The sequence below is a fragment of the Schistocerca nitens genome, chromosome 2, assembly GCF_023898315.1.
Source record: "Schistocerca nitens isolate TAMUIC-IGC-003100 chromosome 2, iqSchNite1.1, whole genome shotgun sequence".
Lineage (NCBI taxonomy): Eukaryota > Metazoa > Arthropoda > Insecta > Orthoptera > Acrididae > Schistocerca > Schistocerca nitens.
The window spans coordinates 613,465,627-613,537,715 of record NC_064615.1 but is presented as its reverse complement, the minus strand read 5'-3'; the positions used below and the strand labels follow the sequence as shown (position 1 = coordinate 613,537,715).

Genomic DNA, 72,089 nt, shown 5'->3' with positions numbered 1-72,089 from the left:
CAGGAGACCCCAATGAGTTTCTGACCGCGACTGAAAGTGCAATAGACTATGTCACAAATCTGGATGTTTGTTTGTGAACTTTTGTTTGTTATATACACTATTTTTAAACACTTTTATATCTACAACTATATGTTACACATTGTGACTACTCTTTATTTCTGTGTCTTATGATTTTTATGTCTTTTCTATATGATGTGTTATATGCCATAAGCTAAATAAATAAATCGACATCCGAAAAAGGTTTGTTTCGTTTAGCAAGGTTATAGGCGACCATGAAACTTGCTTCTGTAGCACTATTTTGAAGCGATGTTTGCTTCGTAAATAACGCTTGTTGCTTCTTCAAGCGTTTCACGAACTCCGCTGCTTTTATTTTTCGTTCTTCATCTGAAAGTTTGCAGCCAAAGTCACTGTGTTTTGTTTCGTGATGTCGTTTCAGATTGTACTCCTTGAGTACGGCAACTGTATCGTGGCATAGTAAGCATGCTGCTTTATTTCCTGCATCAATAAAGAAATATTTAGTCGTCCAGTCTTCATTAAACAGACGGCACTTATCACCGACTTTACGCTTCTTCTTAGAAGTCACTGATATATATATATATATATATATATATATATATATATATATATATATATATATATATATATATATATATTACGTTGTACTGCTGCACAGACAAAACACAAGTAAACCACCCGAAAAAGAAGAAAGTTGCTGTGGATGTCGTACTATTCACTCGACGCGGGAGAAATACAGCGCTCCCATGAGCCACCGCGTGGAGGATAAATTTGCGCCAATAGCAGGATGCACAGTACTTTTTTCCGTGCCCGTGGTGGCTGACGGTAGTGCTCCCATAATCCACCGCGCCCACATGCAGATATAGGTTGGTTGCATGACTGTAGAGACATCTATCGGTAGTACGCACTACCAAGTAACGCAGACCCTCGCGGATTTTTTTAGTCGCGCGGGGAAGGGAAATTTTGTTTTTCCTATGATTTTTGTAAATGTCTTGGCGAGCCACACAAAACCCATCCGCGGGCCACATGTGCCGCTACTTACCCACCCCTGGCCTAGGCGAATGCGGGCTGGTTCCCCTTATTCCGCGTCTGTTACACTATGTCGGCGATTGCTGCACAAACACTTCCTCCACGTTCGCGTACACCGTAATTACTCTACTACGCAAACATAGGGGTTACACTCGTCTGGTGTGAGCCGTTCCTGATGGGGTCCACGGGGAGCCGAACTGCACAGTAACCCTGGGTTCGGTGTGGGGTGGCGGTGGGGTGAGTGCACTGCTGTAGCCTGTTGTGGGGTTGTAAACCACTGGGGGCTACGGCGGGGACGAAACCTCACCGTCGTTTCTAGGTCCCCAGTTCCACACAATACAATACAATCCTCTACGTTATTTGATTTTCAACCAAATGTGCTGACAGCCTCTTATATTCCTAAGAAAAACGAAGTTGTTACAGTCCTTACCTCTCCTCTTGACCCATCAACGGTGTCATCATCACAAGTAAAGAGCCTGATCTTATAATGACATACAATGCCAAAAAGAGCAGCGTGGGCACCATGGACCCGAAGAAACGATGTTACAGTGTGAAAAAAAAAAAAAGAGAGAAGAGGCGCTAGCCGTTGGTGGTTTTCTTCAACATCGTTGATGTAAGTGTAATGAAAGCATACATGATTTGGACGACACTGGCCACCAATAAAAAATGAGATGTCGGACTTTCATCAATTTGGGAAACAACTATCAGTGGCCGCGCGGGATTAGCTGAGCGGTCTAGGCGCTGCAGTCATGGGCTGTGCGGCTGGTCCCAGCAGAGTTTTGAGTCCTCCCTCGGCCATGGGTGTTTGTTTTTGTCCTTAGGATAATTTAGGTTAAGTAGTGTGTAAGCTTAGGGACTGATGACCTTAGCAGTTAAGTCCCATAAGATTTCACACACATTTGAACATTTTTTTGAATTATCAGTGGTAAAGAAGTCAATGAGTTCATTAGTTTCACCGGATCCAGGGAGGATAGTGAAACCACCAGCTGAGGAAATGTGAATATGTCCATACTGTGTCGATAAGAAAGATACAAAAAGTCATCCATACTGTGTCGATGAAAAAGATACAAAAAGACAAATTACCTGTTATAAGTGCACCAAACCTCTATGCTCGGAATATTCTGCTACTGTCTGTAGACTTTGAGCAAATTTGCAATAAGAATGAAAGCCACCAGTAAAAGTATAAAAATTGTGTTTTTTTAAATGTAAAATTTAAATAAATGAAATTATTTTAAAAGTATTTATACCCCAAAAGTATATTTTCTTCACAGTACCTGCGGGAGCGAATCGAAGGCGTTTATAGTATGTTCCTAGACCCCTCCTTAATAATGGTTCTTGAAACTATGTAATTATGCTTTCGCAAGTGTTTACAAGCGTTTGCCAGTTCCGGTTTTGCAGTATCGACGTGTAGCTCTCCGTTGTCAAACAAATATATGACTTTTCATTCTGCTGTTCTTTATATATCTTCAATATCTCCTGACACTCCTATGGGTAATGTTATAGGACGGGCATACAAGTGTTTTTTACGCACTCTTCTTTGTTGAATGGTTGCATTTTTCCATAACCTACCAATGAACCCAGAATTTACCAGCTGCTTTACCTACGACTAAGTCCGTGTGATCAGTCCATTTCATATCTCACAAATAGTAATACCCAGTGACTTGTATGGGTTGACTCCAATTGTCTCTCTTTGATATTGTAGTGAATGTACAGTTTTAAATTTCTGAACATTTAAGGAAACTTGTCAATCATTGTATGACTTTCAAGTCTGTCGAAATCTAAATGAATGTTTTTGCAACTTTTTTTGTAGAAGGGGCTTTATTATACAGTAGATTATCTGCAAAAAGTCTGAGGTTACTGTAATATATTTTTTGGTATTTGTGGGGATCTGCAGTCCCCAGATGCTTAATAAACGTAAAAATGGTCCTTAGTAGGCTGTAAAGCGATTAAATAAACATCGCATTACAGCATAATGTAAATATTGTGTGCGAGACCATTAATATACATCAGGAACAAGGAGGGCCCAATACATTTCCCTCAGGCGCGACTGAACTTGATTCTACATACGTCGGCATGCAAGATAACGTGTTGTGTCCTCCCTACTAAGAAACCCTCAATACAGTCACAAATGTCGTTTGATACAGCATATCGTCATACTTGAAGGAGCTGATGTGCAACTGAGTCAAGTACTTTTCGGAAGTGAAGGAATACTGCATCCACGAGAACCTGACTGCCTTCATCCATGGCTTTGACGACTTCATATTAGAAAAGGACGTGATCACAAGATCGATGTTTCCGGAAGCCATGCTGGATGGCATGGAGAGGTGCTTGTATTCGAGATAACTCTCACGTTTATGCTCAGGACACGTTCTATGGTTCTACAACAGGTGGATGTCAAAGATATAGACGGCACTTTTGTGGGTCACTTCTGCTACCTTTCTTATAGATGGGTTTTTTCTTCCCATTACTAGGCACAATGTTTTGTTCGAGAAATATTTGGTAGGTTATGGATAAAAGAAGTATTGACCCAAATTCTGTATAGAATCCGATAAGAACTCCAACGGGCCGCGGAGACTCTTTCAGTTATAATGATTTCACTGTTTCTCAACGCAACTGACACTAGTACCCACCCTATCTGATTAAAAGTATCTAGACACCTCTATTTAACGCGAAATTAAGGACCAGGTGTACAAGAGGCGGATCCGCCATTATAAAAGGAGGCGGCGAGTATTGTGTCTCCAGTAGCCAAGTAGTAACAGTAGAATAGGTTGATCAGGAGACCTCAGTAACTTCGAAGTGGACTAGTCACTGGATATCACCTGAGAAACAGATCACTGACGGACATTCCAACCCTTCTAAAGCTGCCAAAGTCGACAGTTACCGATGTGATTGCATGGTGGAAAAAGAAGGAACAACGCCTGTTAAACCATCACCAGACAGATCTCGTGTACTAACGGACGCGGACCGTCGAGCATTGCGGAGGGTGAGTTACAAGTGCTGCCAACGAGTTCGCGTAACACAGCGACTGTGCTTACGGAAGTAAAAAGAATGGGGCACAACGGTCAATCATCTAAATATTTCTGCAGTTAATGCCAAGCGACGCTTGAGGTGGTGTAAAGTGCGACGCCACAGGACTGTAGGTGACTGTTAACCAGCGATTTTGAGTGATGAATCACGCTATACCCTGTGACAATCCGATGGAATGGTTCGAGTTTGGCGAAAGCCTGGAGAACGTTACCTGACATCATGTTCGGTGTCAGGAGTGAAGTGCAGAGGAGGTGGGGTCACACTTCGGTCGTGTTTTTCGTGATCAGGGTGTGCTCTTTTATTGTGTTTACGAAAACGCTAAATACTGAACGATGTGAACACATTTTACAGCTGATAACTGAAGAAAACTTCACGAGCCAAGATTGCTGAAAAAGCATTTTAGTGCATGGCCGCTTTCGACAGAGCTAGTGCTGCCACCATCAGATCATATGCTCTTAGCTCTGTCGAAACAGGTTATCCAGTAAATGCTTTTTTTAGCGACCTTGTGAAGTTTTCTTCCGTTATCAAACATCCCAGACCGCCCCAGACTGACCAAGTCAGGAATACATAATAATTTACAGAACTGCGTATTGCGTACACTAGAGGAATATTCAGAGACGATGCACCCTGTCATAACGCAGCGTCTATGTAGCAACGGCAGGTGGACAGCAACTTCCTCGAAGTGGAGTGGCCTGCCCAGAGTGCCGACCTGAACTCAATCGAAAACTTTTGGAATCGGTTAGAATGCCGACTCCGTTCCAGATCCCCGCTTCCGCCATCACTACCTTCTCGAGTTTCAGCTTTTGAAGAATGACGCACTGTCTTTCTTCCACCTACTTTCAGACACCTCACTGAAAGCGTTCCCGATAGAGTTCAAGTCATCAAAAAGGCGAGTGGTGGACACACCTCTTATTAATGAGCACTAACCGGTGACCGGGTACTTTTGACCAGTTAGTGTATATCAAACATTCGTGTGCGAGTGGTGAAGTGTTACAAGAATTATATTGGGGCAGTACTTTAGTATCTTCCTTCGTAGAGGAACAATTGCAAATAGATTTCAGCATATTTTCTTTTGCTTTGCTACTACCCTTATCAGTTTCAGTTTCTAGGAATCTGAGGGTCTCTCGACATTAACGTTGGTACCACTGAGACCCGCTATACACGACGAGAATTTCTTTGGGCTGTGTGAGAGTTACTGTGATAAGATACTGCCACCATACTTGTAGAAAAGTTCATCCACTGCCCTGCCACAGCCAAACGAGTTTCGTTTAGCATCTATGTGTCTGTAGAACGATGATTTTTTTTACACCTGTTGCGCAGTAATCGTTGTTAAATTTGGTGTCCCTATAGCGACTGTATACTATAAAGCCTCCCTCCCATCATGGTCTTTTCTGTTTGATACAGATCAATTGGTCAAATCTTCACGAAAATTGCAGCCACAGTTCCTCTACAATCAGGCATGGGCAGCCTTTGGTGACCTCAGGCCTGATTCACATACTTACTGCAGCTAGGGGCCGCCTTGTCACGTGACATCATAGTAGCGCTCCTAGCGCATGAAGTCAAAACTATAGCGTCCGCGGCCTTAATGATTATGGGGTAGCGCATCGATATGAATCGCACGCCTTTCCCGACAAGTCACGTCAGCAAATTGATGCTTTCTGAGAGTATATTCATTTCATGCTCACCCAAAATTTCATCCGCAGGCTGGATTGAAACTAATCGCGGGCTGTTTGCCGTCCGCGGTTCGCCGACTGCCCACCCTGCTCTACATATTACTACCCAGAGCTGAGAGAAATCTGAACAGCATACAGTACAGTCTGACGTCATCCAGGCCACTCGTATTTTGTTAGGGGGATTTTGTTGTATCTGCAGTACAACGCGTGTGCACAATTTGCGTTCCCCTTCGTCAGACCCTGAGGCCAACACACACACACACACACACACACACACACACACTGAGCCTTGATGGGAAAGCGTCCCATGCGGACTACATTACATCCATCGACCAACGGCGACAGCAGGTAAAACTTGTGTGGAACACAGTCTCCCAAGATGACAAAACACAGGCCGGCCGAAGTGGCCGTGCGGTTAAAGGCGCTGCAGTCTGGAACCGCAAGGCAGCTACGGTCGCAGGTTCGAATCCTGCCTCGGGCATGGATGTTTGTGATGTCCTTAGGTTAGTTAGGTTTAACTAGTTCTAAGTTCTAGGGGACTAATGACCTCAGCAGTTGAGTCCCATGGTGCTCAGAGCCATTTGAACCATTTTTTTGACAAAACACACGACAACTTCTGTACGAAATTTCACGACAAGAATGTAGCTAGACGAGCCTGTACAAGATAATGAAACTGTTATCGAAGACAAACTTTCCGGGACCGTACGAGCCCGTGAATCTCATTCAGTGTCGGACTGATCTATAGTCAGTCCAGACTGATCTACAAAAGTGCTAATAATTTTAGTTGACAAATAGCTTAAAGAAGAAAAACGGCGTTGTGGTACATATTACACTAGTGTGTTTCAGATACAATCCGAAGTACCAGATTTATCCACAAAAACAATAAAAGTGCTAATAATTTTAGTTGACGAATAGCTTAAAGAAGACAAACGGTGTTGTTCGAAGATTGTTTTTACTCCTTACCCAGACGGCCACCCATCCAAGCAACAGCAGCAGCTGCTGGAGCGACATCGCAAGGCTCACAGAAAAAATGGAGTGTGCATTGTCGGGGGCTATTATATATATATAAATACGACGCTAGCCATGTAGTTCTCTATCGGGTTCGACGCCTCCCACGGTATCGGCATCATAAACCTGATATCTGTAGCTCTGTTAATTTATTGCCCAATACAGCATAAAACAAAGTAATCCCTCAAAAGAGTTTCCATGAAAGTATTGCTTTCAACACCTATTTGCAGCCCGGGATATAGTTATTCACTGCATTTATTGCAAATGTTGTGTTAAGCAGGAATATGCCATCACCCTTTTTCTCGTTTCTTGCTTTGCGGCCTTGCAGCAATTTCCAGCGCTTTTCTGATAAGGTTCATGTCATTATGATTACTTCCACCAGCTTGTTGATGATGGTCAGTTGTTTGTGCGATATAACGAATACGACGAGTGATCATACAGCGAAACGTTATTTAAATGTATATGAAATTAAAGATGTGAAGAAAGTGCAAGTAATGTGCATCTCCATGTTTTTACGGAGTAATGACTGAGCCATTAAATTTCGGGAGTGCAGCCACATAAACTTTACTTCTTCTTCTTCTTCTTCTTCTAATGTGTCGGCCGCACGCTTTCTGGTGATCTTCAGAGTGAGCCGGCGGATTGAAGGAACGTACGGTACAGTACTTATTCTGGAACCAATGTTTTCATCTCACAAGAACTGGGCCCATAAAATCTTATGAAAGTATAAAAAGCTCACTAAGCAGCTGCAGGATCTGATTTAAGACTAGGGGCATGTTTTTTAGAAATAAAAAAATAACCATAAAACACAAAAACTCAAAACTTTGTTTGCAGAGTATGTTGTGTACTGCATCATATAATCGTGAAAATAAAGTTCCAAGTAAATAATCAGAATTCGAAGTTAACATGCATCAAATGAAGAAATGAACGTGCTAATTTGTTGTAGCAGGAGTTACGTCAGTATGAACTGTGATTACCTCCAACAGCATAATAGCACATGATAGCGATTTTTTATGGTATTTATGACATCCATATGACATTCCATTCTTCTTGAAAGACTATTCTCAATACAAGATTCTGGAGAGGAAGACTGAGAAATAAAGGTTGGTAATATACTGAACTTCTGATGAACAATAAAAGCTAGTTTCAGAAGGGTGCTTCGACCGAAAAGCGGCCTGTTGCAGAGTAAGAACAATCCAGGAACACTCTTTCCACAACTCCGAATATGAACGTAAGCTGCTTAGTGACCACTTCGAAACAAGAAATGGCATCAGTTGTAACAGTAAGACTCAAGGCGTTTACTGCGATGAGAACCTTATCTTCCCACAGTCGAATGTTTAAGCTTAAGCCAGGGATCAATGAGACTCGCAGTAATCTATTGAAACGTATGGCAGTATTTCTGTCATACTGACAGTGACAGTCAAGTTTCCGTTGATGGTTTATTGCTTTTGATAATACTTGAAGTACAAGGAATAGGCCTGTAACGGAATTACCGAGTTCAGAACGACAAAATCATGCATCTGTGAAAATGTTTAATTCAAACAGAGCATTTTAAATACTTTTCTTCTCTATAGTGAGCACCTTAGAGATGTCTTACCTTCAAAGATGCTCTCTCTTTCAAAGGTTTAGCCAACTATAGGAGGCAGTCAAATGAAAAAGAGACAGATGAAAAAAAAGGTTTATAATTTCAAAAGTAATCGTCGCAACTGTTAATACTTTTCTTTCTACTGTGAGAAAAGACAGCCAATGGAAAATATTTATAATTATAGAGGGTATATCAAAATGAATCAACCGATTTGAAAAAATCATAACTGTTGTGTTATCTGAGATATGTGCGTGAACAACATACTTTTAGGAAGAGCAAACTCTCGCGTTTTAATGGTTTCCGCTAGGTAGCAGCGCCTGGAAGTGCGGGAATTTTTAAATCAAAGGATTACTGAACCTTGTATCGGTCGCACTGGACCAAAGATTCATCCTTACATTACTGGTCTCCAAGGTCACTGGGCCTGACTGTATGTGATTATTTCGTGGTGAGGGGGGGGGGGGTTTATACGTAAAAGACTCTTGTTTATGTGCCTCCGTTACCAACAACAATGAATGAACTAAGGCATCGCTTAACAGCAGCTGTGGAAGCTGTAACTCAAGACATGCTCGCTGCAGTGTGGGATGTACGCCGTGCTTATCAAGGGGGGCATATTCAACACCTATGACAAGGTATGAAAACAAACGTTTTGAGTTTCTCGTTCATAAAAAAACAAAATTCATTGTATATGTTTATTAGTTTCAGATATATAGACGTGCCAAATCAGGCGATTCTTTTTTATACACCCTGTATTTATTATACTACTTTATATTTGTTGTATTGTAAGATTTATGATTTTACCTGGCCGTGCACCTCTTCGTCCGAAGCAAATCATCGGCCACGCATCTCTTTCTTCAGGGCTAAGAAATATGGAAATCGCATGAGGAGAAGGAAATGAAGGAAGATTGGGTTTAACGTCCCGTCGTCATCGACGTCATTAGAGACGGATCATAAGCTCGGATTGTGTTAAGGACGGGGAAAGAAATCGGTCATGCTCTTTCAAGGGAACCATCCTGGCATTTACCTGGAGCGATTTGGGGAAACCACGGGAAACCTAAACATGGATGGACGGACACGGGTTTGAACCGTCGTTCTCGGGAATGCGAGTCCAGTGATTTAACCGTTGCGCTACCTCTGTCGGTCGCATGTGGAGAGATTGGACTGTACGAAGGGTGTGTAAGGATTTTCCAGTGCATCTTTTGCAGTGTAATTGAAGCCGCCTTGTCAGCATGTGGGCAGGTTTCCTTTTTTCCATCTGTTTCTTTTTGATTTGACTGCCCCTACCGAACGGTGATTAAAATACGGTTGAAGCAGCCGTAACATCAAATAATTGCCTAGGGAGAATATTTCTCGACCTTGCACAGAGTGCTGTGGATAAGAATTAACATTCGTTTCATTATATTGCCGCAAGGTGTAAAACGTGTGGGACAACTTGATAAACAGAGTTTGCAGAACGAGGTCTCATGCAAACGTTGGTAGCCCACGACGGGACCGTAAGTAAAGACAGTCGCTACCAGACGCATCAACAAATCGAAACGTCAGCGTAGACACGTCGACATGTGTTTTCTTACGCCGCCGCAACCGGAATGTTACTTACGTCCGAGCTCAGTGCCACTCAGCCTAGTCTCTATATAAACAGAGGACATTTATAATCATCACTTATGATGCCAGTATCGTCTTAGCACAGATCCGGCAGCGTGCTACTATAACAGTTGTTCAGAACTTTGTATCAAGTTAAACACAATTGTACTCAAACTATCATTCTGCAATGAACGAAACGTTAGGTGCTATGTCAGTGACCATATCAAACACACATCATCTGTGAGGAAAATAATTGCTTCCAAAGTTACAGGTTTGCGAGGTTAAAGTTTTAATAAATTACTAATAGTGTGTGTGTGTGTGTGTGTGTGTGTGTGTGTGTGTGTGTGTGTGAAGCGATACACGAGGTCTGTCTAAAAAGTATCCTACCTTTGATTTTCCCCCGCAAAATAGAGACGAGAGTGCGGCGCCTCTGTACACAGTAAAGGAAGAGACCTTTATGCACATATGTGAATTTTGTCCCTGCCTTCCAGCGCGTCAGTCGCTGCCTATCGGTTGCTGAGTGAGGTGCTACATAATGTGTTCGTCGGATTACCGATTCTCTCAAGATGACTGTACGTGTTGAGTAAAAATACTGCATCAAATTTTGTCAAAAGCTTGGTGATTCTCAAAGCGAAACAATTCGTAAGATTCAGCAGGTGTTTGGAGAAGATGCGATGGGTGTAACACAAATTAAGGAGTGGTTCAACCGATTCAAAAATGGCCGCACATCAGCAGAGAGTGACCAGCGTTTTGGCAGGCCCCAAACTGCTCGGAGTACAGCTGTTGTTGAGAGGGTGCAAAATTTGGTGATGGCAGATCGTTGTTTGACCGTGCGGGAGATTGCCCAAGAGGTTGGAGTGAGTAAAGATTCTGAACATGCACCGAGTGGCTGCGAAATTCGTGCCCAAGTTGTTGTCGCCAGAACAAAAAGGCCTCGGTTTTGACTTTGCACAGGACCTTCTGGACAACACCAACAATGATCCTGGGTTTCTGAACACCGTGATAACTGGAGATGAGTCATGGATGTACAGGTACGATCCAGAAACAAAAAGACAGTCGTCGCAATGGAAGCATCCCGAGTCTCCAAGGCTGAAGAAAGTGTGGCAGGTGCGAAGCAAAATCAAGGTGCTGCTGACTGTCTTCTTTGATGTCCTTGGAATTGTGCATCATGAATACGCACTGGAAGTACAGACAGTGATAAAGGAGTACTATGTTCTCCGGCGACTCCGCGACGCAGTTTGGTGCAAAAGACCAGACGTGAATGGCGAAAAACAGGCAACTGCATCGCGGCAACGCTCCCACACATTCATCCAACTTGATCCAAAATTTCTTGGCCAAAAATGGAATTACAGCCGCTCGCCAACCTCCCTACTCTCCAGACATGGCTCCTTGTGACTTCTGGTTTTTTCCAAAATTGAAGGCGCCACTAAAAGGATCCGGTTTTGAGAGTAGTGAAGAGATAGGTCGGAACACGACGACGGAGTGAACACCATTCAAAAAGAAGACTTCCAGAGGTGTTTCCAGCAATGGAAGGATCGGTGGGCTAAGTATGTGCAAGCACAAGGGGCCTACTTTGAAGGGGATTAGGGTCCCAACCCCGACAGGTACTCGAAACATTTTTTCTGGCCAAAGGTCGGATGATTTTTAGACAGGCCTTGTAGACTTCCTACAATACATCACAAAGGCAACGAAGACGATCCTTCAGCGTTTTTTCGTCCGCCATACTATGGCGAACCTATAGGGTGCAGTTTCTTCAGTGAGTAGACTTCCCCTTGCCTTGTGGAGCTTTGTATTTGCACATTGTCTATCTCCGTCTTACACAGAGTCTTTAATGATGCCTGATCCCCCACAAGAAATGCCTCTTTAGTTGTTCACGTCAGGTGCAGCAGACTGAGGGAGTACTGCTCAGTGTCCACCTAATCACCACATAAGTGTCACAACAAACAGCGCCACTGCCAGTTGCTGCACCCAAGTTTCGCCAGTTTTGCAATAAATCAGAGGACTGGTCTGAATAACCCACATACCTGGAGGCCCACTTCGCAGCTTACAATATTAAAGATATGGTGTGCATTGCTTTTTTTTCTGTTAATGGTAGGTGGAGGCGTGCACTGTCTATGCATCAAACTATTCACTGACTCTCGTGCCGAAGAAATTGGTTATGTCAAACTTGTTCATAAGCTTGATGAGCATTAAGAGCCTCAGATCCAAATAGCTGTGGCGAGATTTTGAAGCCTGAGCAGGCTTTAAAACATTGGATTGCTGAACATGAAGAGTGAACAAGAAGTAGGGGGACAAGCTATGTTTTGGCACATTTTGTTAGTGCGAGTTGCTTACATCAGGGGCAGGTATAATCTCAGAGGCTAACATATTGTTCTCCTTTGATTGACAGGTACTTAACCTATTGTTCTGTTAAGTGCTTTTCCATGTCACCTCCATTTCCTTTTGATTGACAGGTACTTATCCTATTGACCCCCCCCCCCCCCCCCACCCATCGCTTTTGCAGGTACGCTTTCAGGTCTGAGTTATTGGAATAGCTCCTCTCACTCTTATCGATTTGATTGACTACTTAATTGATAAATTAATTAACCTCTTACCTACTGGTAAAGCCCCTCCCCCCAGAAAATGGTGGTAAGTTCAAATTCTATCAGGACCATGCAACACACCATGGCTATTTCCACTAATATAAGAAAATGGCTGGAAAATAGGTCACTTTGGCTACCTTCACTAACCTAAGTCATCTGACTGCCACCTCTTCCTGGGGATTCGTGGGAAAAGGACTCTGCCTGTGCTGGACATCTTTATTTTTGGTCTATATTTAAACAATTAGAGGCAGTACTGCCAACAAGTGTGTTCAAGGTCCAGAGTCCAACTGACCTAGTACACAGTACCACCACCAGAGGGTGCTGTCGTCCATTCTGTTCCGTGACGTAATCCAGTATGGCGGCCATGACGTCAGCTAATGATGCAAGTACAGTTATCCAAGATGGCGGATTTTGGTGGGAAACTGTATTCATATAGGTAAGAAAAGGGGTTCACTATACTTTCAACTAGCTAGCTTCAACTACTTTTCAAGGTCATCCAACCCCTCACTTCCAACATCCGAAATACAGGCACATAGATCGATGAATGTAGGAAATGTCTTAGCATTTTTGGTAGGTTAGCAAATAAGACAGGTAAATATTCTCATACAAAATATTTATTAACTTTTGCATATACATTTACGCACAGAAAACAACTCTTTCCCCATTTTTGTTAAGTGTAGTTTTAATAATGTCCAATTTAACTTTTCACTTATAACTTAAATCCACATCTGAATTATCTATTTCTTTCTCCAACTAGTAATTTGACAAATACAGAGAAGGTTTATTCTCGAATTCTAATAAATATCTAATTTTCTTCCTGTAAAATATTTGTTTATGGCTTTAACTATTAGCTCTGAACCCTTCTGCACTTCTTCTAGGCGAGAGCATTCGGGGATTTTAATTTTTCCTCATATCTCCTCCGTGACGCTATTGTAAAGCGTTCCACGTCTTCCTGTGTGTACGTCGGCGACTCATCTGCTCCACATTCTTGCTGGATTTCTGTATAGAACTTTAAGTTTACAACTTTTGCAAACGAGTTGCCATTAAATGTAGTTATTCTATCAGTTTTAAACTCGGCAAATGGCTGTTCTGTTGCTAGGTGGACAACATCTAGCTCGCCACACTTAGATAGAATATAACCGTCCTTTTGAAGCCGATCCAAATGGGAATAGAGCTTAGACATCGTGAGAAAGCAGAATGGGGTGATCTGCGGAACTCACAGACTTCCAACGTGGTCAGGTGATTGGGTGTCACTTGTGTCATACGTCTGTATGCAAGATTTCCACACCCATAAACATCCATAGGTTCATTATTTCCGATGTAATAGTGAAGTGGAAACGTGAAGGGACACGTACAGCACAAAAGCGTACAAGCCAACCTCGTCTGCTGACTAACAGAGACCGCCGACGGTTGAAGAGGATCGTAATGTGTAATAGGCACACCATTGCACAGGAATTCCAAACTGCATCAGGATCCTCAGTGCAGCGCTCCGTGAAGAATGGGCTGCCATTTCCCAAGAAACATTCCAGCACCTGATTGAATGTATGCCTGCGAGAGTGGAAGCTGTCATCAAGGCTAAGGGTGGGCCAACTGTACTGAATTCCAGATTTACCTATGGAGGGCACCACAAACTTGTAAGTCATTTTCAGCCAGGTGTCCGGATACTTTTGATGACATAGTGTATCTAGTAGCTGCCCGCCTGCCTTGCTCGGCGCACTGTTCGCTGCAGATCGATCGACTTGGTTTCCCTACATTATTTAATACAAATTCCGAAATGGTTGCTTTGAAAAAAACATGGAATCATCACGAGAAATACATGTTTGCACATAAATGCAGGTGCCAGCTAAGCCAACAGGTTGCGCTGCTGGCTTTGACCACAAACGGCACCTGTGCAAAGTCCTCAATTCGTTGCAAATATCAGTCGTGGTTAGAACAGTATTCTGTGTAGTTATGAGTGCATTATATCGCAGCTAAGTGAATTCGAAAGCGGGCAAATTGTTGTTGCTCGTGTGGTGGATGTTTCCGTAACCAAGCTAGCCGAAGTGTTCGGTGTTTCAAGCGATACCTTTATGCCACATACAGAGAAAGCAGGAAAACATCATCCGCTAAGTCACACACTTTCACAAGTGTGTGTTGAGTGACTGTGCCAGACCGCCGTCGATACTATTACGACGAAAAATAAGGGGAAAACAGCTGAAAAAGTCACTGCAGAAATGAACGTCGCACTCACAATTTCTTTCTGTACCAAAACAACACGAAGGGAGCTCCATTGTCGGGGAATTCCAGGGTGAGATTAAATTCCAAAACCCGTAATCAATGATGCAAATCTTCATACCAGAAAACCTGGTCTCTAAGCCATAAAATCTGGACTTGGGAGCAATGGAGGAAATTCATTTGGTCGCATGAGTGTTATTCCAGACTGTTTACAACTTCTGGCCGAGTTTATGTTCCAACAGTGAAAGATGGCGGGTATTCCGTGGTGAGTTGGACAGCCAGATCTTAGTATTCCACGGGTCCTATGGTTACTCCGCAAGGACGCATTACTGCCAAGGATTCTGCGAGCATTTTGACTGGTTGGACACATCTCATGCTACAATGTCCCCCCCTCCCCGCGGTGATGGTGTTTTCGAAGACCACAGAACCCCTGTTCATACAGCTCACATCGTCACAGACTGGTTTTGTGAGCGCGTGGATCAATTGTAGGATCTCCCTTGACCGCCACAGTCACCAGATCTCAATATTATTGAGCCTTTGTGGTCTACTTTGGAGAGAAGTGTGCACGATCGCTATCCAAATCCATCGTTGCTACCTGAATTCGCCACTATTTTGCAGGAAGAATTGTATCAGATTCTCTTGAAAACTATACGGGACCTGTATTTATCCATTACGAGACGTTTCGAAGCTGTTTCGAATGCTAGCGGGTTTCCTACAATGTATTAGGCATGGTAACGACTTATTTTTTTGGTGTTTTCGTATTTTTGCCCATCCTCTGTGTACAATATGCAGAGTGAGCACGAAGTCTTGCCCTGATTATAACAATTTATTACAGAATAACCGCTTGACATAATAATTTACATTTGATGCCGTTACATAGGTTAGTATTACTAGTTTTTTTTTTAAACCACTTACGTTAGTAAACCTCAAGGGGTGCTCCCTCGGTAACTCGGAGAATGTCGAGGCGGTATTCCAGTTCCCGCCAGGTGTTTCGTAACATGAGTTCTGTCACAGTACCCAAAGCAGCTTGTATCATAGCCTTCAGTTCGTCGACGTCAGAAACTGGTGTGATGAAAACTCTGTCCTTGATATAGCCCCTGAAAAAAATCTCAAGGGGCGCAATGTCTGGAGAGGGGAGTTATGTCCGGATCAGTGGATTGGAAGGAACGGTCCAACACCCTGGCCACCCTGCTCACCACACTTTACACCCATTGACTATTTTTTCTGGGGCTATATCAAGGACAGAGTTTTCGTCACACCATTTGCTGACGTCGACGAACTGAAGGCTAGGATACAAGCTGCTGTGGGTACTGTGACAGAACACATGTTACGAAACACCTGGCGGGAACTGGAATACCGCCTCGACATTCTCTGAGCTACCAAGGGAGCACACGTTGAGGTTTACTAACGTAAGTGGTCTTAAAAAAAATAATAAAATCTAGTAACACTAAGCTATGTAACGGCATCAAATGTAACTTATTATGTCAAACGGTTATTCTGTTATAAATTTTTATAATCAGGGCAAGACTTTGTGCTCATCCTTCATTATGATTTCCCAGTCGGAGCGCCTGCTGCGTCTCTGTTGTTGTTGACGGTATCCTTCCATGACTAGCACGGGACACTCTACCTGATCACAGTACTGTCAATTCATTACCGCACTTACAACCATGACCTATCTGTCTTTCTGTATTAGATATCATTAAGTACTGGACAGTGTGTCCACGACGACAATCGCGCTGTAATATCTGTCGCTTGCTGACAAATTTATGCGTAAAGGGTGCACACAAATAGGTCACGCGTTGCAGCAAGCAGAAGCAATTCTAGAGAAGTAGAGGAAGGCGTTTTAAATGTGTTTAAAGACGTCTGTATTTATTATTATTACTATTATGGTTATTATTTTACATCGGAGCATAGATAGCTACGTGGACTAGCTCATGAGCGCGGGTGAGAGCTTGTGTTGGTTTGTACACTGGATACTTGTTATGGAGGTATATACGATTGACTGGCAATTCATACAGTACAGCAGGTGTTTAAAAAACAGGTGTTAAAACTATTAAATTGTAAAACTGAATGTAAAGTCCAACAGTCCACTGTAGCTGCATTTGTTTGAGTCGATTAGAGACCTACGCAACCGGTTTCGCAACTTTTAAGCAGCATCCTCTGGTGTATATGTGTATAGAATATTTTTTTAAATTCATGCTTTGCTACTGGGGAACTGAATTAATCTGAGATATTTTATAGTACTCAACGAATAAATTAGAACATGGAAGAATGTATTTTGCATCAAGTTAGGAAACCAGGCGTGGATCACATACCACCCACAAAGAACGGACCATATTCGTATTTAATAAAAAAAATTATAATTTCATACCAAAGAAGGTTTTTTACAAATGCTATGTCATATGGTATAGGAAGTAGTTGCAGATGCCGTAGAGTAACAGTTGGAGTGGCTTGGTACAGTTCTCAGCCCTCCTCAATTGGTAAAAACAATCGTCAGTAAAGAATGTCACGCCTAAAAAACGAAAAAATAGAATTAGGAGTTAGAAACTGATCGCTGATTAAAAAAACAGTGAACAGTAACTAATATGAAAGAAAGATGAGGACAGTCCCCATGCAACGTGGAACAATTGTCAAAAAGGGAACCGACCTGTGTTAAAATCACCAAGTGTTCTCGCTGTACCAATTCAAATATGTTTCGGTCGGACTATGTCAAGCAACAGACAATGTCTCTCATAAGTGTTATCTAGGAAAGTTTTGAATCTTGGAGTGATTGAAGAACAAAATAACGTTAGTTATGAAAACTAATAACATTGATGAATTGAAATAAACTGAAAAATTGTTTTTAACAGGCTTTGGGGCGACCAATGACCGAAAGGAAAAGCTTTTGCTGCTGGTCAAACTTACTGAAGGCCGACACGCTTATGTGTGATTGTCACCAACGTAAGCATGTAGGACTGGTGTCCAAATCCTAGTCTGGCCTTCCTAACTTGATTGTCCATGGTTTCCCCCAAATTTTGTCATCTTTGTTCACATGAGTTATAGCTGTCGAAGTGGACAGGGCTTTAAGCACTAACCACTGCTCCTTCGTCATACTAAGCAAAGCATAATATTATTCAGAAATAACAATGAATTAGGTTGGCCAAATTGAGGGCAGACATAGCAAAATATTCAGGACTGCGTCTTTCTAGTCAATGGACTCGTCATTTTACATGTTAGCCGTCGTTACTGACTTGAAATACTTTGAGGGGATTAGATCTTTTGAACAAATAACGGTTAATAATCACTAGGTAAAAGGCCTTCGGTTAAAGTGGTATTGAGGTTTCAGATTTGGGAATGGTGACAATTTGATCGCGGGCACGGATGTAGGTATCCACAAAACCGTACACAAAACACACTGCAATGGACATCATGGAAACAGTGTTTGGCAGTAAACGCAAATATCTTCCTTTATTGAAGGCCACGACACAAGAAAATGCCTTCAAAATTTATCAATAGATTTGTATTGCTGATAAAGCATCTTATCTGTGTAGTCATTTCGGCTGACCTCCAATTAAACACGCGTATCTATGAGCTAGTGATCGGCGTGTGGAAGACTTAATTCTGTTGTAAATAAAGTAAAATGCTGGTAAGTTATGGCTAATGACCTTGTAGTCCAGTAACTGAGATTTTATGTGGTCTTCTGCATCCCTAATTTGTACTGTATTGACTTTTCATCAACTACGCCATAAACCAGGGATGCTGGTGTACTTAGATAGCCTTTCATTAGTTTCTTTACAGAATATTTCTGAGAAGATATGACAGCATGTTTTTGTAGCTTTTGCATCGATTCTTAGCGCAAAAGCTGAATTTAGACAGTGACAAGGCGTGACCCAAAGGAATATAACGACATACTTAACATCATAAATCGACAAGAGACAGCAAACTTACTAAAATACTTCTGCTGTCTATGCATTAAAACTACATAAGGTAGACGAAGCGAGGTAGATATCGGGCATTGCATATTGCGCTAGAGGATGATTTGAGTGGAGAATTAAATTATGAAGTTTGGGTGAGTCGTTAAGCAAGTCATGGAAGGAGTCCATCTATACGTTTCTATAAGTAGGGACAGACAAAATGAGAAACTACATAACTGATTGTGTCGTACTATGAGTGTTATAAGTATGCAGAGATGGAAATAATAGGCTGGTCGAAAGGTGGTGAATACTGGGCGTCTCAGGAGGAATGGTAAATATTCACAGATATGGGAAGAACAATTATTCGAAGCAAAAAAGCCTAATAAAAGTGGAGTCTAAAGTCCATATCTTAGGAGCGGTGAGCACATCTTCATCTTCAATATTGTTAAACAAATTTCTTCTCCTGCAAGTTCTTTGCTTTCCCCATTTTGTGAGGAAGTAGTATGGACTAAAATAAGAAAAAAAGTCTAGTAAATCTGGGCTTGGGTAAATATGGGCTCTAAAATGCATGCCTTAGAAGTCATGAGCACTTGTTCCACTTGTTCAGTAGACGAGGTGTCATTCATACTAACGAAGATTAACAATATTGCTAATAGCTCCAACAGTACGCATTTTACAGACCATGTTTAATAGACACTTTTTTCTTATTCGGTCCGTACTAGTACCTGTCAAAATATGGAAAGCGAAGAGCTTGCAACGGGAAAGATTTGTTTCACAGTATCGAAGATGGAGAAGTGTTCATAGCCCTTAAGGTTGCACTATAGAGCCCATGTTTATTAACTTCGAATGACCATTCCTCCTAGGCCTATCGTACATATATACACAGAGTGATATTTTCCACCGTGTACAAACTCTAGGGATTGATCGATGAGAGGATACGGAACAAAAAAGGTGTAATTATCTTTTGTCCGGAAATGCCATTGAATAAATGGTCTCTCGCATCGAAACCACGCATTTCCGGATATAAGTTCATTAGACTTTTCTTGTTCCGTATCGTCTCATCAATCAATCCCTAGAATTTGTTCACGGTGGAAAAATCACCCTGTGTATATATTTAGGACAGTTCAAGAAGGAATAATCATTCGAAGCAAACATGTTTAGTAAACAGGGGCTCTAAAACCTCAAGAGCTATGAGCACTTCTTCATCTTCGATACTGTGAAACAAATATTTCCTGCTGCAAACTCTTTGTTTTACATATTTTGGGAAGTAGAAATATAGAGCGAATAAGAAAAAAAATCCGCTTAACATGGTCTCTAACATGCAACCGTAGGAGCATTTATATAAATATATATATGAGTCATAAGCCTTCTGACTGGTTTGATGCAGCCGGCACAAATTCCTCTCCTGTGTTAAAATTTTCATCTCAGAACAGCACTTGCAACATTGCTGCCGAGCTAATGGAATTCCTTAACTTCATCTACTTCATGATCACCAATCCTGATGTTTAGTGTCTCGCTGTTCTTATTTCTGCTACTTCTCAATACTTTCGTCTTCCTTCGATTTACTCTCAATTATACTCTGTACTCATTAGACTGTTCACTCCATGCAACACATCCTGTAATTCTTCTTCACATTCAATGAGGATAGCAATGCAATTAGCAAATCTGCTCATTAATGTCTTTTCACCAGTGTTGCATTTTTGTTTTATTTCCGTCATTGCTTCTTCGACGTATAGATTCAACAGGAGCAGCGGAGGGCTACAACCCTGTCTTACACCCTTCTTAAACCGAGCATATCGTTAAAGGTCTTCCAATATTATTTTTACCTCTTCGTTATTCTACATGTTGTATATTACCCGTATTTTCCTATAGTTTTCCCGTATCTTTCTCAGAATTTCAAACATCTTGCTCCATTGTGCACTGTCGAACGCTTTTTCCACGTCTTCAAATCCTATGCACGTAATTTTTTTTTCTTCAGTCTTGCTTCCATTATCAACCGCGACGTCAGAACTGCGTCTCTGGTGTCTTTACATTTCCTAAAGCCAAATTAATCGTCATTTAACAGATCCTCAATTTTCTTTTCCATTCTTCTGTGTATGAATCTTGTCAGTAACTTGGATACATAAGCTGTTAAGCTAATTTCCCGATAATTCTTGTACTTGTCGGCTCTTGCAATCTTCGGAATTGTGTCAATGATGTTTATTCGAAAATCTGATGGTTTATTGCCTACCTTCCACACACAAATGTGAACAATTGTTTTGTTGCCACTTCCTTCAATGATTTTAGAAATTCTGGTGGATTGTTTTGCCTTATTAGATTTTAAATCTTCCAAAGCTTTTCTAAATTCTGATTTTAATACTAGATTCCGTATTTCTTCCCTATCGACTCCTGTTTCTTCTTCTGTCACTTCATCAGACAAATTCTTCCTCTCATAGAGGCCTTCAATTACTCTTTCCACCTATCTGCTCTCTTCTCTTTATCGCCGTTGCTTTTTGTTTCACCGAATGTTGTTTTGTCTTTTCTGTATGCTGAGTCAGTCTCTTCATCTACATCTACATGGTTATTTTGCAAGTCACATTTATGTGCCTGGCAGATGTTCATCCACCCACCTTCGCACTAATTCTCTATTATTCCACTCTCAAACAGCATGCGGAAAAAGGACACCTATATATATCCCTGCGAGTTCTGATTTCCCTCATTTTATTATGATGATCGTTTCTTCCTGTTTAGAAAGGCGTCAACAAAATATTTTCTCAATCGAAGGAGAAGATCAGGCCCCAACGAAAAACTCCTTTGTTAAAATTGATTTCCACCCCATTTCCTGCATCTTGTCGGTGACACTCTCTTCCCTGTTTGTCGATAATACAAAATGAGCTGCCTTTTTTTGAACTTCTGAACCACATCTGGTCTAAACTTACATTGCTAATTTGGAAGAAGTTTAGATTGTCTCTCAGGAAGACGCCAAGCAAATTTTTATCTGATTTTTCGATTTCATCACATTTTTTATCCAGCCATTTCGCCTTAGCTTCCCTAAACTTCCCGTTTATATAACCCCTGAGTGACATGACTTCCGTGTTCCTGAATTTCCCTGAACATTCCCCTGTTACCTAAGGTTTCTTCTCAGGTAGCTTTCTTGTATCTATGTTTTTCTTCCCAGTTATAATACTGACCTTTCTAGACCATTCCTCTTCCACTGAACTGCCTACAGAGCTAATAATTACCGCAGTTGCGGTAGTCTCAGAGAACTTGAAGCACATTTCTTCATTCCTAAGTACTTTCGTATCCTACTTTTTTTGCACATTGTCTCTTCCTGACTAGTCTCTTAAACTTCAGCCTACTCTCCATCATTATTAAATTGTGCTCTGAGTCTAATCTGCTCTTGCATACATCTTACAATCTAATATCTGACTTCGGAATCTCTGCCTGACCTTGTGTATGCCTTATAATCCAATATCTGATTTCGCAATCTCTGCGTGAACTGCTGTAATCTAACTGAAATCTTCCCGTATCTCCCGGTGTTTTCCAAGGTTACCTCTTCCTCTTGTGCTTCTTGAAACAGATTGTTCCTTATTACTAGCTGAAATTTAATGCAGAATTCAATTAGTCTTTCCCCTTTCTCATTCCTACTACCAGGCCCATATTCTCCCGTAATCCTTTCTTTTGCTCCCTCACCTAAAACCGCTTTCCAAACCTTCATCTGCCCTTACATACTTAATTACCCGTTCAGTACCCTCATATACTTTCTCTGTTTCTTCATCTTCGGCCTGCGACGTCGGCGTATATAATACATTTACTATCGTTGTCGGTGTTGGTTTGCTGTCGATTCTGATGAGAACAACCCTATCGCTGTACAGTTCACTGTAACTCCCACTCTATCTTCCTATTCATAAAGAATCCTACTCCCGTTATATCAGTATGTGCTGCTGTTGGTATTACACTATACTCATCTGACCATAAATGGTTCAAATGGCTCGGAGCACTATGGGACTTAACTTCTAAGGTCATCAGTCCCCTAGAACTTAGAACTACTTAAACCTAACTAACCTAAGGACATCACACACATCCATGCCCGAGGCAGGATTCGAACCTGCGACCGTAGCGGCCGCGCGGTTCCAGACTGTAGCGCCTTTAACCGCTTCGCCACCACGGCCGGCTGACCATAAATCCTTGTATTCTTTCCATTTCACTTAATTGACCCCCACTATATGTAGATTAGGCCTTAGCATTTACCTTTTCAGATTTTCTGGCTTCCCTGCCGCGTTCAAACTTTGGACATTATACGCCTCGACTCGAGGAACACCATCCTTTCATTGGTTATTCAGTGTTGTCCTCTTGGTCCCCTCCTCCTTGGCAGTCCACTCACGGAGATCCAAATGGGGGAATAGTCCGCAATCTTTTGCCAATGGAGAGATCATCATGACACTTTCTCAGTTATAGACCACATGTTCTGTGGATATACATTACGTGTCTGTAAGGCATTGGTTTCCATTGCCTTCTGGATCCTTGTGCCGTTGATCACTGCTGCTTTTTAGGGACAGTTTCCCACCCCAAGGGAAAGACAGTGCCTGAACCTCTGTCCGCTCCTCCGCTCTCGAGTATATCCATTCTACTATATAAAAAGAAGCCGTAGTTTAACGTTGTTGCGAAAACTCTCGAAAAACTTTGATCTATTGGCTTCAATTTTTTATTAGATGCTTCAGTAAACTTGCGGACTGACACGGACTATGTTTCTTAAAATATAAATGGTATATTAGTATATATATATACGCTATGTAAGTGGGAAAAAGTGTTATCAAAATCTCGAAATGTTCTTCACTGATTTACTTCACATTTTACATGATACTCTAATAAACCTTTGGATGTACATATGCAATATATTTTTAAATGCGTAAGGTAAACAAACAAAGATATATACTACGAGTACATATAGAGGGAACGTTGCTGGCAAAATCTCGTAATATTCTTGACCAGTTTACTTCAAATTTGTACACGATATCTAATAAACGTTTGGACGTACTTAAGCTACATATTTTTAAAATATGTGGTTTATAAATATGCTTATAATCTACAATATCATTTAAAGACAAGTCATTATTTAAAGTTGTTTCTAAAAATCTCGAAAAGTACCAGACCAATTTTCTTCAAAATTTTCTACGATACTCTGATAGCCTGGGTGAACAAAAGCTGTGTTTTAATTTGTATAATACGTAAACATATTAAACATATATGTATAAAGACGAAACATTGTTACCAACAATCTCAAAAAGTTCGTGGCCAATTTACATCACATGTTACACGATGCTCTAATAAGCAATAGGACGGACATAGACTATATATTTTCGAATTATATTTTCGAATTATATATATATATATATATGTGTGTGTGTGTGTGTGTGTGTGTGTGTGTGTGTGTGTGTGTTGCCGACAACATCAAAACGTTCTTGACTAATTTACTTCAAATAATATATAATCCTCTACTGAACATTCAGATAGGCATCAGCTACATATAAAACTATATATGTAATTTATAAAGAAGAAATGTTACCAAAAATCTCGGAAAGTTTCTGGCTGATTTACTTCAGATTTTTACACTATACTCTATTGGATATTCCGACGGACATAGGCTAAGAATTTTTAAATATGTGAGTATACACATAACACATAAAGAGATAACGCTGTTTACAACATTCTCCAAAAATTCTTAACCGATTTACTTTAACGCTTACAGGATTTCAGGATTTCTAATAGATATTCGAGCGGACATGTGTACAGATATTTTTTAAACAACAATGTACAGGTTTTTGGTTGAATTTTCAGGCAACGTCCTTTCCTCACCTTTTGTCGCTGTCCAACATGGTGTGTAATTTGACAGCTAATACATACTCCATTGTGGATTATCACGTCGTAACCTTTTCTGTTTGAGTTCTCATGTACTGATTGATGGGAAACAAGTCGTTGTGTCGGTCGGTCCGTGGCTGTCCTTTGGTTGGGTTCCGACGGATCAAGTGTAGTTGGGCTCACCACCTGTCTCGCCTAAGTGAAGGAGGGCAGACCGACCTCCTGGAGGCTTCTGAGTGCCACTGGTGTTTATGTTTTCAGCTACTTAAAATTTAAGGCTTATGGTTATTTTTCTTTTTTCTTACAAATTTTGGAAAATTAATTCTTAAATTTATCTTTGGAGCTTGAACATTGCGGCCTTCTGCCTTTAAAAGATTATGGTAATATATTTTAAATTTTTGAAACTTAATTGTGGCGTTCAGCCATTGGTATTGCACCTTGTATGTGTTTGTTCTATCTGCTTTGCCTTGAGACTTTCCAATTAACCATGGTATGTTTTTGTTTATCTATTTTATTTGCCTTTTAATTGCATCTTTATCTTGTTGATTTTTAAGATTTCTTGTTTTTAAACATTCTGGCCTTCTGCCTTTAAAAGTCTATGGTAATATATTCTAAGATTTTGAAACTTAATTGTGGCCCTCAGCCTTTGGTATTGCACTTTGCGTATGTTTCTTCTATCTACCTTGCTGTGATGTTTTTTGATTATTTTATTGCTATCTTAATTGGAATTTTATCTTGTCGATTTGTTAAGATTTCTTGTTTTGAGGCCTTCAGCCGTAAAAGAGTTGCATTCGGTAAAGGTCCGGCTATGTGCCGCTTTGGTTGTAAAAGGGTTATTAAATTACAATAAATTACAATTAGAAGGTGAAACTGACCGCAACCTTATTTGGCCCTTTCCACAATCCTAATTACCTGTTCTGCCCAGCGGTTTTAACGGGCGTATCACTGGCAGCAGAGTATGGTTACGCTCATGCTTACCAACCTAGTTGCGGTCAGTTCCACTCTTGTTTCTTTTGTGTCTGTGTTATCGTATTGTTTGGTTTGTATTGTTTCAGGTGTTACGATAATGGCAGTCAGACAGTGTCCGGGAATCGGTCTGCTGAGAAGAGACCATCTCGTTTACGAGTTGGCAGTAAGGGGTCAACCGACGGAGGCCAGCGTTCCAGAATTGGTAGCCCGTTTGCGCGCTGCCGTGCTGCAACCGGTTGACGTCACCTCAGCAGCGATCGGTGAGACAGGTGCGGCCATCAGATTTCTTGGTGAGGCCTTTAAAGGTCTTGAGGATACTATTGGTCTTCTAGAAGGAAACCAACCTAGTGACAGTCAGTTGGGTCGGGTGCGGGCACAGTTGGCGCATTTAACTAATCAGGTGGCTGATCTGAGTACGTTAGAGTTGGGAGAGCATCACAAAAAATCGGCCGCTCACTTGGGAACTCTGGTGAGCGCGTTGCAGTTTAAGCTTACATGCTTAGAGTTGGATGGGAGGAAGTTCGAAGATAGTGACTCGCGCTATCAAGGGGAACTTGGGGGCCAGGCCGGAGGTGGTATTGTTCCAGCGGCTGTTAAGTTCGATACCGTCTTTGCTAAGTTGCCTAACCCACTAACTTATTTCTTTCAGGGTCTGACCGAATTGATTGTAGAGCGGATTGATCAAGTAGAAAAACTATTGTGGTTGTTGGTTCGTCTCGAGCAGCACGCTGCAGCCTTACGCGTTCCGCACCACGTGATCCTGTCGTTGCTATATCCGCTAGCCAGAGGCGAGTTGCAGAACATCCTCTCACGAGCCATGGCCGAAGAGTTTACCTTGCAACAATTAAGGGGGCTTGTAATTAGTCAAAGATTAACCACTGGGGTTCGGAAACAACTTGAGTGCAGCCACATTTGGGAAATTCAACGGGGTAACGAGCAGTTACATCAGTATGTCGATAGTCCACGTAGCCTCCTTGGCCTTGCTTGTTGAATTGTCTGAACGCAAATTAGTTTCCATCGTTCTTAAGGGAATGGGTGCGGCGGATAAGTCGCATTTTATTTTCCGTAAGCACCCTGAGACCTGGGGAGAACCCCGTGATGTGGTTGTAGCAACATCAAAATTAACCCTTGAGAGCCACGGGCGTCGGGAGGCTGTAGGGCGCGACATGGGGGCCGGTTCCGGATTATCCACATCCGTGGGAGTTAGCAGAAGGAACCCAGGCGTTGTTTCAGATGCGGTAGTTCAGTTCATTTGGTACACTCTTGTGATCAGCCTCGTGCTCTTTGAGTCAGTAGATAACGCCGGGTTGGTACACGAACCCGGGTTCCAACCTTTAGGCCTTGGTGTACTCGGGTAGTCGCCCCCACATCATCCCCTTTGCCTTATGTATGTTCTCGGGTAGGTGGCGAGCCCGTCTGCGCTCTCTTGGATTCTGGTAGTTCTGTATCATTATTGAGTTTTGAGTGGTTTTTGGAATTTGGGCATCTTACTAGACTTCGTTCGGTCCCGTCCCCGGTGCAGAGATGTCGGGTGGCCAATGGCCAGGTGTTACCTTTGCAGGGATGGGTCCGGGGGAGTGTATGGGTTGCCGATTTTTCCTGGCCAGTATCTTTAGTGTTGGTTAAGGGACTGCCTGTTAATCTAATGTTGGGGTACGACTTCATTTATAAAACCGGGCTCATTTTGGATTATTCCAGAAGCTCCTTTTCCTTTAGGTTCCCTCCTGGCGAGAAGTTTGGCCTTTGTGAGTGCGCTAAACCTGGTGCGTGGCGCCGGGACTTTCGGCGTAGATGTGGCAGCTAATGAATTCGATATGGGCCTTCTCTTGCCTAATCAGGCGTCTCAGATACGCTATTTGTTGCACAGTTTTTCTCAACTCCTTAGCGATAGCCTGGGTGTCACCAATGTTCTTGAATATCATATCCATTTGTCCGATGACACCCCCGTCAGGCAATCTCCATACCGCCTCTCACCCCCGAAGTTGATACACCTATAAAAGAAAAGCTAACCAGAGTGGTAAAATATTAATATAGCTTTGTGTCTGCCCCGATAGCTGAGTGGTCAGCGTGACGGATTGCCGTCCTACGGGCCCGGGTTCGATTCCTGGCTGAGTCGCTCCGCTCAGGGACTGGGTATTGTGCTGTCTTCATCATCATTTAATACCCATACGGTGCGCAGGTCGCCCAATGTTACATCGAATGTAATAAGACTTGCACCAAGGCGGCCGGACCTGTCCCGTAAGGGGCCTCATGGCCGATGACGCCAAAAACTCATTTCATTTCCAACATAGTTTTGTGCCCCAGTGTTCTCCAGTTTTGTGGGTGTAATTTATTACATCAATTGTGCAAAGTTAGTAATGCATTTATAAAAATTCGCAGAGCTCACAAGAGGATAACTGTTGATACTTCTGTCCAACACAGCACTACTGCCCCTAATGGCATAGTTACTCATGTGTGAATTTGCAAGTCTAAGCTGCCATAAAACTGTTATGGTGTGTGACAACACCAGGGATACTTTACGCTCTGTTTGCAGCTAACAACCTGATATTCTCTAGTAAACAAAAATGCGAGTCTGTAAACGTGCCATAATGACCGAGAAGTTATCAGTGGCAATATAATCGCAGCACTAAAGAAGTAAACAGCTAGAGTGGACATATCATACCACTTACCTACATGAGTGGTGTATCACATGACATGAGCTTTGGTCATTATCTATCAACGTCTAAGTCTGTGTAGGCTGCCATAAATCAAAATATATTTTATTAATACCAATCGAGCACTTATGCGACTGCACTTGATTGGATATAGTGAACTCAACATAAGCAAAAACAAGACTTATTGTGCCACAGAGGTGGCACTGACCTTCGATGCACATCCAGCCTCTTGCAACACCACCCGCATTCCCTCAAACGATGGCCTGCCATACCCACTGTTAATCTTCTTGGGCTGCAATGGCATCGGACAATCCACAACAGGAATATTAATGCTTTCCATAATACAATGGCTTAACGCATTAGCTCCATTGGAGATGCTGTGAGAATGACACATGGCGCAATTTCTCGTAACTCCCAACTCTGAGAAACTGTAATTGAACTACTTTTCCAGCCCCTTCTGCATTGTCTTGTACAGTTACACCAGATAATAGCTGCGGGATGTCTGTCCCTGCAGTCCACGCTGTATTTTTCTTTTCGTCACTGCTAATATTCCCCCGTCGCTTTCCAGAATTCCAGACACCATAATCTGAATTTCAGACATGCTGACTTGCGTTTTTTGTGTGTGCGTATGCCCTCCTGCCCTACACGGCTTCTGGTGGATATCGCCGGCGTCTGCGCATTCGGATTATCATCCTAAATCAAAATAAAATATTTCCTGATCCATAGGTTGGATCACGATGTTGTTTTCATCAATCTCGCATTAATAAAACTTCACATGCATCTACATATGTTTCCACCTGTTTCTTACTCTCCGTCATTACTTTATCTACCAACTTGTTAACCCTGAGATTAGTGTGTACAGTGAGATGACATACCACCGCCAAGTCTCAGGCTCCTTGCTGCGTGCTCCTGCTCATGTGGGCGGACACTACGACTTCGAGTTATCTCATCCACACTGGTTTCATGGTCTGAAAATCGTGCCTCCGCGCACACCATCCCGAGGAACCAGGCTGTCTTTATTCTGTGTGGCTGTCACCAGCTGCCGGAGTCAGCAACCTTGCCGAGTCGCTGCCATCATTGTTTCACTGGCCGTGTAAACCTGCAAGCTGCTGGCCACCTGCTGATCACCGCGCCTCTTTGCAGTCCACCTATAGCTTGTATAGCTACAGCAGTGTGCTAACTCAGTTCCACCACCCACTACAGAGGCTTCCATGCTCGGCTTCTGCACAAGAATGAGTTGAACGTCATTTTGCTGGCGAATTGCAACAAGGAAGTAAAATCAGATTGACAAGAAGCGTTGCGGCTGGGAGTGGGTGGGGGCGACCTGATGTCAAGCTGTACCCGATCGCAAGCTGGAAATCCCTAGTCTTATGTACTCTGTACTGACCCCCGATTGTGAGCGACGAGCTAACATGCCAGTATTTGAAGTCTCAAATATTCGCCCAAAAATATTTAAAATTGATTCCAGAGATGCAACGTATCTGAACAAAGCTTTGAATTGGTAACGAGGAGCGCGAGATTAGCCGAGCAGTCTAAGGCGCTGCAGTCATGGACTGTGTGGCTGGTCCCGGCGGAGGTTCGAGTCCTCCCTCGGGCATGGGTCTGTGTGTGTGTTTGTCCTTAGGATAATTTAGGTTAAGTAGTGTGTAAGCTTATGGACTGATGACCTTAGGAGTTAAGTCCCATAAGATTTCACACACATTTGAACATTTTTTTGGTAACGAGGAGACGATTCCAATAAAAATGTCACCACACTTATACCACCAATATTAGCAAACTTATTTACTTGTATGTGAAAAATTGTTTATAACAAAAGCAACAAATTATATATTTTGCACTGTACGGTAGGTCTTGACGTCATCTATAAAGTCAGCATAACATGTCCGTAAATTGACCAACAATGTTTTATTAATAAATCGTATTATACACTATAAGACAAAAAGAAGACGACGCAACATGAAGGAATTATACGAATGGGATGGAAATTTCAGAAAAATTGGATGGTTTATTCAAGAGAAAGAGCTTCAGTAATTGGGCAAGTCAATAATGCGTTGGTCTATCCTTGCTCCTTATGCAAGCAGTTATTCGGCTAGTCGTTTTTTGACGGAGTTGTTGGATGTACTCCTGAGGTAAACAGTGCCACACACTGTCCAATTGGCGCGTTAGGTCGTCAAAATCCCAACACCGGTTGGAGGGTCCTGCCCATAATGCTCCGCACGTTCTCAGTTGGGGAGAGATCCGTTGACCTTCCTGGCCAAAGTAGGGTTTGGCAAGCACTAAGACAAACAGACTGTATTGATTTCGAACGGATACGACAGTTCCCCCTTAAATTTGACCTTGGAATTTGTGTCTGACAGTGTCTGGTTTATGACTGCAAGTGTTACAGATACATACCTTGTTCTTTCAGTATTTGGAAAAGTGATTCGTGTTCAACTGAGTCACAGGATTTCTTGGTATCGACAAACGTGCAACTTTAATTTTTGCTATAAGTTCTCTGATGCCTTAGGGTTAGCTTTAGGTCCAAGATATTCTCTGGATGTGAACGGGATGGTCTGCATCCTGGCAGGTATTCTCCAGTTTTTTGTTCAAGTTGTTTCTGTCCTCTGTCGAGAAGACCATGGCATAGAATTTTGTATGCAACTGATATTATTGAGGTTCCCTTGTACTTATTTGCATCTGTTCTACCTCCTTTCCTGTGTAATGAGTGAATTAATATATTTTCCATATCTTCTGGAATTTGTTCTGTTCGCAAATTTCCTGCATAATTTTGGTGATTTCTTTTATGGTGTTTGAGCCAGGTGATTTAAAGATATCTGCTACGATTCCATCTTCACATGTATGCTTAATTAGTACATTTCTATCTTATCGACAGTACTAAAGTAAATAATCCAGTCCTGTGAAAAAAAAAAAAAAACCAGCGCAAGCCGAAGCGCCCTGTTACATGTCCAACATGTGGATAACATTCTGAAAATTATTGAGAGCGGTGAGATTAGGAGCCATGCGGACACAAGGACGATAGCGCGAGATAACTGAACTGCTGCTCTAGGTCACAACTATGAAAAAGTTGTGTCCGATATCAATGTCTTCTGTACGATATTTCAAAAATTTTTATCTCTTCGTTGATACACACGCCGGAACCCTTGAAAAGTTAATCGACTGCTTCAAGGTCACTACGTTACCTTTATCAGAAATTAAACAATTCCACTTCATAGCTCAAAGCTCATCGGTTGGCTAATATACAAGGGTATAAAAAGCAGCGTCGAACCATCCTTTTGGCAGCTGACGTTAGGAGACAAGATGAAAGTGTTGACTGTATTTCTGTTTGCCGTAGCGGTCGGCGTTCAGGTAAGGTGCTGCACTGTGGCATCATCAAACATGTGTAAGAAATGAGATTATTATGCACTTGGAACATGTAACCATGAGCAACTATGCTTTATATTAAAACTTGTCTGGTATGTAAAAACGATACGATATTGCAGTGCCTGTGTGTGACGACTATAGCCGTTAAGAAATATGTGAAATGTATTCGCATTTGCGAGTATGTAGAACCATCAGCTGCGAAATGGAATAATGAATATGAAAATTTGTGTCGGACCGGAACTCGAACGGATTTCCCACTTATCGCAAGCGGTCGCCTTACCATTAGGTTATCTGAGTCCGACTCACGGTCACACCCAACCTTCCATATGTCGTCAACAGTGCGTCTACGACGTGTACTCGTGCATCCACTATGTATACTTTCGTATAGAGGAGTCATTTTAACTGAAGTCGCTTGCCCAGTGTCGGCGGATGAATACGATATTGCAGTGCGGTTATTGTTCATAAGTACGATACAAAGGCTCTCCGGACATGCGTGCATGTCCGAACGAACCGGAAATTTCATGACTACAGCCGATATGAAGTACATGAAATGTATTCGTATATGGTAATATGGCGACCGCTCGTGATAAACGGGAAATCCGTGTTGAATTCCCGTTTAGGCACAAATTATCATCGTCGTCCTTCCATTACACAGCTGATAGTTCTATATATTCGCAAATGGGCTTACGGTAATCAATTGTTAGTATCACACCATGGCAGTCCCAAAATATGCGTAGCATCTTGTCGATGGTGGCTGGATGCACGGCTTTTGCAGCGATGGTAAATCCTATGTTTCCACTGCTAGCTTTGATCCTTTGTCTCAGGCTCACAGTGATACGCCCAGCACTCGTCTTTGATAACTGGGCGGCTGAATTAATACTCTGGATTCGCCTGACAAAGCTGTAACATTGAGTGGGCATTTAGAATCGGCGGCATATTACTTGACGCGTGTCTTAGATCTCCTCCGGTAATTCATTTTGATCGACGCACAATATTAAACTGACCGATCGAAAGACGTATAAGCGAACTCCAAGTGCAGAAATTACATTTTAAAGGTTTTTTGGGCAAATCTGTGTATGACATCTAACTTCTTATAGATAGACTTGAGCCCAACAGATATTTTTAGAGACTTGATGGTGGTAACTGCGAACACCAACTTCGTGGTTAAACGAGAACGAGTATTTTACTCTGTTACCGCAAACTGCATTTTTTATATTACTGATCAGCGGAAGGTACTTCGCTTCCACCTCCGCCCTCTCCCCCCCTCCCCCCCCCCCTCTTTTCCCGCACCAGACACGATTATTCGTGGGAAGGACGATTACCGGTGAGTCTCCATGTGGGCTCCAATCTTCTAATTTTATCTTCATGGTCATTTCGCGAGATGCAAAATATTTGTTGAGTCTTCTAGGAGCGAACGCTCTAGTGACTTTAACAGTAAACTACAGAATGATGCACAGTGCTTCTCTTTCAGTGTCTTACCACTGGAATTGGTTGATCATATCCGTGGCGCTTTCGTGCTTGCTAAATTGACCTAGATCTTCTGCATTTACTCTGCCAGTCTTATCTGGTATGGATGCTATAATGATGAGCAATATTCAACTATTGATCGAAAGAGTGTTTGTTCTACGTAATCATATAATAGTGGTCTCTGTGTTTATGTGTATACAATAAATTACATTCATTTATGTTGAGTGTCCGTTGCCACCTCCTGCACCAACCGTCTACCCTCTGCAGCTCTTCCTGCATTTCGCTACAATTTTCTAGCGTTAACTACTTCTCTGTATACAAGAGCGTCATCCGCGAAAGGCTTTAAGGAACTGCCGACGTAGTCTACAATGTTATTTACAGTATGTATGTCGTGAAAAGTAATGGACCTATGCCCAAAGTTACTTTTACGTCTCTCCGGAACCGCGGGACTGCTACGGTCGCAGGTTCGAATCCTGCCTCGGGCATGGGTGTGTGTGATGTCCTTAGGTTAGTTAGGTTTAAGTAGTTCTAAGTTCTAGGGGACTTATGACCTAAGATGTTGAGTCCCATAGTGCTCAGAGCCATTTGAACCATTTGAACTTTTACGTCTGAAGAATTCTCTCCGTTCAGAACGAGGTCTGTGTTCTATTTACAAGAAACTCTTCAGTCCATTTACACAGTTGGTCTGGTATTCCGTACGGTCATACTTCCTTCATTACGCGGCAGTGTGGAATACACTGGAACGCCTTACGAAAGTCAAGGAACATGGCCTCTACCTAGGTTCTTGGTTCTTCTTCTTTCTGGGTCTCGTGGATGAACAGAAGAACGTGGGTTCCACACGATAGTTGTTTTCGGAACCCATGTTCATTCCTATAGAGGAGCCTTTCAGTCTCCAGGAATGTCATATTACGCGAGCATAAAACAGGTTCTAAAATTCTACAACAAAGTAACGCCGGAAATACAGGTCTATAGTTTTGTACCCCCTTTCGGCGACCCTTCTTGAGAGAATGAGCTACGCTTTCTACCAATCACTAGGAACGCTTCGCTCCTCCAGAGACCTACGGGCACTGCTGCTAGAAGAGGGGCAAATTCTTGCACATACTTAACGTAGAATCGTATTGGTATCTCGTCGGGTCCAGTAACCTTTACTTAGATGAGTGATTTCCTTTGATTTTCTGTTCCACGGCCACTTATATCGATACCAGCCATTCTGTTGTTCGTGCGACTATTTAAAGAAGGTACTACAGCTTTGAAAAAGACGTTTAGTATCTCGGCCTTTTTTGTTCACAATCCGTTTCAGTGTCACTATCGTCACTGTGTCTATGAACAGATGGCTTTTTTACCTATTTAACGTCAGACCACAACTTCTCTGGGTTTTCTATCAAGCCGGTAGACAGAATCTTCTGGGAATGTCTACTTCTGACATAGTCAGAATTTTTCAGAATGTAACAAAAACGTACAATCTGCTGCACTGTAAAATTCTCGTTCTATTTACATCATAAAACTTCCTGGGAGATTAAAACTGTGTGCCGGACCGAGATTCGAACTCGGGACCTTTGCCTTTTGCGGGCAAGTGTTCTACCATCTGAGCTACCCAAGCGCGACTGACGCCGCCTCCTCACAGCTTTACTTCCGCCAGTGAGGACGGGGCGTGAGTCGTGCTTGGGTAGCTCAGATTGTCGCCGGCACGCTAGTTCAGCGTATTCGGTCAGAGAGCTCGTATGACTCTGTAATAAAAAACTGAGTGAAAGGATCAACAACGAACTTAAACGGATGTCATGCGTCGCCCGCAACGACCAAACACAACGATCAACGACGGAAAAAAAAGGCACCGAGTTCGAGTCGAGTTTCGGTCCAGCACACAGTTTTAGTCTGCCAGGAAGTTTCATATCAGCGCACACTCTGCTACAGAGTGAAAATCTCATGCTTTTTGCATCATGTTCGAATGTTGTTTTTGTTTGTCTACAGGCGCTGCCGCAAAATGCAACACCACTGCGCAAAATCGTACCCATGGAAAAGACAATGCCGCTAGTGTGTAAGTACCATATCTACAAAATTTTATTGCATGCAATGCACTACCGAAAAAACTCTTTTAGAGGGTTCTAGTTAACTCAAGCTATATTGTTGCAAAAAGTGGTTCAAATGGCTCTGAGCACTATGGGACTTAACTTCTGAGGTCATCAGTCCCCTAGAACTTAGAACTACTTAAACCTAACTAACCTAAGGACAACACACGCATCCATGCCCGAGGCAGGATTCGAACCTGCGACCGTAGCGGTCGCGCGGTTCCAGACTGTAGCGCCTAGAACCGCTCGGCCACAACGGCCGGCTTATATTGTTGCAAAAGTGCATATGGAGTACATGGAATGATTACATATACAGATCAATAGCACAAGCGTTTCTGCGGTATCAGGTATCGACACATGCCGAAACACCCATATCTGTACGTGATGTAGCCTCCATCGGTGGCGACGCAAGTGGAGACTGTGGCATCCAGTTGACCGTGCAGATAGGGAATACTGTCGTGGGATATGTTATGCCACGCCTGCTCAACCTGTTCAGTTGTTCTGCACGAGTGTTGGTTGGGAAGTCGCACGAGTCACTTCTCAGCCCACCATACCCCATGAGTGCTCAGTTAGAGGCACGTCGGTGAGATTATGCTGACCAGGGAAGTTGCTGCACGTCTTGCGGAACTTGTTGAGTTTTATGGGCAGTGTGTGGATGAGCATTATCCTGTTGGAACAATATATCATCTTTAGAAGAACGGCAAAAGAATAAGTCTAACAACATTCTGCACATACCGAGTACTGGTTAGCGTATACTCCAGAAACACCAAAAGTGAACGAGAGTTGTAGGTTACCGCGAAATGTACCATAAGACCTGGGTGGGGCCAGTGTGTCTTGGACGAATGCACTCCACAAGACAGCGCAAACGACCATCACTTGCGTGCAGGCAGAATCTGTTTCATCGCTGAAGACCACAGCGCGTCATTCCTTCTTCCATGCGATCCTGTAACGGCACCAGTCGAGCCGTGTACGTCGATGCTGTGGCGTGAGTGGAAGAGTGGAAGACGGGCTAGAGGTGTGCGTGGCCATAGTCCCACTGCTAACAACCGCAACAGCTCGTGTTGAAGCGGCTGGGCTGTGACAGCTGCATCACCTGGTCCGCAGCTCGTGGTCCAGTGGCTAACGTTGCTGCCTCTGGATCACGGGGTCCCTCGTTGGGGATTTTCTCTGCCCGGGGGCTGGGTGTTTGTGTTGCCCTCATCATTTCATCATCCTTATCATCATTCGTGACAGTAGGTAGACTATATTGCGTAAAAATGGACTGCGTCATAATTGGGACTTTGTACAGGCGCTGCTGACCGCGCAGTTGAGCGCCCCAAAAACCAAACATCATCATCATCATCATCATCATCATTATCATCACCATCATGTATCACCTGCACATGCTGTCCTTACAATACGACTATCGTGGCGAGCGGCTGTGCTGCATAGACGTCCAGAACTTCATCTACAGGTGTGTGAATGTTCAGCTGACAAATAATACCAGCATCGCTGTGCAACTGACGCATCACATCCAACTTGTGTGGCAGTTTTGAAAAGGATCACCAAGCCACTCGGAAGGCCACAGTTTAACCCCTTTCAGACTCGCTCGGTTAGCTGTAGGATGCAAGGGTAGACACAGATGCCGCTCTTGCAACTACACCAAAACGCTGTCTGTTGACGGACGACGCTGAAACTATAATCAGTACATGTACTGTCCCCATGGTGGCATATACCGTCATCGAATCAAAATCGACGTCGCCTTTCCAGGGGTGCTAACTTTTTCCGGCAGTGTATCTACTACCTACAATATTTCTGTCTGTTTGCAGGATATAGGAGCAGTTTAGTTTTTAGTAAGTGGTATAGCTCTTTTTTTATCTATGTAATATGTAACTGTTCGCTTCCTGCAAGATACAAGTGATATACCTCTTATGACTGTTCAAATATATTTTGACGCCTGTGTTACAGATTATGTGTAAATAATGTTTGAAATGAGATTGTCACAGGTCCAAGCTGACAAGTGATTAACATAGAATTAATTGCGCCGATTCCAGGCTGAGACTGACCACTCAGGTCTCGATCGAGGCTTTACACTGTTCACGTGTCTTGACCAGCTGTTCCAGCCCTGGCAGGCGAGCATACTACGGGTCTGGTCTACTGCCAAGTGCGAATCTATGGGACGTGGGTATTGCGTCCCGGGTGTAATAATTTTGGCAGTAGCGTAGTAAGCGAACTCCGGCAATGGTTTTAGACTATGGCGTGCGCCTAGGCACTTCTGCGTCAGCATATTTCTACACGATATTTGGCTAAATGGAAAGTAGCTTGCCGGCCGCGGTGGTCTCGCGATTCTAGGCGCGCAGTCCGGAACCGCGCGACTGCTACGGTCGCAGGTTCGAATCCTGCCTCGGGCATGGATGTGTGTGGTGTCCTTAGGTTATTTAGGTTTAAGTAGTTCTAAGTTCTAGGGGACTGATGACCACAGTTGTTAAGTCCCATAGTGCTCAGAGCCATTTGAACCATTTGTTTGAAAGTAGCTTGACGTTAAAAATCTAACGAATGCTACTGCTTTTTGGAGGCAGTAAATTTCAGAACCCTGGGTTCCGAAGACAGCTTAGTGGAGTTGGAAGATAGGTCAAGAAATATCAACAAGCATGTAGAAGAGTTGAAAGAAGCGAAGTAAAAAAAAAAAAAAAAAAAAAGATAATGGAGTAAAGTATAATTTACAGTAGACAAGAAAATTAAAGTCTCTCTTACAGATATTGAGGGAATCTCCGAGCGAATCGTATGACCGTTTTTTTAAAAAAATACGTGGAGGATATAACATGGAAATCATTCAGGAAAAACTCAAACATCTTGTCTGTAGAAACTGTTCTTCCACTGCCACTCAGTTCATCTAATCTGATGCAACTTATCATAACATACAATACAGTTACAACTCAAAAATCGGTCACGCATCACGCACTAATACGCTACAGTTCCTTATTAATGCGAGCAGTCTCATTTGTGCCATGGCAGTAGTCTGTACGCAGAATTATTACTTACTACACAATTACTATTTACTGCAGAATGTCTAACCTTCAAATACAAGAACTATTCGAAAATATTACATAGGTGCTAGCGAGTATACTGATGTTCCTGCCGGCCGGGGTGGCCGAGCGGTTCTAGGCACTACAGTCTGGAACCACGCGGCCGCTACGTCGCAGGTTCGAATCCTGCCTCGGGCATGGATGTGTGTGATGTCCTTAGGTTAGTTAGGTTTAAGTAGTTCTAAGATCTAGGGGACTGATGACCTCAGAAGTTAAGTCCCATAGTGCTCAGAGCCATTTATTTTTGATGTTCCAACTACTGCGAACGGACAATAGTATCAGCCACTTTCATGTTAGCAGAAACAAGCGCGCTTATCACTCAACAGTAAAGAGTCATCAGAGAAGTTATGCACACAGGATTACAAGAAGAACATTTCCTGAACACTGGAAACAATGCGTATGACTTTACGGTTAAATAAGTCAGTTACGGGATGCTGATCTATCACAAAGTACTTGGTGCTGTCTGTCGGGGATACGTGAACTCACAGTCGGCCTTGGAAGATTATGATTTGGCTAACGATAGGTAAATCATTCAGGATTTTGATCCATGACCCCGGCGCAATGAACTTCCTGTGGCAGACCTATTGAAACAAAATAGTCATCTGAACATAATTAAATATAAGGGGCAGTCAAATGAAGAAGAGACGGATGGAAAAAGTACGTAAACTGTTTATTACTTCAAAAGTTATTGTCAGAATTGTTAATACATTTGTCCCTCTGTGAGACAAGATGACCACTGCCTTCGTGGAAAAATGTTTGGGGTTGCCTGCAAAACAATGATTCTATCCAGGAGTGCACCTCTTCATTCCAAGCAAATCGACGGCCACAAATGTGGCTCCAAAAATATTGAAGTCGCTTGTGAAGACATTGGGACTATACTGAGAACGAATAAGGGCTTTCCAGCGAAACTTCTCCAGTAAACAATGTTGACAGCATGTGGGCGGGTATTATCCTGCGACCGAATGACGCTTTCCGTCACTTTTCTTCCGAACGTGTCTTTTAAATTTCAGCCTTGTAATGATAATCATTACAAAATTGTGCTCTGAGTCTATGTCCTCTTGTGATTCGTGAACTAGCCGGCATTTATTTCCGATCTATTCTCCCGTAAAGGCTTCGTCTACTCCGTCCCCTGCAACCGCGATCCAATCTCCCCTACCTATTAAATTTTCATCATTTACTTAATGAGTTACCCGTTCAATATCCTCCGTTCAATATCCTCCGTTCAATATCCTCTTACCTTTCTCTGTCTCTTCATCTTCTATTTGCGACCTCGGCATGTATATTTGAACTATTATTCTCGGTGCTGTCGAATCTGATGAGAACAATCCTGTCACTAAATACAGTAACTCACTTTCTGACTTACCTTCCAATTCATAATGAATCTTGTTACCGTAGGATCGCTTAACAACACCAAAATTCAGAGTTGACCCAGAATGTGATAGATGTTTCATTGAGAATGAGAGCAAAAACCTCGGCCTCCACCGCAAGCAGCTCTTGAGCTTCCGCCCCGTGACCAGTTTCCCGCTTGTTGCAGCTGGACACCCAGAGGCTGAGGACGCAGGGGGCCGCATCATAGGCGGCAGCAGCGCCTCTCTGGGCCAGTTCCCACACCAGGCGTCCATCATCATGGACGACTCCTACCTGTGCGGCGGCTCGCTCATCTCCACCTCTGCCGTCCTCACCGCGGGGCACTGTGTCTCCGGGTGAGTTGCATACATGTATTTATTTATTTATGTATTTAATAGCTGTTCCCGGCCGTGCGTTGCTGTGACTCAGTCTGGTTAAATGGAAAAGAGGGAAAAGAGGTAGTACACGTTTCAAATACGTTTCAAATACGGTCTCGGTCCATCTTGTCCTCCCTCTCTCTTTGTATATCTCCTCCTGCTTCCCCCTCTCTTTGTTCATCACTTCCCTCCTCTGTCCATTTTCTCCCCCCCCCCCCTCATTCTCTCTCTCGATCTCCTCCTGCCCCCTCCCTCTGTTCACCTCCTCTTTACCGCTTTCTGACTGAAATTTCTCCCTCACTTCTGTCCACCTCCTCTTTTCCCTCTCTCTGACCTTGAGCATTGCTCATCTGCAGAATCTCGCTAGGCCATACAGCTGTGTGTTGCGATATGCAATGGAGCTGAGACTCACAGAAATGCACAGGGGTGTCTCACACAGATAGCACCTCATGGTGCTCCTAAGAGCTACAAAACCAGAATAGCTTCTCGGCTTTTGGCAGGTTCAGTGTATAGTTTTCTTGCTTTTCTTTCTTTTTTGGGGAAGGGGGGGGGGGAGGGATCAAGGCGCTTCATTCACAATAATATACAGTTAATTCACCAACAATTTTTACAACTTCACAAACACTAGATCCTTTCATCTTTCACGTGCGTGCTTTAATATACCTATTGGAGCGCCACATGATATAATTATACATATGGCACTCCAGTATATATTTGAATGCAATGTTGTGTCAAAATTTCAAAGGAATATGTGAAGAATTTTCTAAGATTTGAGTAGAAACAAACATTTTAATAAAGACATTGGTACATCATATTTATGCTATTCAGTCCCTATTGTTCTGAGGGCACGTGGAGATCGGAAGCCACCTTCCAATATTCGATGCTAACAAATTTATCTTCTTCAGAAACGCTTTCCTTGCCATTGTCAGTCTACATTTTATATCCTGTCTACTTCGCCATCATGTGTTATTTTACTGCCCAAATAGCAAAACTCATACTACCTTTTGTGACTCGTTTCCTTATCAGATTCCCTAAGCATCGTCTGATTTAACTCAAATACATTTAATTACGTTTGTTATGCTTTTGTGGAAAATCGTATTGTAGCCTCCTTTCAAGACACTGTTCATTTCATTCAGCTGCTCTTACAAGTCTTTTGCTGTCTCTGACAGAGTTACAGTGTCATCGGCAAACTTCAAAGTTTTTATTTTTCTCCGGAAACTTTAATTCCTTCTCCAAATTTTGTTTCTTTTATTGCTTGCTCGATGTACAGACTGAATAACATCTTTGATAGACTACAACCCTTTCTCAATACCTTCTCAACCAGAGCTTCGCTTTTATGCCCCCTGATTCTTGTAACTGCCATCTGGTGCCTGTACAAGTTGTATATGACCTTTCGCTCTCTGTGTTTTTGCCCTGGTACATTCAGAATTTCAGAGTGTATCCCAGTCGGCACTGTCAAATACTTTACTCAAATCTACAAAAGCTCCAAATGTGTATATACAAATGTTAAACACGTAGATTTACTTTTCCTTACCATATCTCTTAACATAAGCCGCAGGATCAGTATCGCTTCGAGTTTTCCTACATCCCTCCGGAATTGAAACTGATCTCCCCCGAGGACGACTTCTACCACTTTTTTTTCTTCTGTAAATAATTCATGTTAGTATTTTGCATTCATGACTTATTAAACTGATAGTTAATTAATAGTCACTCCTGTTAGCGCCTGCTTTGTTTGGAACTGGAATTATTGCATTCTTCTTTAAGTCTGAGGGTATTTAGTACGTCTCATACATCTTGAGTGTCAGGTGGGACAGTTTTTTTTGGCTGGACCTCCCAAGAATACCAGTATTTCTAAGGGAGCGTCGTCTGGTGCCTTGTTTCAACTTAGATCTTTCAGCGCTCTGTAGAATTCTTTTCGTGCTATCATATCTCCTATCTGTAAAATTGCTTCAAGTGCAGTTTTCTTGTATAGCACTTCTGTACATTCCTTTCACCTTTCAGCTTTCCTTTCTGTGCTTGGTATTGGTTTTACGTCTGAGCTTTTAATTTTCATACAGCTGCTTTTCTTTCTCCAAACGTCTCTTTAATTTTCCTATAGGTGGTACCTTTGCCGTAGTTATATATGCTTCTAGGCATTCCAGCATAGAGACTTTGCATTTCCTGTTAATCTCATTTTTACACCTTTATATTGCCTTTAGCCTGTTTCATTTGCTTCATTTTTATATTTTCTTCTTTCGTCAATTAAATTCAGTATGTTCTGTGATACCCAAGGTTTCAACTAGGCCTTGTATTTTTACTTATTTGATCCTCTGTTGCCTTCGCTATTTCACATCTCAAAGTTACCCATTCGTCTTCTACCATATTTCTTTCCCCTGTTGTCGTCAAATGCTGCCTAATGCTCTCTCTGAAACTCTAAATAACCTCTGGTTCTTTCAACTCATCCAGGTCCTGTCTTCTTAATTTCCTACCTTTCTGCATTTTTTTTTCAAATTCATTCTCTAGTTCATAACGAACTCATTGTAGTCAGAATTCGCACCTGTCCCTGGAAATGTCTAACAGTTCAAAATTATTTGCAAAATCTCTGTCTTACCATTATACAATCAATCTGCAAATGTTCAAATGTGTGTGAATTCCCAAGGGACCAAATTGCTGAGGTCATCGGTCCGCAGATTTACGCACTACTTAAACTAACTTATGCTAAGAACAACACACACACCCATGCCCGAGGCAGGACTCAAACCTCCGGCGGGAGGGGCCGTGCAATCCGTTATATGGCACCTCAAACCTCGCGGCCACTCCGCGTGGCAATCTGTAAACTTCCGGTGTCTACATGTCTCTTCCACCTCCACAACCACATTATATAATTCTTAAGCCATGTGTCAGCAATGATTAAATTATGTTCCTCGCAAAATTCTAGCAGGCTGCTTCCTCTTTCATTCATTTTCCCTTGTCCATATTCACCTACTGTTTTCCCTTCTCGTTCTTCTACTACTATCTAACTACAGTCCCTTATCATACTTAAATTTTCGTCTCCCTTAACTATACGAGTAATTTCTTTTACTTCATCACTACATTTTCCATTCGCTTCATCATCTGCACAGGTGGTTGGCGTATAAATGGTTCAAATGGCTCTGAGCACTATGCTACTTAACTTCTGAGGTCATCAGTCGCCTAGAACCTAGAACTAAATAAACCTAACTAACCTAAGGACATCACACACATCCATGCCCGAGGCAGGCTTCGAACCTGCGACCGTAGCGGTCGCCCGGTTCTAGACTGTAGCGAGTTGGCGTATAACCATATACTGGTATGGTGAGTGTTGGCTTCAAGTCTGTCTTGGCTACGATAATGCCTTTACTATGCTATTCGTAGTAACTTACATGCATTCTTGTTTTGTTATTGATTATTAGACCTAATCCTGCATTACCTCTATTTGATTTTGTGTTTATAACCCTGTATTCGGCTGCCCAGAATCTGTTCATCCTGCCAGCGAACTTCGTTAATTCCCACTATACCTAACTTCAGTCTATCCATTTCCCTTTTTAAATTTTCTAACCTACCTGCTGCCCGATTAAGGGTTCTAACATTCCACGGTACGACCTGTAAATTACCAGTTTAGCTTTTGCTGATGACGACTCGTCTTGAGTCGTCCCACCTAGAGGTTTGAATGGTGGACTGTTTTACTTTCGGCATATTTTACCCAAGAGGGTGCCATTATGATTTAACCGTACAGGAGAGCTGCATAGCATCGGGAAAAATAAAGTCTGTAATTTGCTCTTCGCACCACAGCAGGGGAACGGCATCTTGTTTGACGTTACAATGCCAGATCAGTAACTCACCCAGATCGTTGCTCCTGCAATTACTGAAAAGGCTGCTGGTCATAAGGAACCACACGTTTGTCTGGCCTCTCAAAGGATGCCCCTCCGTTGTTTTTACGCCTAAGGCACACTTATATCGTTGAGGCACTCAATTCTTCCCCTCGCCAACACGACGAGGTCCATGGTTCATGGACGGGGGGAGAGAAGGGGGCTACGGAGGACGGGCAAAGAGGCTGATGTCAGTTGATTTCCCATTTTCGTCCCTATCATCGCTGGAATAATTTCCCTTTCGTTACTGCTCCGCTTGTTCTCGGTGGTTAGAAACAGCCTGAAACGGTTGTAAGGATATTGCAGGATCGATTGTGCAGGGAAATAATTGTTCAGAAAAAAATCGATACGTTGCGCCGTTTCCGAGTTAATTAACACTGAAGTTGGCCATTCAGGCCGTTGCGTGCATGAGTTCAAGTGGCCCGGCAGACACGGTTAGTGTCCGTTGTTGTCATAGTGTAGACGATAGCGCACGAGATTCTCAGCCTTTGGCTCGGCTTATCTCCTCACTATCGAACCATGTACAATTTTTGTGTCATTCTCTTGTTCGTTTTTACGAAAATAAACTAAGAATACATTTGGCGACACCGTCTCTGGCGGGCCTCTTGAAACTCTGCGCGCAACTATCTGATTAGCTAACTTCAATGCTAATTAACTTGGCGCAACGTATCGATTGTTCTGTTAACAGTTGTTTCTCAGCAGAACCTACCCTGCAAATCTCTTACAAACTTTTCCGATTGTTTCTGACCACCCTGTACGCTCTCCTAAGCGCGACACGTGCCCGCAACCCTAGCAGGCGGCACTGAATCTCGTTGCTGGCCGTGGTCGTTACGTTTGGGCTCATCAGTGCATGCTTCGTAAAGGTATCCGAGGACACTATGGTGCAAAATAGGCTTCAAATAGTATCATTGTGATGCACTGCTGTATTTCATTGCCATAATACTCGTACCTGCGGTAAGGCAACGTTAACTTCTTGACAATAGATCGCATGCGAACTAGAATGGTTGTCACGGTCGCTAAAAATCAAGTAGTGGGACGGCGGAGTAACTCTCCTCAGTTAGATCAATTCATCACTTTTCGCGTTGTTAATGACATCCTGTGAGTCTTGTTTCAACAGTTTTAGCATTATAGTAATGAGAACTTTGGTAGAAATCAGCACAAGTATGTCCCATTTTGTAGGAGATTTTTGACAGATCGAAATGAATGATAGTCAGTTGAATTTATGGGTCCTTTGACGTATATTAAACGTAGATGCGAACAGAAATTAACTAATAGGTTTGGTTATTACGAGAGGTAGTGACAAAGTTTTAATTATCACTTCGAAAAACAAAAATTAATATTACAATGAAATGATCACCCTTAGCTGCTTACAGGTGTTGACATACGTCAACGAGGACTGATGAAAATGTGTGTCCCGACCGGGACTCGAACCCAGGATCTCCTGCTTACATGGCAGACGCTCTATCCAATTTGTTTGTTTGTTTGTTTTTGTTATTGATCGTTATGTTTGGTCGTTGCGGACGTAGCAAGACGTCTTGTTCAAGTTCGGTGGTTGATCCTTCCACTCAGTTTTTTTATTACAGAGGCCAACCGGCTCTTTGACCGAACACGCTGAGCTACCGTGCCGGCTGTCCAGCTAAGCCACCGAGGACACAGAGGATAGTTCGACTGCAGGGATTTATCTCTGGCACGCCTCCCGCGAAACCCACATTCTCAACGTATTGTCCCGCACTATATTCGTAGTGCCCCCGCCCATTATACTCATTACTCGCGGCGCGTTGCCGATTCCCGTCAGAGTTCGGGCACTGTTTGTGCATTCGCACAGAAGATAGAAGATAGTCAAGTGGCCGGTGAGCCTTTACTATATATATATATATATATATATATATATATATATATATATATATATATATATATATATATATATATATATATAAAGATGGTATCTGTTCTTTCGCACATGTCCGAAGGAACAGATACCATCTTAGTATATATAAAAATTAATATGATTGTTAACGGGTACAAGTCTGTAATTCTGGAACACAATGGAATCATGCCGCACAGTACCGCAGCACGCCGCTAGGTGCGCCCAAAGAAAATGGTGCAGCCGAATGATAAGGAGGAGATGTAATTAATTGCATAAATTTATTTTTTAAAGGTGATGGTTAAAACTTTAGGACTAAATTACAGTTTATCGCCTCCAGAAAGTGGTTGTCCCAGCTGCTTTCAATCGCTGATTCTTGTGTTACGAGCGATCGTCCTGCCACGACAGGTTCAGCACGTGGGAGGTGGGCCTGGGAGGCCTGCGCTACCAGGGCAGCGAGTCGGGCAAGGTGATCCTGGTCACCAGGTCGGCGACGGCGCACGGCGGCTACAACTCCCAGACGCTCACCAACGACGTCGCCGTCGTCTTCCTGGGCACCAACGTCCAGCTCAGCGGTAAGTCTCACACAAACGCGCATGCAAAAAGCAATGTCCAGGAGGAAACAGACCGAGTGAATGTGAGTAGGGGGAGGAGGAGGAAAGGGAATAAAGTTTGCGGCATTTATTCGTAGCAAGAAAGTAAATAACTCAAAGCGTAATAACCGTTACATACAAAATCAGCCCTTATACCTTACAGCAAAAACTTAAGTGATTTTCAAACTGCAACTAAGATCGACGAACACGAGGCACACACATTCAGTTGTTGTTGTTGTGGTCTTCCGTCCTGAGACTGGTTTGATGCAGCTCTCCATGCTACTCTATCCTTTGCAAGCTTCTTCATCTCCCAGTACCTACTACAGCCTACATCCTTCTGAATCTGCTTAGTGTATCCCTCTCTTGGTCTCCCTCTACGATTTTTACCCTCCACGCCGCCCTCCAGTACTAAATTGGTGATCCCTTGATGCCTCATAACATGTCCTACCAACCGATCCCTTCTTCTAGTCAAGTTGTGCCACAAACTCCTCTTCTCCCCAATTCTATTCAATACCTCATCATTAGTTATGTGATCTACCCATCTAATCTTCAGCATTCTTCTGTAGTACCACATTTTGAAAGCTTCTATTATCTTCTTGTCTAAACTATTTATCGTCCATGTTTCACTTCCATACATGGCTACACTCCATACAGATACTTTCAGAAACTACTTCCTGACACTTAAATCAATACTCGATGTTAACAAATTTCTCTTCTTCAGAAACGCTTTCCTTGCCATTGCCAGTCTACATTTTATATCCTCTCTACTTCGACCATCATCAGTTATTTTGCTCCCCAAATAGCAAAACTACTTTACTACTTTCAGTGTCTCATTTCCTAATCTAATACCCTCAACATCACCCGACTTAATTCCACTACATTCCATTATCCTCGTTTTGCTTTTGTTGGTGTTCATCTTATATCCTCCTTTCAAGACACTGTCCATTCCGTTCAACTGCTCTTCCAAGTCCTTTCCTGTCTCTGACAGAATTACAATGTCATCGGTGAACCTCAAAGTTTTTATTTCTTCTCCATGGATTTTAATACCTACTCTGAACTTTTCTTTTGTTTCCTTTACTGCTTGCTCAACATACAGATTGAATAGCATTGGGGAGAGGCTACAACCCTGTCTCACTCCATTCGCAACCACTGCTTCCCTTTCATGTCCCTCTTATAACTGCCATCTGATTTCTGTACAAATTATAAATAGCCTTTCGCTCCCTGTATTTTACCCCTACCACCATCAGAATTTGAAAGAGAGTATTCCAGTCAACATTGTCAAAAGCTTTCTCTAAGTCTACAAATGCTAGAAACGTAGGTTTGCCTTTCCTTAATCTTTCTTCTGAGATAAGTCGTAGGGTCAGTATTGCCTCACGTGTTCCAACATTTCTATGGAATCCAAACTGATCTTCCCCCAGGTCGGCTTCTACCAGTTTTTCCATTCGTCTGTAAAGAATTCGTGTTAGTATTTTGCAGCTGTGACTTATTAAACTGATAGTTCGGTAATTTTCACATCTGTCAACACCTGCTTTCTTTGGGATTGGAATTATTATATTCTTCTTGAAGTCTGAGGGAATTTCGCCTGTCTCATACATCTTGCTCACCAGATGGTAGAGTTTTGTCAGGACTGGCTCTCCCAAGGCTGTCAGTAGTTCTAATGGAATGTTGTCTACTCCCGGGGCCTTGTTTCGACTCAGGTCTTTCAGTGCTCACACATTCAGTATAAAAAATAATATGACGGCATCTCGCTCTATCAAGTACAGCAAATGCCACAACTGATTTTTTCTTCCAGTCAATATTTCCATACTATTCAAATTTAAGCCATAATACTGTTCTTCCGAAGCAATTTGACAAGTTTAAGGACAGTGTGCAGATACATTTACTTGCTAGATGATTTTTATCCACAGTTACGAAAGCAAATCTTATTCGATCCAGTTTATCACCAAGAGCTCTAAAATAAATAAAGAATGTCGTTGACAATTCATTACCATGCAAGGTGCTATTTTCAAAGGTTGACAACATCATCGTTGAAAAGGAAAAAATACATCGTGTGGCAAAATGTCTTTCTGAATTCACTGCCTCAAACGTATTGGAGATAATCACAGTTTCCTTGTATGTGTAAAAGACCAATATATGTTAATGTTGATGATTTCTCAATACTATTTGCAATTTAGGACTGTTTTCGCTCAGAATCTTAATCAACTACATTTACTGTAATTTATTAATCCTTAATTTTTTTATTTATTTTAAAAACAATGAAAATGTTACAATTTTTGCTTTTAAAAATTAAAATCCTCCCGAAAAACGGCTGTGTAAAAAAAAAAAAACCACAGAACTTTAACAGGTTTAAATAATAACATGTTCCTCACCAAAGTTTTTCACACAAGAAGATTTAAAGACAGTGAGAAGACACACTTACTTGCTTTATGTTGTTGTGTAACAATTTGAAAATCAAACCCTTCTTGATGAAAATTTTGATGTGTAGAAAATAAAATATGTGGTAAAAATTTATATTTTGCCCTCGATATTTCACGATATGTCACAGAATCTATATTTTTTTCGATGATGATTTTGCCAGCGTTTGAAAGTATCCTCTTAAATGCTAATGAAGAGTCTACCAGATTTTTTAAAATCTATTTTAGGGTCAGTATGGACATCAGAATATTTATCGAACGTTAATGTATCGATTGTGGGACAGTGGAGTTACTGTACTCGGTTAGACCACACCGTCACTTTTTTCGTTGTTATCGACATCCTTTGCATCTTGTTGCAACAGTTCCAACACTATAGTAATAAGAACTTTGCTCTATTTGGTAGAAATCAGTACAACAAAGTCCCATTTTGTCGAACAGTTTGACGGATAGAGATGAATGATTGCCAGTGAAATTATTTTTTCCTTTCCGTATATTTTCGATGTATCTACGGAGGAAAATTAACTTATAAGCTTGGTTATTACGAAAAGTAGTGACAAAGTTTTAATTATCACCTCAACAAATAAAATTTAATTTGAATGTTAGCAGGCACAAGTCTGTAGTTCTGGAACACACTGAAATCCACGAGGCAAAGTACCGAAGCACGCCGCTAGAGAAGCCCAAAGAAAATTTTCCGAATTTTGCCATCACTTAGCTTATTTGCGGCTATCACAAAGACTTACACTCAATTATTTAGACTATTAAGTAACGTTACGTTGTCAGAGACGAGAATTTGATAGTTGGTGTTTCCGAAATGATTGTAATCAGCTTCACAGTCAGGTTTAAATTTATTTCTCTTTCACACAAATTGGATTTGTATGTTGCTACCAATTTATGTACGTTTCTTTCTAAAATTGTGGTTTGAAGTAAATATTTGTAGAGTGCTGACTCATCCCTTCCAGAGACGTCATAATCCACTGAAAGTGTTTTTCTTGAATGTCTGTTCTACTTCTCACATATTTCTCGTACCCTCTTGCAGGCAACATCGCGCTTGTGAACCTGCCATCTCGCTCACAGGCAGGCAACAGCTTCGAGGGCCAGTCTGTGACGGTGAGCGGCTGGGGCCTCACTGCAGACAGTAAGTACACCCTTTCCGTATTATTTCCCTAGCTGTGGTGGACAGACTACCACAAAAACACGTCATTACGACTGCTTGTCTTACGGAGTGCCTTGTACGGTATAAGACTGGAGTAACAAATTGCTCTTTCCTCCTAGTCTTCTAAGTACCAGCGTAGCCTTCCAGCGTTTATGCCCAAATGGCGAGGTGTCTACATGTGGTAGATATTGTTTTGGTGTGGTGTTTTTTTCATTTCTGGTTTTCGAAACGGACTTGAGGTGAATTTTCAACTTGACTAGCAACACTAGTCGAAGATTTTGGTTAGACGTTACCACATGATGTTTCTGTCGCTTGGCAGTTCAAAAATTTCTATCGAAAGGGACAGCCAATTTCTTTCAATATTGGGAAACTTTCGAGTAATTGCAGATACTATTTTGTACAAGAGAATCAAGAACAATAACAGTTAAATGCACAGTATAACATTTTGCTTGCTCCATACGTTTCGTACCTTTACAAGCGTTTTATTCTTATGCAAATCAATGATATGTTTCGAGTTTTGACCTTAACTAGAAGAAGCACTCGAGTTTACAATACGCTCACGGAAAACAGAGTCGAGACATCAAAAGGTTAAACAAAAATACACAGAGGAAGTTGCCAGTTTTGAGTGGATGGGTAGCTGTAGAACATGCAATAGTCAATCTTATCTCAGAAGAAGCTATACTGTCTTTTGTCTCCAAAATAGTGGTTCATGATGTATTCAGTAATTTAGCTACTTAAATTAAATAAGACTTTCTGGAGTCAAACTGATCTCAAAATTTAGGGTCTCGTGAAGGTGATCTGTGCCAGTATCGACGCCTATCTCAACGTAAGTAAGTACTACAGATATAACAGATCCTTGATAATGTGTGTTGCTTTTCAGAGGACACACAGGTGTGTAATTGAACCTCTGTTTATCCAGATCGTAAACTCACCCGACAAAGTACTAGTCACCCCGTTTCGAGAACGCAGTGTTAGCTTTGGAGTAATTTGGAAATTTGTGGTAAGGTCTTATGGGACCAAACCGCTGAGGTCATCGGTCCCTAAGCCTATGCACCACTTAATCTAACTTTAACTTGCGCTAAGGACAACACACGTATCCATGCCCGAGGGGGGACTCGAACCACCAACATGCGGAGCCGCGCGGACCGTGACAAGACGCGCTAGACCGCACGGCTACCCCACGCATCTTTTGGACCAGAGCGCAAGATGTAGAACTGGTACTAGGCAATCATGTGACCCTCCACAGCTGACTTACGACATGCCAATGAAGTGGTGTTGAAGTGCCGTTGGTTGTGTGGAATCAGTGCAGTAAGCAGGGTCGAAGTGGATGTGACAGAGTTGCAGAAAGGAGCTACCATGTCTTGAATTTCCCATTACCACTCCATGAATGAAGTTGGACGATGTGTCGGTATACCAGTGCGGGCTGTCCGACGTGTCTAAAAATTAAGATGGTTAGAGTCAGAGAGATTGTGCTGTGCTTTTCAAATTCCTTCATTATGCCTTACAAGCAGTGGCAGTGTGGTCAAGGTAGCCAGTTGCCCCCCCCCCCTCCCCTCCTGCGTGCGTGCGTGCGTGCGTGAGTGACGTCCAGCAATGCTCAATGCTGACGGGTGTCAGCATGGCCGAGAGGTAGGGTAATGGCACCGCTTCTCACAGTGACGTCCATGGACTCGGCAGCTAAGATGGCGGAGGCCGAGGAGCGGCTGATGCCACCAGTCCTGCCCGGCTGGCGGCAATGGGTGACGGAGCGACCCACTCTAGATCTGTGGCAAGTGCGCTATGTCTCATGACTCGGCTGGCCTCATGGTAGCTCTGCATCTCACGTTTCATGGCAGGCTGCCCTGATGCGTGGTCGAACTGTGGAACCCCTACAGCCTTCTGGATGGTGGCCCACCCCATGGTGGAAATGTTGTGATACTAACTCAAGATGCTTTCGGTACAAAACAGTCATTTACACTACTGGCCATTAAAATTGCTACACCAAGTGGAAATGCAGATGATAAACGGAAATTCATTGAACAAATATATTATACTAGAACTGACATGTGATTACATTTTCACGCAATTTGGGTGCATAGATCCTGAGAAATCAGTACCCAGAACAACCACCTCTGGCCGTAATAACGGCTTTGATACGCCTGGGCATTGAGTCAAACAGAGCTTGGATGGCGTGTACAGGTACAGCTGCCCACGCAGCTTCAACACGATACCACAGCTCATCAAGAGTAGTGACTGGAGTATTGTGACGAGCCAGTTGCTCGGCCACCATTGACCAGACGTTTTCAATTGGTGAGAGATCTGGGCAGCAATCGAACATTTTCTGCATCCAGAAAGGCCCATACAGGACCTGCAACACGCGATCGTGCATTATACTGCTGAAATGTAGGGTTTCACAGGGATCGAATGACGGGTAGAGCCACGGGTCGTAACACATCTGAAATGTAACGTGCACTGTTCAAAGTTCCGTCAATGCGAACAAGAGGTGACCGAGACGTGTAACCAATGGCACCCCATACCATCACGCCGGGTGATACGCCAGTATGGCGATGACGAATACACGCTTCCAATGTGCGTTCACCGCGATGTCGCCAAACTCGGATGCGACCATCATGATGCTGTAAACAGAACCTGGATTCATCCGAAAAAATGACGTTTTGCCATTCGTGCATCCAGGTTCGTCGTTGAGTACACCATCGCAGGCGCTCCTCTCTGTGATGCAGAGTCTAGGGTAACCGCAGCCATGGTCTCCGAGGTGATAGTCCATGCTGGTGCAAACGTCGTCGAACTGTTCGTAGATGGTTGTTGTCTTGCAAACGTCCCCATCTGTTTACTCAGGGATCGAGACGTGGCTGCACGATCCGTTACAGCCATGCGGATAAGATGCCTGTCATCTCGACTGCTAGTTATAGGAGGACGTTGGGATCCAGCACGGCGTTCCGCATTACCATTCTGAACCCACCGATTCCATATTCTGCTAACAGTCATTGGATCTCGACCAAAGCGAGCAGCAATGTCGCGATACGATAAACCGCAATCGCGATAGGCTACTATCCGACCTTTATCAAAGTTGGAAACTTGATGGTACGCATTTCTCCTCCTTAAACGAGGCATCACAACAACGTTCCACCAGGCAACGCCGGTCAACTGCTGTTTGTGTATGAGAAATCGGTTGGAAACTTTCTTCATGTCAGCACGTTGTAGGTGTCGCCATCTGCGCCAACCTTGTGTGAATGATCTGAAAAGCTAATCATTAGCATATCACAGCATCTTCTTCCTGTCGGTTAAATTTCGCGTCTGTAGCACGTCATCTTCGTGGTGTAGCTAGTTTAATGTCCAGTAGTGTATATACTCATTGGCTGTGCTTGCTTGGGCTTTTCTACGCCTTGCAACACGTATATTAGACATATATACAGTTGCTGGTGTGGAAAGGCTTCTGCCTTCTTCCGCTTAGGTGATGCTGTGTCAACTATTTCCACACCTCGCCTGGTCAGGTCGCCTAGCAACTTTTGACGGCTATGTTGTGTTTCGTAAGGCGTAACAACCAGGCTGGCCTGCCATTGGCTCTGCTGTGATCTGTTTCCTACTTTGCGTGTTTCTGACCGAATATGGTCAGTGTGCTACACAAGGAATAGTATACCACTGGCAACAACGTTGCACAGCACAGTAACAGTCGTCCTAAACAGGTTCTCACCAACAATGCCTACAGGCGAGTGTCACACCTTATCGATCAAAATCGGTTGCAAACGTTACAGGATTTGTTGCTGCCTGTTTGTTTGAGCTGAAGAAACTCGTTGACTGTCTTTCTCACCAACTCCCTTTGCCAGGGCTACAGATGGTGTTACGTGGTATTAGCGTGACATCTCCTAGGGTGCCAAATTTTTCGTCCGGTTTGCTTACCTGTGGTGAGCTTCTGCAGATTTTAGTTCTAAACCCTTCACGCTACCTATCAACTCACAAACTCTACGAGCATCTGTAGTCTACTCGTTAAATTCTCTATTAGAGAACAACTCTCGAATATTTGTTTAATATTGAACTTTTTAATCATACAGTGTTGTGAGTACGTAATGAATCATTTTGGCCTCAGTAGATCTACATTTACACATATATTCCTCTAGCCATTAACGGTGTTTGGCAGAGGATACGTTTTATACCAATCGCGTATGGTTCACGGGAAGGAAGATTGCTGGCTAACCTTCGCCCAAGGTCAAACCTCTCTTATTTCTCCAGCATGGTATTTTCGTGAGATTTGCGTAGGAGGAAGTAATATACTGGTTTACCCTTCTAGAAACGTACACTGTCGGAACTTTACCAGTAAACCACACCGTGGTGTAGAACGGCTCTCTTGCAGCGTCTGCCACTGCAATTGGTTGAACTTCTCTATTTATCCTATCAGTTCTATCTGGTACGGTTGCCAGGTTGACTATCAATAATCATGTACTGATCGAAAGAGGATTTTGAAAACTACTTCCTTCTTGGGTGAACCATATTTCCTGATAATTCTTCCAATGAATCTCAGTCTGGGATCTGCCTTATTTGCGATTACTTTGATGTGGCTGTTCCAGTTTAAATCACTCCATATGCATACTACTAGATATTTTATGGATGCTCTGCAGTCGTGTAACCATGCAATGACGATTTTTTTTGCCTATACATTCGCAATACTTTCCATTTGTTTGTGTTGCTGGCCAACTGCCAATCCCTGCACCAAACGTGGATCCTCTGCAGATCTTCCTGCATTTCGCAAAAGTTTTCTAGCGTTGCAACCTCTCTGTGCACAGCTGCATCACCCAGGAAGATTATCAGGGAACATTCGACGTTACGTAGTAGGTCATTTTCATCCCCGTCATTCTGCGGCAGTTCTCTTGTATGTTTTTCGGATGCAGGTGGCCGATCAATCGATTCCGATTGTCCTAAGGGAACCTTACTTAGTCTTTCGAAATGTAGTCACCGACTCGCGGAGAAGCCACACAAAACGGGGCTTTAGCAGAAATTCCAGTAATTAATACGATTCTACTAATTGTCAGTAAGCCCTGACTTGTCCAATTAAAATATGACTATTCATGATAACTCGGGGGGGGGGGGGAATTGTAACTATGACAGTACGCGAAAAAATAAACAAAGCCTAAGAGAAATCTCACTGCCACCGAGTAAATAAACTGTCACTCGCGTAAGTTCTTGCCACAGCGAGGAACTCCTTTGTTTTAACGATGTCCACCCCAAATCCTGTATCAAGTCACTGGCCCTCTCTCCCCTAGTTCTCTATAATACAAAACATGCTGCTCTTCTTTGAACTTTCTCGATGTACTTGGTTAATCGTATCTGGTAAGGATCCCACACCGAGCAGCAGTACTCCAATAGAGGACGGACAAGCGTAGTGTAGGCAGTCTCTTTAGTAGATCTGTTGCATCTTCTAAGTGTTCTGCCAATAAATTGCAGTCTTTGGTCCTCCTTCCCCACAACATTTTATATGTGTTAGTTTCAATTTAAGTTGTTCGTAATTGAAATTCCTGGGTATTCAGTTGAATTCACGGCCTTTAGATTTGACTGCTTTATCGTGTAACAGAAATATTACGGATTCCTTTTAGCGCTCATGAGTATGACCTCACACTTTTCATTATTTAGAGTCAATTGCCAATTTTCGCACCATACAGATATCGTTTATAAATCATTTTGCAGCCGGCCGCGGTGGTCTCGCGGTTCTAGGCGCGCAGTCCGGAACCGTGCGATTGCTACGGTCGCAGGTTCGAATCCTGCCTCGGGCATGGATGTGTGTGATGTCCTTAGGTTAGTTAGGTTTAAGTAGTTCTAAGTTCTAGGGGACTTATGACCACAGCAGTTGAGTCCCATAGTGCTCAGAGCCATTTGAACCATTTTTTTTGCAATTTGTTTTGATCTTCTGATGACTTTACTAAGTGATAAACGACGGCATCATCTGTAAACAACCTAAGACGGCTGCTCAGTTTGTCTCCTAAATCATTTAAATAGATAAGAAACAGCAAAGAGCCTATAACTCTACCTTAGGCAACGCCAGGAATCACTTCTGTGACGTGTCTGTCAGGAAACCACGAATCCAGTCACGTAATGAGACGATATTCCATACGCACGCAGTTTGACTACTGAGGTACAGTGTCAAAAACCTTCTGGAAACCTTGAAATACAGGATCAATTTGAAATCCCTTGTAATAGCACTGTGTCATATTATAAATAAAATTCTAGTCGCTGAATGGCCGTATTCTTGGGTGCAAAGAAACTGCGTCTCAGTTCCAGACGTTACTACAGGTCTCCCCGTGTGTTATGTTTTCAGACGGCAACAACCCGGACACACTGCAGTACACGACGCTGAACGTCATCTCCAACTCGGCGTGCGCCCAGTACTACGGAAGCTCCATCGTCTCCTCCACTCTGTGCGCCACGGGACCCAACCGGCAGAGTACCTGCAGCGTAAGTATCGCCGTGCATCACCTTTCCCCTTCCAACCTTCCAAACAAAGGCAATGAAGCGCTAAAGAAGATAAGCCCTAAAGGTGCTAAACAACGTCACACCGAACATACTCTGAACGTTCCTTTCTACTGCAGCACTGGAAAGAGACATATAGGACTGAGGTTTTCTCCTCTCATCCCAGCGACCTTATGACACACAAAAAAGATAGATATAGGAAAGAGCAACTGAATTTTCCGTCTGAGAAAGCTGGACCTTACATTTCACAACCTTCCAATATACCTAATTTTAGCTCTGAAATGCCTTTGACCAGCAATCAGTCAGCTGCTAATATGGAACCCTCAAATAACGAAGATCCAAATGAAATAGCACAATAGAGGGAAATGACTGAAACTGCTAACTAGCCGACTTTGGTACTAAATCCCAAGACTATCACACTTATCTACAATGCCAGCACTTATCCTGTCCTCATCCGTGCAAATGCTAAATGGATCTCCAACCCTGCCAAATGTTAAAACTTTCACCAAATTCCTGTACATCCACATAGCACTCCATACACATTTATCCTCTCTCACCCGTATCCAGTATTAGCCGACTGAGCTCTCACACCTTCTAAAACACCTCGAATTTCTTTTACACTCTTATGTTTTATGAAAAATCGATTCCCAGTTGCTGTATCTCCCATTCTTGAGAATTCTGACCTGTTGTCATGCCTCTGTTGCCATGTTAAACAAATTCCATGTCCTTTTCCAAGGTAATTTCAGCAGGCTTTTCCTTTCACGCTATGAAGCCAACACTGTGCGTCCCATTACCTATAACCAAATTTCCTGCATAACTGCAATCCTACTCGTCTCCTATATCCTGCACCTCGTCTTTTCACCCTTCCCCTTACTCATTCCACATCCTTCCTCAACTTACTGCCTGCTCAGTTCCTTCCCCATCCCATTACCTGATTAGACAATATTAATAGGAACCCACAGCACCACAACCGTCTTACACAAGTTTTCTAATTGTTAATAACAATCTTTTACTATAACAAAATTCCACAAAATACTGCATGACATCGCTCTTAACAGAGCTATCTGATTAAGGATTCAGCTCAATCCTTTCACGTGACCAAGTTTCTTACCACCGACAGGTGAGACTTCCCCCGGTCAAATTCTCGCGGCCTACCCGTACAGTCATTTACAACGAATCTACGTACCGACTGCTACTACCCGCCGCGCTAAAAACAGGACCCAATGTATAGGGCAGAGACGAAGTTTTATTTATTCTCGCAACTGGCCGATGCCACTGCTCACTTGGGTTGTATGGATATATCGATATACGAGCTATGAGAACAGCACATACTGTAAGTGAACAGATAGATACCAGCTTCATAAAATTTGTGAATGTGTTTAGTGTTGAAATTTTTCTGTACTGTGTTCTTTGTGCAGTACAATACTTATAGCCCTTGAATCTTCAGTTATGTTTCATATTCTGTCGACATTTATTTGTTGTATGTTTGTGTAAGCCATGCAATGTTCCTTTTAAAGTGTCGCCATTTCCCTGTGTTTGTTATTTTTTGGTATTCCTGACTCTCTGTTATGGCTGGTAATTCATTCTTGGTAGATATGTTTTATGAACTTAGCGGAATTATTCAAAGGCTGTAGGCCGAGAACACGGCTGCTGCCTTAAATAATAGATGTGTAAAAATATGAAGTTACGGAAAGTATCTGCGATCACAAAGAAGATTTAGAACATACCAAAATTGTGGTCTCTCCACATGAGCCAGATTGGTCACTGATTTCTCTGACTTGTGGAGACAGTTCTTTAGAATCCACATGTTTAACTGCAGCGCTTCATCTTGGGGGCGCCAGGCTCTGTTGCCTCGGGTAAACGTGTTCTGGCCTACCACCAGTCAGAGATTACACGGTGTGGTCACGTTGCAGGGTGACAGCGGCGGCCCCATGGTGATCGGCTCGACGGGCAGCTTCACCCTGATCGGCGTCATCAGCTTCGTGTCGATCGATGGCTGCGAGAGCGGCGCCCCGTCCGGCTACGCCAGGGTCACCTCCTTCCTCGACTGGATCTCCAGCACCGCCGGCGTCAGCATCTCGTAAGGGCACCACTCCCATCACCTGCTGTGTCTGCTGAAGGCACTCAGTTGCACATCTTCAATTTCACCATGAGTAGAGAGCTGTAGCTGCAAATAATTCAGTGCCCAAAATAAAGAAATTACTTTAAACAAGTAAAGAAATCGATCATTGCCTTCGTTTATCTCCACTTGGTAACACAGGTGACAGCCAAAAAAGCCAAGAACGAAGAGTTTGTGTGGCACACAAAAGGTATGGAATCAGTACGAGGTCAAGTTTTTTCAACCCCTGATCGATCCGAAACTAAAACCATAGTGAAAATCCGGCGAAGTTTTGAGCAGAAGTGTTGCACTGTGTATCTTGTATGCCCATCTGTCATTTGACGCCACGATTCTATGAGTGCCCAGTGAGCACGTAAAGATACCGAGAAAATAGTGTCACTCACCAACCGTGAAGTCGTGCTTAGGGGTTTCGCCTGATTTCATGCAGCCCATTTAACGTAACTGTCATGACAATAATCGGCGCATACTGCTGAACCAGCAAAGACGTTGCTGCAGCGTTTTCGATTATAGCTACATGTGTGGTGTCTGGTCTTTCGGACATATCCGAAAGAACGGACACCACACATGTAAATGTATAGATATGCCTTGATGGGAACATGACTATTTCAGTGCAGACGCGTACCACCATTCTTTCCCTAGCAGGAATAGAGTGAGGCTGAGAGCAAATGGGGAAATGAATGTTGCCACAACATCGGTGGTGAGCAGCACTTGTGAATTTTAGTCCGATGGGAAACATTTCGAGGTGATTAAGGCAACTGTTCAAGAGAAGCAGAGTATCCAGGTTCAGTCCCCATCCAGTCACAGTTTCTAATACTGCTACTGAATTATTTGGACACCCAAATCAGCTACTTCATACAAATTTCCCTTTAACGTTTTCGACTGGAAGTATTTGATCACCCACTATACAGTCCGGACTTGGCTTCCTTTGATTTTCACCTCTTCGCTCATACGAACTGCTGGCTACGAGGACAGCACTTTTCCACTCAAAAACGAGCTGCAAAGCAGCGTAGGGAGTTGGCGGAAATCGCCGGCAGCTGCCTTCTATGACGACGCCATTGGAAAGCTGGTACCACTCTACCAAAAACGTCTAAGGCGAAGAGAAGCCGTTGGAAGGTGTAGCTAAATGTTGCAAATGAAACCTTTTCGATTTTTACTGTGGTTTCCATTTCACGAGTGAGCAGAGGTTATAAAAAATAGCCCTCGTAATTTACAGTTTTTTCCTCAAGGTCACAGCTGGGGACTGAGGACTATTAGCAAAAAGACTAGATTCATACGGTGAGTGAAAGAACCGAACGTTGACGTCGCAAAGAGTGTGAGAGGAAGGAAGGAATATTGCGGTTTATCGTCGCATCAATGACGAGATCATTATAGATGAAAAACTCGGCCAGAAGAGGAATGTGGAAGGAAATCAGTCGTGTTGACTTACTCAGTTTATGCATACTAAATCTGGACGTCTGGAAGCGTATTTGAATCACTCTTGCCCTGAATGCTGGTCAAGTGTCTGTGTCCTGTGTTTGTACCACAGCGCTATGTCGCTCGTTAGTTGTCCAGCGATACGACCCTCAAATGTGTCTGGCGTGGTACGAGTTGAGTGGCTTCTGTCTTCACGAGTAATAATTTGGCGTTTTACACCGATTGTATCGGATTGTGGTTTCTTGGCACTGAAAGAACAGCCTAGCCCCACGGAAATGGATTAGTTGGGTGAGTAACGTACTGTAGCCCGCCCGGTTAGCCGTGCGGTCTAACGCACGGCTTAACGGATTGGGAAGGAGCACCTGGTCCCCACCCGGCGGACTTTCGTCGAGGTCCGGTGAACCGGCCAGTCTGTAGATGGTTTTTAGGCCGTTTTCCATCTGCCTCGGAGAATGCGGGCTGGTTCCCCCTATTCTGCCTCCGCTACACTATGTTGGCGATTGCTGCGCAAACAAGTTCTCCACGTACGCGTACACCACCATTACTCTACCACGCAAACATAGGGGCTACACCCGTCTGGTGGGAGACGTTCCCTGGAGGGGGGGGGGGGGGGGAGGGGTGTCCACCGGGGGCCGAAACGCACAATAACCATGAAAGAGTGGTTCGGTGTGGGGCGGTGGAGGGGTGAACTGGATTTTGGTAGTCATCGTGGGGTTGTGGACCACTGCGGCCACGGCGAGGATGGGAGCCTCTCTGTCGTTTCTAGGCCCCCGGTTAACATTCAATACAATCTGTGTTCTGATCTTTGCGTTTTGCACACTCAATTGACAAATGACCAAAAATTATTTCATCAAATCTTTATTATTTGTACAATGAATATGCACGTAACGGAGACGAAATCACTAATCGCAGGCAAGATCTACCCTCTAACAAGAGAACTGAAGTTCTGTTTTTACTATTTAACAAATATAGTCATATGCTAGTAGGCCTATGTCTCAGAGATGACTAACACAATCTAATGTAGCGGTGCTCGACTTTGAGGTTACCGATTCGAATCCTTTGGGATTCTGAAATTTTGATTACCACTATTTGTCCGACAATGGGAGCTGAGGTGGTCGAATAAGATTTCTGTACACCTGACTGTGTATCAATGTGTTGGAGTACATCCCAAAGCTTTGAAAAGTGTTTGATGGTGAGTACTTCCCACATCGTAGATGCTATCAGGACGTTAAGCTTGGTAACCTCCTTGATGCTATTGGAGGGAAGTATGGCTATGAGCTGGCCAGATTTTCCCTCTCCCTTCTCTCATCGCCATAAAACACGACATTGAACTCTACAAGCAATCACCACAGCCACCAGCCTTCAACATGTACAGTTAAGACTTAAGACTCACAGTTCACGAATGAATAGTTCCAACACGTGCTAAGAAAGAATATATTTGCAGTTAGGTGTCGGAACCTAATTTCTGCTGATCGCCAGCTAACAATGCCTTATGAATTTTAATCGTTTTGCCAAACAGTCTTGAAAAATGACATTAATGCTTTGCTATAACGCATCTAACTTGTTTAAAGTCATAAAAATACAGCTAGATTCAAGCGGTAAACTGGTCGGAAGTTACGTTTCGGTGCTTCACAGCAGTCGAAAAACCCATTTGGAGAGATGTAAAAAAGAAAAAACAAAAATGGGGTGTTAAAATAGGAACAGATTTCAAACATTCATTGCTTCCAGACTACAAAAGATAGAAACACATCAACGTTCCTGGATACAGAAAAGATCAAATTTTTATGCATTCAGTGTGAGTACGATCTGTTACACGACGAATATAAAAAACGGTGGCTCATTTCCTGCCACATACGAAGCAGCTGGTCTCTCGTTATCGAATTCACAGCTTCAACAATGCTATGTCACAGACTTTGAAGACTGTTAGGCATATGGGGGACAAAACTCAGTCTTTTACGTAACCCCACAGATAAAAGTCACAAGTGTGAGGTCTGGAGACCTGGGAGTCCACCGGCGGTGAAGTTCATCTTCTGATCTTCTTCGTCTTCTTCCAATCCAACGTCCGGTCATGATGTCATTCAGGTAACGTCGGACGTGTGTAGAGAAATGAGGCGCGGCACTATCTTGAATGAAGATGATGTCACTTGAATCATCTTCAAGATGGGGAAATAACCAATTTTGAAGCATTTCAGGAGAGGTCAGTCCTGTCATTTTTTTTCAAGAAGAAGAAAGCAACAGAGCCAATGTGACCTTGATTGGAATGTCTACCCGTACTGTTCAAAATTTAAACTACTGTCTGTCCAGGAACGTTGGAATTATGGTGCTACCTTTTGTAGCTTGGAAGATATAAATGTTTGAAATCTGTGCCTTCTTTATTAATAGCCCTGTTCTTTGCGGACTACAATGTCTTCAAGATATTTATAAATTTTAGTAGGTGCAACCCTTCGATGACAATCATCTGATGGATAGTTTTGTCGTCCCACATACTTTCCGTCCGATTACAAATGCTTGCAGGCCCTCTGGTACGGTTTAGAAGGGATGATCATCCCTCTACAGTGGGAATGAAATCGGCTACTTTAGGTCAAAAGATCGTGCCACGGCACATGATACATATATAGAGTATGTGTAGCACGTAGTAAAAGCGTGCCCATGATCTAAACTAAGGAGGGGGGAGTGGAGCAAACAAATCAAAATTTTATTAAAAAATAAAACCAAAAATTGTTTTAAAGCTATGTTTATTAACGACTACTCGTACTAATGCTACAACCTTCAATGTTATTAATTGAGAGAGAATATTTTGTCATAAATTTGAACACGTTACTCTGCTGCCAGGCAGGTAACGTTCGGTTCCATGCGAATATTTTCTATATTGACGCTTTAGTAGTTTTTGACATTAATTAGTAACATGAGAAACAACAATAAGCTGACGGATAGCGTGCAGCACTGCGTAAAAAATGAAGGCGAGCATTCAACATTAAGTTCTAACAACTCACTTGTTTTGACACAGGTTTACTTCAACGGCATTTCTCTATTGTGAAAAAATATTGTTGTATAACATAGTTAAAAGAAAATGTGTTTTTGCATACTGTATATTACACGTGGTTTTCATTTATTTTGGACGAGATAATGTCTCACTCTAAAGTAGACATTATATTATCTGCCTCGTTTGCTACAAAATATGTAGTTCCTGCGCTTTTCTAATTAAAATTCACTTTTAAGTGGTTAACCAGCAATAGAGAAAAAAATGTTCCACTTTTTTTTTGCTTCCAGGCGATTTGCAACGGCTTGCACACGCTTTTATTTATTTTAATAAAGCATTTATTAATTTGAATTTTTGGTAAATATTGATATACTTAGCAAGGGTCATCGTCTACTTGGTGTCGATTCGTTCAGAAATTGTGCACAAACGCGAGTGCATAATGATAATATGTGGAAATGAGTTTAATTTGAAAGGCAATCGGACTTCTTTAATAAAAAGTGGCAGATTCTATTTCGGAAATACGGAATGGCGCAAATAAAAGTGGTAAGGACGAGTGAATACGAGTGGCCGTGAAAGTACGCGTATAACCACAGCCGTGACGCAACAAGACGTATACGCCGGCCACGTGATCCACATCAGTACAGAGCATAGTGTGAGCTGTGTTAGTGCGAGTGGAGCTGTGCAAAGGGGGCGACGGTACTCAGTGCAGCAGCGGGTGTTCGTTGTGGAAAGTTGTGGGAACGGCGTGGTCAGTTGTTGCTGAGAATTTTAATGCTGTTAAAGTGTCATCAAAGAGTACAATGTGACGCTTAGTCCGAAAATGGCGACAGACAGAATGTGTTTTGTGCAGTCAAACATTCCGAAATATGCTCGCACACCAGAAAATGTGGCAGCAGTTCACCAGAAAGTGCTTCAGAGTCCTGCCAAATCAACCCGACACCTGTCGCAAGAGGCCTGCATATCATGTCGTTCATGCGGACGAATATCCCACTTGGACCTGCACATGCATTCCTACGGTGTGTCTGTTGTTCATGCCTTAAAACCTGCAGAAACTCCTCGGCGCCTCCAGTTCTGTGTGTGACTGTTCACTGAGATACCAATGACTGGCTTGGATATGGACCTGTTCTTTACGTCGTATGACGCCTCGTCTCGCCTGAGTGATTATAACTCACAGAATCACAGGTTATGAGCAGCGGAGTATCGACATAACGTCCACGAAACGCCACTGCATGATCAGAAGGTTGGAGTTCGGTGTGCAGTGTCTGCACGTCACATTATCGGTCCCATCATCTTTCATCAGAGGGTGACTTCCGCGCGTTGCATTACCAACATTTTGAAACCATTCGTGGCAGTGTTAGCGGAGGAGAAAAAAACCTGCGGTTACTTCCAACAGGATGGAGCAACTGCTCATACAGCCAGCGGAACCTTGGAGCACATTTACACAATCTTCACGCCTGACAGAGTCGTTAGCAGAGGTCAGTCTGATCGCGGCCCTAGCTGGCCACCCAGGTCACCTGATCTGTCAGTCGAATTTACTATGTGTGGGGTGCCCTCAAGTCTAGGGTTATCGCAAGAACCCTTATAATCTTCAAGAACTGCTGCAGAATATTTCGGATGAGACTGCAGCAATTCCACCAGTCCATCTTCGATCCGCCTTCAGCAACTTGCTGACTCGGGCCTTAAAACGCTAAGAGATGAATGGTGATCACTTTCAACATCTGCTATAGTCAGGTTAGTACTGTATTTCCTTTTTTACCCTGGAATTCTGTGCTTCGGGCCACTTTTATTTGCCCCACCCTGTACTAAGAAAGTGAAAATGGAGCAAACTGGCGCTCAACAATGATTTCCTTAAAATTACGAATCGATACCGTTTATGAAAACGGTCTCATTTACATTTATTCAGAAAATCATTCTAGTGACGTGGAGGGTAACTTTAAATCAGTACCACGATACATATTCCGCAAGTCGATTATTATTTCAATAGTATTAATTACTTGCACAAAGTACGACGCCAAAGACAATACAGGAGGCCAATCAGCTTCAGACTTAGGATTGGCTCGACGTTAATAATGTTATCGCTTTCATAGACCAAAAACAAACATCACTTGTCGTGTTTTAGTTACATGTACTTTGCTTTTCTGTTATCACCTTGAGTTTATTTCACTGGTTACTGACGTATGATATTGCAAAATGTATATGTTCTGTTCGAAAAAAGGAAAACTAGGGCACACCTGAAAAGTTGGCGTTTGAAAAATATCTATCAGCTGACAAACTACATGTTGTAATATATTCGATCTTCTCTCTCGTATTTTACGTGATTGTTTCCTTTTTCGTGAAACGAAACATCAGTATGTGGTGAGAGGAAACAGTGACGATGCAAACTCTAACTAGCCACATGTTTCACGTCGACTGCCTGTATCGGGACGCTATAGTCTAACACAGCTGCTTGGATGAACTACTTAGCTGACTTACCGATGTCGTTCCGCAAATTTTAAGTCCAAACGCACCAACCACAGGGGTCAAATGTACCTGCATTAGCCACAGGCTAACTGCACGTTGTACACCAGCCTGTGAATTCTGAATACGAATGTACAACGAAAATAATACTCTGGGGATGTAGTTACCCTCGTAAATAAACGATGAAAAAATTTCGGAAAGTCTTGATATTTTGTCGGGGTTCAGTGTCCTCCAGTTTCGTATGGGTACATTCGCTAAAGTGATGGCACTCAGTTCCAGCTGCTTCTATCACAATTCACCGTACAGTAGAAAAGGTAGCTTTTGCCTGTAGGCAGACATTACCGATACACAAGAGAAGTTACCGAAACCAGAACACACAGTAACTGCCTCCCACCATTCTACTCTGTTTGGAACAACGCGAGTCTTGCCATCTCATACACACCGCCAGCATAGTTTTGGTAATGCTGCCACTTTCACAACGACCATAAAGTGACTGAAATATCTTCCTGCCACAACCAAATGGTCATCAGCGATAAGAATTTCACAACACTAAGATGGCACGCATCGGAACAGTAAGGCCAACGAATTTAGATCGTAGCAACTCACAGTCTCGACTGGCATTGTCTGACTTTTCTAGGTCTGTCCGTATGTCACCAAGCAGAAACACTTCTCATCAGCAAACAAATTCACTCCCTACGCGACTTGATTTTCGACAACATTCTTTATGTAATGTATGCAAAAACAAAGCTTATTTTTCCATAAGTGCGGAGCCGGCTCTATACGTACATGAGCTCAAGACTCCAGTCGCGTTCTCCTGGAACAATGGCGCCTTCTCCTCTCTGCTGCCCAACCGTGTTGATATTAGAATACATCCCATCGACACCTCAAGTTAGATGCTTGCAGAATGATATCCGCAAGAATTTTACCTTTGTCCTACCTATTACGATCCACAACATTTTCAAATGTTCCTTTTACAAAGAATTGTCTCAATTTAATCTTCGTACCAATAAAAATATAAGTGAAACAAGTATTAATGTCAGTGGTGTTGAGAACCAACTGAAATCGTCAAAATTGAACAAAGCTACAGGGTCCAATTGAATCGCTATCAGATCCCAAACTGAACTCGCGGCTGAGTTAGTCCCTCTTCTAGCTAGAGTCCGCCCCCGGTAGCTGAGTGGTTAGCGTGACGGAATGTCAATCCTAAGGGCCCGGGTTCGATTCCCGGCTGGGTCGGAGATTTTCTCCGCTCAGGGACTGGGTGTTGTGTTGTCCTAATCATCATTATTTCATCCACATCGACGTGCAGGTCGCCGAAGTGGCGTCAACTCGAAAGACCTGCACCAGGCGAACGGTCTACCCGACGGGAGGCCCTAGCCACACGACATTTCATTTCATTTCTAGCTGTAATCTATCGCAGATCGCTGGAACAAAAACCCGTGCCCATCTGTTGGGAAAAAGCACAGGTAGCAGTCGCCTACAAGATGGTTAGTAGAAGTGACCCACAAAGCTACCATCCAATGTTCCTGACGTGAACTCGTAGAATCTTAGAACAGATTCTGAGCTCAAACATAGTGAGGTATGTCGATCAGAACGACCTCCTCCATGTCAACAAGCATGGATTCCGAAAACAGCGATCGTATGAAACCCAACTCGCATTTCTCTCACATGACATACTGAAAGCTTTGGATCAAGGCAGTAAGTCAGATGCAGTATTTCTTGATTTCCGGAAAGTGCCAGAGACTCAGTACCATGTGGGGTATCAAGAGAAATTTGTGTCTAGATTGAGGATTTTTGATATGGAGGATGCAGCGTGTTATCTTGGATGTAGATTTATCGTCAGATGGAGAGGTAACTTCTTGTGTGCCGCAGGGAAGTGTGTGGGACAGTTACTGTTCATGTTGTAGCCTATGATAATGACCTTGCAGACTGTATTAACAATAACCTCAGTCTTGGCAGATGATGCAATTATCTATAATGAACTACTGCCTGAAAGAAACTGCATAAATATTCAGTCAGATTTTGAGAAGTATTCCAAATGGTGTAAAGTTTGGTAACTTGCTTTAAATGTTCATAAAATGGACTTGGGCACTTCACAAAACGAAAAACCACAGTATCCTATGACTGGAGTATTAATGAGTCACAGCTGGATTCAGTTAGAAAATATCTTGGTGTAACACTTTGTAGGGGTATGAAATGGAATGACCAGATTGTTTCAGTTGTGGGTACAAAAGGTGGTAGACCTTGGTTTATTGGTAGAATACTGCCGAAATGAAATCAGTCTTCAAAAGAGATTGCTTACAAAGCACTTATGCAACCCGTCCTAGAAAACTGCTCAACTGTGTCAGACCCGTACCAAATAGGACTAACAGGTGACATTGAACGTATACAGAGAATGGCAGCAGGAATGGTCATAGGTTTGTGTGATCCATGCGAGAGCGTCACAGAGATAATGAAGAAACTGAACTCGCAGACTCTTGATGATAGACGTAAACTAATGGCAAAGTTCCAAGAACCGGGATTAGACAATGACTCTAGGAATGTACTGCAACCCCCTACGAATCGCTCACATAGGGACTGTGAGAATAAGATTAGAATAATTACAGCACGCACAGAGGCTTTCAAACAAGCATTACATCTGCGCTCCATACGTGAATGGAACGGATAAAACCCAAATAGCTGGTGCAGTGGGATGTACCCTCTACCGTGCGCCTCACGGTGTTTTGCAGAGTACAGATGTGTAGATCATCAGGCACTACTTTGTCTCTGACTTTTTATGTTACTCTGAACTCGTCCAACCGTTGAGGAGGAAGGGGAGTACACTGCTGTAAACTACGCAGTATTTTCGTTTGGGACACGTCTCTATCCATCCGCCAGCCTTCGACCCATGCAGAAGCGAGTTGCGATGGTCAGCCAACACTGGCCCGCTTCGCGACACTGCCGGAGACCGCTTGCGTCGGTCACTCGTGAAAGATCGACCAGCTGAATTGAAACCTAAATATCTCACGATCCGTTACTTGGATCACGTTGCCGCCTTCCCCTCCATTACTCTAACAAAGTTCTCTTTAGTGCTAGGTATGCTTATACACTACTGGTCATTAAAATTGCTAAACCACGAAGATGACGTGCTACAGACGCGAAATTTAACCGTAAGGAAGAACATGCTGTGATATGCAAATTATTAGCTTTTCAGAGCATTCACACAAGGTTGACGCCGGTGGCGACACCTACAACGTGCTGACATGAGGAAAGTTTCCAACCGACATCTCATACACAAACAGCAGTTGACCGGCGTTGCCTGGTGAAACGTTGTTGTGATGCCTCGTGTAAGGAGGAGAACAAAGTTCTCTAACAAAGTTCTCTAACAAAGTTCTCTTTAGTGGTAGGTATGCTTATACTTGGTCAGCTCTTTATTTCAATTTACCCAATCATAGACGATGAGCCCAAAGAGCGTGGACGGTGGAGAAGCATGCCATTGCCACATCTCGAAGTAATACATATAAAACGTTTTCGATGGTTGTCATTACCGCTGCCAGAGAGCGTATGTAATATGTGCGACCTGACATATGATGAAGTGATCATGAATATGTAAATAGTTCATAATACTAGTTGAAAATTTGTATTTAAAATTAGACTTAACCAGCATTGGTTATTACAAAGAATCGTATTTAAATCCGTTATTATTCCACAAGTGTATGCTATATATTGCATTGTCAGAATTGGAGATGATATATCTACCTTCTGAAAAAGACATTAAAAAAATGTTAGTCTCGATGTTTAAAACTACAAAATTAGAGATTCTGACAGTCTTTAAGTGTTGTTTAAACTTATTTGTAATACCCATGTCCAAAACTAGTTACAGTTACAGAAAAACAGATTGAATTATTGTCCCAAAATAAATGAATAATCGTAAAACAATGAACGACTTAAAACACCCCTTGCCCGTGCCATGAGCTTCATAGAAATAGAAATTCCAAGTAAAGTGAGTTTCACAAACACGCGCTCTCAGTCTCTTTACTGTTGATACTGGCAGTGAACGTACGATATTACCACTACTCATAAATTTAGACAACATTGTTCATAGGAGAACAGCCATGGTAACGTAGAAACCAATATGGGAGCTCAGAAACCAAAGAAGTACACATGGGGACGACGACTGTAGTCGTGGTAACGATCCAGGTCGATGTCTTCAACGACGATTGTGCGGACAATATAGTTAGCTGGAAAAGCTGGAAATTATCGTTACCACATGGCGGCGTATGGCTGAAGAGTTGGCGTAATATTGTGCAAAAAAAATAATGATAAAATAGGTACTAAAACGGAAATATACATGTTACAAAACGCTGTGGAACTGGTACATAACACGTTCTAGTGATACTTTAATTACTAGACGGGATGCTGTTGCCAGGGTGCCATGGTGACAAAAAATGGCCGGTAGGAAGGAAAACAGAAAACTGCACTTAGTAATGCCGATTTTGGCCATGTTAACGACAGACAGTCGATATTCTCAATTATTTCTGAGTGGACGTTTTCATGGCATAGCTTGCTGGGAACCTAAATACGGGTATGACGACGTGCCAGTAATCCATCTGATGATAAAAATAGCATAAAAATACAAAGACCAAACTAGTCTTAATAGCATTAAGATACACTAACATTTTTAGTAACTTACAGGAATGAAAAGATAAAAATTAGAACATTAAATATGTGCACCTGTATATATAACTCTAGATGGTCCCAATAGTAATCGTTTTGGTGGAACTTCCAGTAACTCATAAGTTGTGATAACGACTCTGGCCTTCACTGTGAAGTGGATGCGACTGAGATATTTCGAGATAACATTTGTAGAAGCTCAGTGTTGCACGATATTACACAATCTTGCATTCGGAACGAAAACTGTAGAGTTGTATATGTCACCAGATGCAAGGAGTAGGTTACCGATGCTCCTTGCTTTCGAAATCCTTTTATGGGAAAGATATGTGAAACTGGACCAGGAATTAGGATGTTATAGCTTGTATTGCTCATGCAACAAAGTTTTTCTAAGTGCAGTCTTAGATATGAATGGATACCAGCGTGACAAGACCTACAAAAATTAATATTCATTGTAGGTTGTAGTTGGCAGAGTATTATTTTTCAGTTATCTATCGATTTAAGGATTTATCTATTGATTTAAGGACAAATGAACAATTGTTTTTATTTTTAAGTTTTTTTTACAATGTGTTACACATGTGTAACATTTTGATTCGAGGTAACAGTATCAGCATGGCAACCAACGTATAATAATATTTCTGTGTGTGTGAGAAATTGGTCTGCATTGGAAAACTAGCTCTTAGCGCCCTCTTAAATAGTATTTTTGTGAAATCTCCGAAAGGTTCATTAAGTACTTACGTAACTGCCCAGTGTTCTAACTATTGTTTAATTTTATAGTGACTTGGTTGTCGATCCCGTTATTTGTTGTTCTATTATAAACAGAACTGTTGTGAATACAGCAGTACGGATAACTAAAGGTTCTGTTTTAAGCACTGGAGACGCCTGCAGATATCAGTTGTTATAGAAGGGGCAGTCTTCACTCGAGCAAATGGTGGTCGACTCCTGGTGTGCTCTGTCAATGCACTTTGTATGTTTTTGTGTACAGTTATCTGCTTGTAGTAATTGTTTTAAGTCACAGGAATATGGTTATATACCTGTTTTCCTCTGTTGAAAATTTTGCATATGCAGTCTGAGCTATAGCAAAAGTGACAGATTCGCATGATGGTAGCCACTTTGACAGAGGGGGCCTCTCCTACTACTAATGGCTGAATACGACACCGTCTGGGTAAGCTGAGTAATTTGTTTGTTCTCTTGTTCGTTTATTCTCTTGCGAACTGCCTCGGTTAGAGAGGGGGGTGAGAGAATGAGCGGGGGAGAGGGGGGTGCAGAGGGGGGAGAGAGGGGTGAGGGGGGAGAAGGATAGAACATACATCAGCGTACATATAGTTACAGAAAAAACAACTGAAAGCAAAACCTTAGAAAGTTGGCAACACGCACTAAACCAAATGACACTATACACAGAAAATAGCGTTAGTCCTATATGTTGAAAACAGTGCACAAAAGGAAACTGTAAACTTTCAACCTGTTTGTGACATGAAAGAAAGCTATTTAGCTTAAAGATAACGAATCAGACGCTGTCTTGTAGGTACTTCCACTTTATTATAAAAATCTCAATGAGCTTTATTAAATTTATAACCTTTATGTGCAAACGGGAGACCTGTAACGCACAACAAAAAGTCCCGTAATATTTCAGGAGATTCCTTGTAACAAAGGCGAAACGCATGTGCATGCACAAGATACATATTTAACCTTAATAGGCAGTATACAAAAGGCAGTTTTTCTTTTAACTACTGCAGTTTATGTCTTTCAGAGTTTTAAGCTAAGTGTATAAATTTAATTTGGTGTAGCTGAACAGCACATTCTTGAATTATTATTAGTTCAGGCTTTTATCAAAAATTGTAAAATCTAGAAATTTTGCATAACTAAAATAAAATTAATTGGCCTTATAGAAACACATTTAAATTTAAAGATAAGTTCAGGCTTTATTGATGGTCCATTAGTTTTCCATGCTGTGGTCTTTAAGTTCCACTCTGTGGCTGGCCACATTACATTGGTTTTAATTTTTTATTTACTTTCTGAAAACTTAACTTACTTAAGAATAGTGTCCAAGTTTAACTTTGTACGGAAAATAACTTGAATGTTGAGGTCAGTGGTTTGAATAGTCTTTGATCATTTTATGCAAATGATTAGAGCTCTCGTCTTATCAGTTTCCGTGATTTCTTTGTTGTACTTTGAAACTGAATTTGTCAAAATTTAATTTCGGCTCACCCTCATACCAATGCCTGTTCGCTCCGTACCACTACAAAAACAATGTTTTGTAATAAAACAAATGATCACGAGTTAGCAGGATAATACGCACTTTCAGCTATGAAACGGTGTGTATATGTTCAGTTTGAAGCAGTGTTACAGGAAGAACTGCCACAAAGGTATGAAAAATGTAGCA

At 42.6% G+C, this 72,089-nt stretch overlaps 1 protein-coding gene across 1 annotated transcript; it reads left to right on the top strand.

Moving 5' to 3' along the window:
• The first annotated feature begins 31,328 nt into the window (after nt 1–31,328).
• LOC126234518 (brachyurin-like) lies at nt 31,329–58,287 on the top strand. The gene is made up of 7 exons (XM_049943214.1): nt 31,329–31,407; nt 34,858–34,924; nt 39,555–39,723; nt 45,883–46,049; nt 49,518–49,616; nt 55,939–56,075; nt 58,004–58,287. Exons 1-7 carry the CDS (start codon nt 31,360–31,362, stop codon nt 58,172–58,174), a joined length of 858 nt encoding a protein of 285 aa, XP_049799171.1. The 5' UTR covers nt 31,329–31,359; the 3' UTR covers nt 58,175–58,287.
• The last annotated feature ends 13,802 nt before the right edge of the window (nt 58,288–72,089 follow it).

Bases quoted from the DNA above. Each gene is read 5' to 3' on its own strand.
- LOC126234518 (XM_049943214.1), top strand. From the start codon at position 31,360: ATGAAAGTGTTGACTGTATTTCTGTTTGCCGTAGCGGTCGGCGTTCAG. The intron at 34,925-39,554 runs GTAAGTACCATA...CGCTTGTTGCAG, and splicing joins AAAGACAATGCCGCTAGTGT to CTGGACACCCAGAGGCTGAG. The intron at 56,076-58,003 runs GTAAGTATCGCC...GTCACGTTGCAG, and splicing joins ACCGGCAGAGTACCTGCAGC to GGTGACAGCGGCGGCCCCAT.